The 72,089-nt window shown below is 41.5% G+C and overlaps 1 protein-coding gene across 1 annotated transcript; it reads right to left on the minus strand.

The window, feature by feature from the left end:
• Positions 1 to 16,019: 16,019 nt before the first annotated feature.
• On the minus strand, positions 16,020 to 59,351 carry LOC140492509 (FERM and PDZ domain-containing protein 1-like). The gene is made up of 15 exons (XM_072591428.1): positions 59,332 to 59,351; positions 58,208 to 58,359; positions 54,598 to 54,700; positions 51,154 to 51,199; positions 48,917 to 49,021; positions 46,218 to 46,313; positions 39,416 to 39,541; positions 37,566 to 37,685; positions 35,341 to 35,477; positions 32,850 to 32,976; positions 28,848 to 28,943; positions 28,580 to 28,762; positions 26,378 to 26,516; positions 21,033 to 21,881; positions 16,020 to 18,337 (listed from the first exon to the last, which is right to left on the minus strand). The coding sequence occupies exons 1-15, from the start codon at positions 59,349 to 59,351 to the stop codon at positions 16,020 to 16,022; spliced, it is 4,617 nt and encodes a 1,538-aa protein (XP_072447529.1).
• Between the last annotated feature and the right edge of the window lie 12,738 nt (positions 59,352 to 72,089).

Raw genomic sequence — 72,089 nt, forward strand, 5'->3', positions numbered from 1 at the left:
TAAGTTCTATTCCCTCCCATTCCTTTCCATCCCACCCTTCCAGTGCACCTTTTCTGTAGCTTCATCCCTTTTTCCATTCCAAAAATATACTTTAATCAGAGAATAACATGGTATACATACATAGTCACTCAGGCAGTTAGGTTCCACACAGTCTTACCCATTCTAAGAACAAGCAAACGTTGGAGTTTGACTTTCCTGACAGTTCCAACAAACAAATGCAAGGCTTTCCTGACTTATGCAAGACACTCTTTATATATATTTGAGGCATCGGGAGAGTGTACTTCAACAGAAAGAGCTTAGATGGTCTTTCTGCACTGTGCCTGGGCAGCAGCTGCCCCAAGCTTTAGTGCACCCCTCAGCACATAGTCCTGCACATAGTGCAAGTCTGTAACACTCGATCACGTCTCCTCCTTGCTCTGGACACCAACTACTTTCGGGCAGACAAATAGCATTTTTCACCAAGTTGACAGTCCTCCAGGCACAGTTGTCTCGGTGTACATCCTGGGGAACAGACCATAGAGCACAGAGTCCTGTGTAACAGAGCTGCGCGGGACTAACTTCAACACAAACCACTGCATCTCTCTCTCGACTTCCTCTGCAAAGGGGTCTGACAGTCTCAAAGGCTCTTCCCTCCCCCCCCCAATCTAACCACCTCTTCGAGGGCAGTGTGTGGTGGTGCAATTCCTTCCCAATTATTTTGACTGTTCTCTTAATCTCTTCATATCTTCCTTATATTGCTCTCCTCTGCTTTTCATGTAGTATATATCCCTTTTTTTCATTTTTATTGAAAATATATAGATTACTCCTATGAGCATGATTGATTTTTATCTTTTATATCCATTGTCCTGGACATTATTTCTATTTGACTGATAGCTGTGGATGCTATTTTTCGTTCAACTATCAATATATACAGCGACTCCAGATCTTCATGTTGCCTTTCCATCTTTTAAAGTATGCCACACCGTGCAACATTTAATTCCCAGTCCTGAGTTTTCCATGACCACTTCCCCACCATATCAGGTTCCTTACAAGATATTATTGTCACTTGTCCTCTTGTTTTATTATGGATTTGCTGTACAGATGGATTAACTCATTTTTACTAGCTGTTTCTCTCAATTTGTTATGGAACCATCTTTTTTACTCCTTTCCAATAACTCTATTCAGCTGGCTACTTATATCTGCCTGAGCTTATCTGTCCTATCATCTACTTTCCTGCTCAGAGATTTTTTTTTGCATTTCTTCTATCCTTCCCTAATCTTACTCCTTCAAAAACTTTGGCATCTCTTTACTCTTTCTCAACTATGTACTTTTTCCTCTAGGATGTTGTTAGATTGCAACCTGCAGGAGTTTAGTGAATTGTGGGGAGGAAGTTTTATTTTCTGCTGTCTGGTTTCTTAACTACTTTTCACAAATCAATGGGGACAGGAGCAGACCAGTGGCCAAGAGTTGCAAGATTGATAAGGGATTAACTGAGAAGCTCCAGAGGTAAGTAAAAGTCAGAGTATGAGAGAAGGAAATTAAAATTAAGGTAAAGGGAGTATCTCTAAGATTATTTAATTTGAAAACTTAGCAAGTAAGACTAAGTTTTAATCTTGATTGGTAAGGTCAACTGTGTAAAATGTGTAATATGTCATATGTGGGGTGTCGCAGAACCTCCAGCATCTTAGATGACCATGTGTGCAGGAAGGGATCCCAATTGCAGAAACTTGAGTGGCATCTGCAGACATTGTGGACATCGTGAGGCTGGGAGTTACGTGGATAACGTGTTTAGAAAGGTGGTCATATAGCAGGTCAAGGGACTGGATGAAGGAAGGGAATGGGTAGCCACCAGGTTGTGATAAATAATCACGCAGCTCGTCCAGAAGTCTCATGTTCACAAATTGGTTTTCCATTTTGGAAGCTGTTAAAGAGGTGCCGATTCCGCAAGGGAGTATAGACATTACCATGCTTCAAGGACACAAGAGGCCTGACTATTCAGGTCTAAAGGAACAAGTAAGCCAGAGGAGTAGTCATAGGAGATTCATTAGTTAGGAGAATAGCCATACATCTTTGCTGGCCATGTTGTCAGTTGGCTAGGTTTCAATCTCTAAAGGTTTGTCCTGTCACCTCTCTGCCTTTCTGCCTCTCTATCCTCCTTTAAGACATTCCTTAATATACAGCTCTGGCGCCAAGTTTTTGGCCATCACTTATCTTAAAATTTCCTTTGTGATTGAGTATCACTTTGTTTCATAAAGTTCCTCTGAATCAACTTAGGACTTTTCATTACATAATTGGTACTGTTAAAATACACCATTGACGTTCACTGAAGTAGGCCATATGGAGCAACCTTGTCATCTCCTGACATTTTTGGATATTTTCCTTCAAATGGGCAGCCACCCAACTTCATAGTTAATGGGCAGAGCTACAGAGCAACAGTAGGAGACCGTAGTGGGGCCTATTCTAGAGGACCTAAAGTAATCAGGAATAAGGGGAATTAGCTAGAGTTTGTAGGAGGAAGCAAAGAGGATATACAATAGGGTTCAGTAGGGCAGCACATGGCTCAGTGGTTAGCACTACTGCCATTCAGCGCAAGGGACCCAGGTTCAATTCCAACCTTGAGTGACTGTGTGTATGAAGTTGGCACATCTCCCTGCGTCTGTGTGGGTTTCTTCCGAGTGCTCCGATTTCCTCCCACAGTCCAAAGATGTGCAGGTTAGTGGGATTGCTGATGCTAAATTGCCCATAGTGTCCAGGGATGTGCAGACTAGGTGGATTAGTGAGGAGAAATGCAGTGTTACAGAGATAAGGTGAGGGAGTGGGACAGGAGGGGCAGGGATCTGGGTGGGATGCTCTTGGGAGTGTTGGTGTGGACTCGATGGACCAAATAGCCTGTTTCCACACTGTAGAGATTCTATGGTTCTATAAATGTAACACTTCTGCCTCTCCTAGCCCCATGAGAGGTGTGAAGAAAGACACAATTTGTGGGGTCAGCTACCTCTAACTCCCTTTCTCCCGCTGTCTTCCTGACATCGGGAAAACCCAGTTTGCAGTGAATTTTAAATTAGGCTACAGATTACTTTCTATTTAAATATGTCAGTGAAGGTCCCATCTCTCCATGACACCAACGCTCAGGAGGCACAAAGACTGTTCCTTTAAGGGTGATAATGGTGGGATAGGTTCACATATTTAATTGTCTAACCACCAAATCCAACTTCTATCCTGTCCTGCCTAGTGTAAGAATATTGCGGCCTCTATCCTATGAAACATTTAATATTTGATAGAACAAGGTCACTCCAAGTAACAACAAAGAAACTCTACAACATTAGTCAGGTGGCAGCATGGATGCACATTCAGTTAATAGTCGAGCCCGAGACTGTAAAGGTTTCTGGGGTCTCTGACCTTCATATGTTCCAGGATGAAATTGACTTCTTAAATTGTGTTCATTCGTGGGAGGTGAGCTTTGTTAGCCCAACCAGCATTTATTACTTGTCTCTAATTACTGTCATCTTGAACCGCTGAAGTTTACAGTGGGTTGGTGCACCCACGGCACTGTTAGGGTAAGAGTTCCAGGATTTTGATCCAGTGACAGTGAAAAAATGGTGAAATAGTTACAGTCCAAAAAAACCCCAGTAAAACTGGCAAATGAGATGTGCTGGTTTGAAGGATGTTGCCAGGGTTGGGGGATTTGAGCTATAGGGAGAGGCTGGATAGGATAGGGCTGTTTTCCCTGGAGCGTCGGAGGCTGAGGGGTGACCTTATAGAGGTTTACAAAATTATGAGGGGCATGGATAGGGTAAATAGGCAAAGTCTTTTCCCTAGGGTCAGGGAGTCCAGAACTAGATGGCATAGATTTGGGATGAGAGGGGAAAGATATAAAAGAGACCTAAGAGGCAACTTTTTCACACAGAGGGCGGTACATGTATGGAATGAGGTGCCAGAGGAAGTGATGGAGGCTAGTACAATTGCAACATTTAAGAGCCATTTGGATGGGTATATGAATAGGAAGAGTTTGGAGGGATATGGGCCAGGTGCTGGCAGGTGGGACTAGATTGGGTTGGGATATCTGGTCGACACGGACGGGTTAGCCTGATGGGTTTGTTTCCATGCTGTACATCTCTATGACTCCTCTTGTATGTTTCAAAATGGGAGATCCAATACAACCACTTGTATGTTTTTTTTAAACCGGATTTTCCTGTTGGGAAGTCAACATATTGTGGCTTGAAGGGGAATTGAAAATGGTGGTGCTTCCATGAATCTGCTGCACTTGTCTTTCCAGATGGTAGAAGTCGCACTTTTGGAAAATGCTGTCAAAGGGCCCCTGATGAGTAGTTGCAGTGCATCTGGTTGATGGTATACATTGCTGCTGTCACCATGAGCCAGTGGTGAAAGGAATGAATATTCAAAGTGGTGGATGGGGTGCCAGTCAAGTAGGTTGCTTTGTTCCAGATGTTCTAACTTCGTGAGTGATGTTGAGGCACCAATCATCTAGGCATCTGGAGACTGTTCTATCAAACTCCTGACTTGTGCCTTGTCAATGGTGGACAGGCTTTGTGAAGTCAGGAGGAGAAAACAAGGACTGCAGGTGATTAAGACTAGTGTTGAGAATGTGGTGCTAGAAAAGCACAGCAGGTTTGGCAGCATCCGATGTACAGGAGAATCGACGTTACAGGCAAAAGCCCTTCATCAGGATTGAGGATGTGAGCCGAAGGGGTGGTGAGATAAATGGGAGGGGGTTGGGGCTGTGGGAAGGTAGCTGAGTGGAGTCAGGAGATAAGTTTCCTACAGCAAAATCCCTAATCATTTACCATTGAAAGCTTATCCATGTCATTCTGAAAGGCAAGTTATTTTAAAATAATTTTCATGGCTGCTGCAATCGGGGATTGTCAGGACCTTTTGAAGAGATGAATGAAGATGAATCAAGTATCCTTCTTTATATATCATTGTATTGTGGTTCATAATCACGAACTACAGTACTTCAATTTATTCACTTCATCATTTCCTTATAATGTTCAATAAACCTAAATTCTATCAAATTGAAGCACAAGTGCCTATTTTAATATTTGTTTCAACTTTGAGATCTGGTGCTAAACAGTCATTCATTCATATTTATCCACCCAAAGAAAAAAGAAAGGTTATATATGTACATGGCAGCAACTTAGCTTGCCACCATGTTCATCACATAAAGAGATGTATCAGGAACCTGATAGTATTGACTGGGGATACTACAGTTCAAGTAGATTAGATGGGTCAGTTTTTGTTCAGTGTGTGCAGGAGGGTTTTCTGACACAATAGGCCAGCAAGGGGCGATGCCATATTGGATTTGGTCCTGAGTAATAAACCCGGCCAGGTGTTAGATTTGGAGGTAGGTGAGCACTTTGGCGTTAGTGACTATAAATTGGTTATGTTTACAATAGCAATGGGCAAGGATAGGTACATACCGCAAGGAAAGAGGTATAACTGGGGGAAAGGCAATTATGATGTGATTAGGCAAAATTCAGGATGTATAGGATGGGGAAGGAAACTGCAGGGGATGGACACACTTCAAATGTGGAGCTTACAGTTAGTAAGTTTGCGGATGACACCAAAATCGGAGGTGTAATGGACAGTGAAGAGGGTTACCTCAGATTACAACAGGACCAGATGGGCCAATGGGCTGAGAAGTGGCAGATGGAGTTTAATTCAGATTAATGTGAGGTGCTGCATTTTTGGAAAGCAAATCTTAGCAGGACTTATACACTTAATGGTAAGGTCCTAGGGAGTGTTGCTGAACAAAGAGACCTTGGAGTGCTTGTTCATGGCTCATTGAAAGTGGAGTCGCAGGTAGATAGGACAGTGAAGAAGGCGTTTGGTATGCTTTCCTTTATTGGTCAGAGTATTGAGTACAGGAGTTGGGAGGTCATATTACAGCTGTACAGGACATTGGTTAGGCCACTGTTGGAATATTGTGTGCAATTCTGGTCTCCTTCCTATCGGAAAGATGTTGTGAAACTTGAAAGGGTTCAGAAGAGATTTACAAGGATGCTGCCAAGGTTGGAGGATTTGAGCTACAGGGAGAGGCTGAACAGGCTGGGGCTGTTTTCCCTGGAGTGTCGAAGGCTGAGGGGTGACTTTATAGAGATTTACAAAATGATGAGGGGCATGGATAGGATAAATAGACAAAGTCATTTCCCTGGGGTCAGGGAGTCCAGAACTAGAGGACATAGGTTTAGGGTGAGAGGGGAAAGATATAAAAGAGACCTAAGGGGCAACTTTTCACACAGAGGGTAGTACGTGTATGGAGTGAGCTGCCAGAGGATGTGGCAATTGCAAAGTTTAAGAGGCATTTGGATGGTTTTATGAATAGGAAGGGTTTGGAGGGATTGGGCTGGGTGCTGGCAGGTTGGGTTGGGATATCTGGTTGGCATGGACAGGTTGGACCAAAGGGTCTGTTTCCATGTTGTCCATCTCTATGACTCTATTCAAGGAACAGCTACTGCAGGTCCTTGATACATATATACATATCAGGCAGGGATGTAGTTATCGAGAGAGGGGGCCATGGTTTACTTAAGAAGTTGAAGCTTTTGTCAAGAGAAAGAAAGAAGAAGGCTTATGTGAGGGTGAGGTGTGAAGGCTCAGTTAGGGGGCTTGAGAGTTATAAGTTAGCCAGGAAAGATCGAAAGAGAGGGCTAACAAGAGCCAGGAGGGGACATGAGAAGTTGTTTGTGGATACAATCAAGAAAGACCCTAAGGCCTTCTATAAGTATATCAGGAATAAAAGAATGACTAGAGTAAGATTAGAGCCAATCAAAGATAGTAGTGGGAAGTTGTGTGTGGAATCTGAGCACATTGGAGAAGTGCTTAATGAATACTTTTCATCAGTATTCACACTGGAAAAGGGCAATGTTAGTGAGAATACAGAGATACAGGCTACAAGATTAGATGGGATTGAGGTTGACAAAGAGGAGCTTTTAGCAATTTTGGAAGATTTGAAAATAGATAAGACCCCAGGGATTTATAATCATCAGGAAAGGAATAATTTGATTAGGGATAGTCATCATGGTTTTGTGAAGGGAAGGTCATGCCTCATAACCTTATTGAGTTATTCGAGAATGTGACAAAACACATGGATGAAGGTAAAACCGTCAATGTGGTGTATCTGGACTTCAGTAAGGCATTTGATAAGGTTCCACACAGTAGGCTAGAGCACAAACTACGGAGTTTCAGGATTGAAGGTGATTTAGCGGTTTGGATCAGAAATTAGCTAGCTGGAAGAAGACAGAGGGTGATGGTTGATGTGAAATGTTTATCCTGGGGCTCAGTTACCAGTGGTGTGCCACATTGATCTGTTTTGGGGCCACTGCTGTTTGTCATTTTTATGAATGATCTGGATGTGTGCATAGAAGGATGGGTTAGTAAATTTGTGGCTGACTCTAAAGTAAGCAGAGTTGTGGATAGTGCTGAAGAATGTTGTGGATTACAGAAGGACATAGATAAGATGCAGAGCTGAGCTGAGAAGTGGCAAATGGAGTTTAATGCAGAAAAGTGTGAGGCAGTTCACTTTGGAAGAAGTAACAGGAATGCAAAATACTGGGCTAACGGTAAAATTCTTGGCAGTATAAATGAACAGAGAGATCTCGGTGTCCAGGTGCATAAATCCCTGAAAGTTGTCACCCAGGTTGACAGGGTTGTTAAGAAAGCATATGGTATGTTGCCGTTTATTGGTAGGAGGATTGAGTTTCAGACCCACGCGGTCATGCTTCAGCTGTACAAGACACTGGTAAGGCCACACCTGGAGTATTGCGTACAGTTCTGGTCACCGCATTACAGGAAGGATGTTGAAACTTTGGAAAGGGTTCAAAGGAGATTTACTAGGATGTTGCCTGGTATGGAAGGAAGGTCTTACAAGGAAAGGCTGAGGGAACTGAGGCTTTTTCATTGGAGAGAAGGAGATTGAGAGGTGACTTACTTGAGACGTATAAGATAACCAGAGAATTAGATAGGGTGGACGGTGAGAGCCTTTTTCCTCGGATGGTGAAGGCTAACATGAGGGGACACAGCTTTAAATTGAGGGGTGACAGATTTAGGAAAGATATCAGGGGTAGTTTCTTTACTCAGAGAGTAGTAGGGGCATGGAACAACCTGCCTGCAACAGTAGTAGACTCGCTGACATTAAGGGCATTTAAATGGGCATTGGACATACAAATGGATAATAAAGGAACAATGTAGGTTGGATGGGCATTGGATTATTTTCACAGGTCAGCGCAACATCGAGGGCCAAAGGGCCTGTACTGTGTTGTAACATCCTATGTTCTATGTTCTAAGTAGGAACACACATACACATGCTTTCATTCCCAATGATAGAAAATAAAAGTTTATTGAGGATTTCCAGCACCAAGTTAGAAGTAGTCTCAACTGCCTTGGTGCCTCAATTGCATCAGTCCTTCCACAATAGTTTCAGCAGCTTAGATTTGTAGATTTTGAAACAAATTGCTCGGTAATTGAAGCAAGAGGTTTGCATTACATCAAAATATTATTTCATTGTATCAGGAAACAACCAAATACAAACACACCTGAAATGTTTTAACTGTATCTTAGCATACAGAACAATAATTTAGTGTTCATTTTTGCTACACAGCATAATGCAGTTAATGAAGTATTTTATCATTATTTTGCAAATATATAGCCATAGCAAGTACATTGCCCATTACCAAGACCTTTTCTCAAAGCTTTAGATTGAATTATACATATTATAGAAACAATGACAATGCTGACTCTTGGACCGGCTCAATAGGAAAATGTGCAAAGTGCATTGTACATACCCAAGGAAATTCAAGTGACTAGAAACATTGCATTACCCTTTGTCAGTCTAATAAACACATTCTCTCAATCTCTTTCTTTTAGAATTTAAGAGTCCATTAGGAAAAGTTGTCAGTGGCTATTCCCGTCTGGAATTTTTTTTGCTGTTGAAAGATTTGACGAAACGTTTGCTCCATATTAACAAATTTTCCAGGGACATTAATTTTAAATTCAACCGAGGTTTTGTTTCAATAGGAGTATTGAATGAATATAAAACGCATTTGCTGACCGAAGTTTTAGGGCAAAGATTTTTTTAGTTTCTGAGTTTTATTTATAATGACTACAATAACTGTAAAAAAAAACAAGAAATCTTTAAGCCTGCAATCCCAGGAGCACCTGCAAGATCCATGCTGCTAATTTAAATGTCTTTCCACAAGGACATGCCCGAAGTGTTTAGGGAATGCAATTTGAGAATGCCTCAAGGAAAGGGGGATGGATTAACTGTAGGAAATGGGAGACTACAACCTTTTTTATGCAACATGGAGGAGCACCTTTGACCTTTTAAAGGAAAGCTTCAGCCTGCAGACATGTTTCAACCAGGTGGGAAAGTTTTGAAAGTTTTCTCCACTTAGTTTAAGGGCAGTCAGTATCCTATGTAAGGGTTCCAGTTTGAACAGAAGATGGAGACCAATTGGCTCATTGGTTCAATGCTGGATCTGGGATGGACAACATAAAACACTATTGGCTCCTGATATCACCTGTGAAAACTGCTCACTATTTCACCATCATCACAGAATGTGACACTTACCCTGCAGCCCCTACTGGAAACCATTCTCTTAAACCTAGTTCCTCCACTGTACCACAAGTGTAAGGAGCTCATGAATTCCTTTGTAACAACATTGAGACCATTCGAGCAGCTGCCTCCACCAAATCCTTCTCCTGTCCTAGATCATCAGGTCTTCCTACAGGGCTAATTCCTGCCCTAAACCAGAACTTATATCTTTCTCTAGGTGCACTCTGCTACTCCTTATGCATTCTCCAAGCTTGTTTTGGCCATGAACATTACTTCATCCTCTCTACGTCATTTATCCACTAAACTACAAACTTATCTGCTTGTCTGCCATGTTAACAACTATTGCCAATTGTTTTCACACTGCCCAGAAATGTATAGGCTAGGTGGATTAGCCTGGGAAATGCAGGGTAATGGGGATACGGGTGCTGGGTCTGCATGGGATACTCTTTGGAGGGTTGGTGTGGACTCAATGGGCCAACTGGCCTGTTTCCAGACTGTAGGGAATCTATAGTTCTATGATTTCTCAGGTCCTGAAACTCCTTTAAATCTGCTGCCATCACTCCTTCAAAAAAACTCAAACTACCATCCCACCTCCAAGGTCTTTGTTCTCTCTCCAGGTCTTAAAATGTGTAGTTACTTCCCAAATTCGCATCCCTCTTCCCTGGAACTCCGTTGGCCTGATTTCTGGTTGAAGAGTGCACAGATGGGACATTTTCTGCTTCTCAACCTGGGAAATCTAGCTCAGGAGGTTGGATTTTCATTTCAGGATGTCTGGGTTCTTTGGAAGGTGGGAATGAGTGTGGTTGTTATTGGCTGCAGAGTTAGGCTGGGAACAAAGTTTGTCTCTGTGCATTGGAGCTGTGCTGAAGATTAATTAAAAAACTAATTAAACCAAAACCAACCTCCATCCCTCCCCTCACAAAATCCCATATTTACTTCCCTTGTACCAGAGATGCTAATCCATGTCACCTAACACCCTATGCACACTTCCATAACTTCCCCATTCCCCTCTCATACTCTCTGTGCCATCCTATGTCATTTTATCCATTCGCATGTTGCCTCAATCTTCCTGTAATCCTATTCCTCTGTAGCCCCATAATCCAGTGCTAACCCGTGCCTCACTCACCCCTTCATCATCCCTATGCCAACACAGTGTCAACATGCCAACTCATGGCCACAATCCTTTGCCCTCCCTGCTCCATGTACACTTAACTAGTATACACAGTGGGAAAATCTCAGGAGCCATGCTGACATAAAATAAAATTGTGTCTATTAATGATACACTGATTAAAAAAGCTCAGTACATTGAAATTCCTAAATTTAATCTTTTATCATAGAATCATAGAATTCCTACAGTTTGGCCAAACATGTCCACACCAACCCTCCAAAGAGTAACCCACCCAGACCCATTGCTGACCTTATTACTCTACATTTACCCCTGACTAATGCAACTAACCTACACATTCCTGAATACTATGGGCAATTTAGCTTGGCCAATTCACCTAACCTGCACATCTTTAGATTGTGGGAAGAAACCAGAGCACCTGGGGGAAACCCACACAGACACAGGGAGAAGGTGGAAACTCTACACAAACAAACATTTATACAGTTAGTGGTAATATCACTGTACTAATAATCAGAATCTATGACTTGCATTCAAATCCCATGCGGAAGATGGTGAAATCTGGTCCAATCTATTCCAGTCTAAAGGCAACCACTTAACTATTGCTGTAAAAACTCATCTGGTTTATTAATGTCCATTAGGGAAGGAAATCTGCCACCCTTTACCCAGTCTGGCCTACAGGGGCCTCTAGGCCCCACTCTTAACTGCTCTTTGAGCATTTAGGATAGGCAATAAATACTGGTCTGGCTAGCATACATCCCATGAATGAGTAAAAAAATGTAATCCCTTGATAAATTTGATAATTCCTGCCCACCTTTAGAATCCTATGGGTTCTTGGGCAATGGATACCCCTCTAAGATAATCTGACTGCCCTCTCCCATGGTCTCCTAAGATAAAATCTACAGGGGTACTCAGGTCTCCTGGCTGTCCAAAATAAATTCATTGAAACACTTCTGGTTTGCTCCTTGTATTCTGGGTTCCTGACAGTGGAGATAACGAAATGGGAGTCAAATAGATTCAGATCATTTAAATGGCCAGGGAATCAGAAATAGACGAAGCTTGGGCCGTGTTTCATGAAAATCGAAAGTGTCAGGTTTAGGAATGGAATTGCTGATGTTTGGGAATTTTCACAACCTCTATGTTGTGGCAAAAAAAAAACTGCATATGTGTTAGAATCCCTCCAACCAACTTTTCACCCTGCCACATTACTGAAATGGCTTTTATCAATGTCACAATGGCGTTCTGTCTGACTGTGAAAAATATCAATTTTTTTCCCTCCTCATCCACCTGGACTAGCCATGGTTGAACACATTAGCCTCCTTTTAGATGCTACCTCATCAGACGCAAGATCTCCTTCTCTGGCTCTGTATCAATTTTCTTTTATAATGTACCTGAGCAGTATCTTGGATGTTTTATTTCATTAAAGACACTACACAGATAAAACTTCTTGTTCTAATGTTTAATTCCACCTTGGAAAATCATACTATATCAATGGGATATTTCCTATTTTCCATTCTGACCAAAGCAGAATGGATGGGTAGGGGGGTGAATAAGGTTACAGAAAAAGAATTGAGACAATGAAGAAAATTAAACAGGTAGATGAAAACTATTATTATGAAAACTAAGATATTACTAATGAATGTTATGTGATATTGTTAATTTTGTGTTAGCCTGAGCTGAATAAAGAGCAATATTGCACATTTGAATCCAGAACGGACTGTACTCGAACTGGAAAGACTAGATTTGGATTCTAGCTCGCTCCTCCTCCGCAAGTGGTGAAAACAAAGGCATCAGATATGGAAGTACTTTACCCTTCCAGTCTTTAGATAGTTTAATTTAATCACATTATGATATATGAGTGAGGCCCTTTCTGTTGTATTTCTGCATTGTTAGGTTCAGGGCAGTGCTGTGATTATCAAAAAAAAAATCATGGTTATCTGCTTTAGTGCAAATGAAAAAAATTGATATGAACTCATTGTTTTCTTCCTCAGTGTAAAGTATACATACATTTACACACAGAACAGTATAGCTCTGTCATTCAAAACTGATCCCATCCGCACATTGCCCAGATCCCACTATTCCCTGCTTGTTCATGTGTCTGTCTAAATGCCTCTTAAACATTCATGAGATAATTAGACCAGGAAGGTCCTTAACCTATGAATATTATTAGATGACAAACAAATCAGTGGAATCAGGATTCCTCTTAATTTATAGTTGACCTTTAACCATTGACCTAAAGAGTACAGAAGGGCTGGGGTTCATACTTTGATTATTACTCAATGCCCTCCACCCCAACCATACAGCCAACCATGGTGCAATGTCAGATGTAGGGAGTATGCTGGAAATGGTCTCATGGCCAGGATAGCCTCGTGTCACTCATTCTCCCTACACTCAACAAAATTGTACACTCTTCAATGGAACTGCACCTCAAATGAATTTCACAACCTTTATAAAGTATTTGAATGAGGACTTGAAATGTCATAATATTCAAAGCTATGGGACGAGTGTAGGTTTAGTGTAGCTTTGTCAGCACATACTTGATGGACCAAAGGGCCTCTTCGATGCAGTCTGATTCTTTGAACCAGTACTTTGTGTGAGAAGAAAGTGAGAACCTGACAAATGAAGAGCAATTTGGGTGAAATGAATTGTGCAAAGACAGATTTTGACATCACAAAATTATATATTAGTTTTCTCATAAAATTTGATATTTCTTCCTTTGTAAATAAAATACCAGAAAGTGTTTTTACAACCTAGGTTGATTTGGTTCACTCATTTAACCTACCTACTGGTTGATCATTGTAACAGTCTTTCTAGTCAATCTGAATGGACTTACTGTGTGGCCATTGTCATTTCCAGCTGGAATTTCACTAACTTCCATTTATGTAGAAATCTGAGAATAAGACTCATATTGAATTCATGCTCATCAATAACATAAGCTCAAAGGATTATTCCTTGTCCCTTATAATGATCTTATTGGTGTGCTTCATATCTCTCTCTAAGAGTTGATTTGTTTACTGGGCTGGATGACTAGTGTCTGGAGTAGAATGAAATGAACAATGGATGTTCAAATCCTGCACATAAAGGATTGAATTTTTGCCTTGCTGTGCTTAATGCAGACAGGTACCCTTCAAACTGTATAACCACATGGAACTCTGCAACATGTCTGTGGTCCCCATAGATTATGTCTAAAATCACAGTTCTATTTAATAATAATAAATACATGTTAATTTAGAGTCATAAAGTCATTTAGCATGGAAACAGACCTTTTGGTACAAATCATCCATGCCGACCAAGTTTCTCAAACTAAACTAGTGCCACTTGCCTGTGTTTGGCCCCTATCCCTCAATCATGTGCATGTCCAATGTTGTTTAAATTTTGTAACTGTGCCTGTATCTACCACTTCCTCTGGCAGTACATTCTACATATGACTCTCAAATCCCTTTTAAATCTTTCTCCTCTCACCTAGTTTTGAATTCCCCCACTCTTGTTAGGTTATAAAGACAAAGTTGAGTTTTAAATCACCCATTGTAAAATTTGTTGCTACTGTAATAGCATGAGCTAATCGGGTCACTTATGCAGGGGATCATCATATGTGTTTCCTGTAAAAATCAATGTAAATGTGAGTTGTAAATATCCCAACAGAAATCCTCAAATAGCAGAAACAATATTTTCAGTCATTTTCTGGAATGAATATGGCTTTTTAACCACATGTTGAGACTCTCTCCTCTTCCCAAACCCATGGAAATTGACCATCAATGATTAGTGAGGAAATGACTGCCAGCAGGACACTGTTAATTCTTGGATTATGCAACTCTCCAGTGATAGGTCACTGAAAAAAATGCAACTTCCGGCTTGTAGGAGCAAAGATCAGTTTATGTGAATTATAGCTGAAAGAGAAAATAAAATGTTTGAAAGTATGACTTTCTCTGTACATGCAACAATGTGCTTCTGTGAAAGTATAGTCTTTGTTGCCTTTTTATTCAAGGTTGTATGAGTTTTGAACCATTAAAAGAAAAAACAAGGAAGTTTTTCTGATTAAAAGCTGTCTTGGGCATCCATTATCACAAAGGTGATTCCTTAAACCAACACTCCCCATCTAGGGACTGATAATTGTACGGAAACTGTAGACCCAGAATTGCAAGCGATAATTTTCAATACCTTAGTTTTAATGATGGGCAAATTGTCAGCCTCAGTATAACATAATTGTGTTCAAGAGCTCTTTCAGTGCTGTGCATCAAGGAGTTAGTCCCAGACCATGTGTATAACTACGAAAAAACTTAGAATTTTTACAGTCTTGTATGTGACAAATAATGGCTTCTATCTTGATATAATCAGCATTGGCATGTCAAAAGAATTGGTGAGGTGATAGCTTAAATTTTTGTGTTGTTATAAACCACTGAGAGAATTAATGATCTTTCGCAGCATTGCCCATTTAATCTCTGTATCCTAAAATCCTAGCCTCTTTCTATTCAGATAGAAATTACACAAATATATCAACTAACTAAGAAAGTCTTTCTAGTAAACCCTAGCAAGTGATAGATAATGCAACCCGTCTCCCGCCATCCTGAGAAAATCCAATGATCACTCTTTAACATTGTAATATGGAAATAGGATTCTTTAATACCATATATTTTTCTATTGCAACAAACAATGTCAAATTAAAAAGACTGAAACATTCTACGGCTTAAAATATCTAGTGCTAATATCAAACACACAGAACATGAGATAGATACTAAGGGAAAATTCTTATATTTAAACTATTTTTCACTGCCTACTTTATCAACAGTCTGAAGACAGCACCTTCTTTCCTCAGTGCACACACACACACACACACACACACACTCATGCACTCATGCACAGACACACGTAGGCAGACATAATATTTTCATTTCGAGAGCTATCAACTGGGTCCCTCTGGATGAGATTGCTTATTTGGTATCAACTCATATCAAATGATATGAAATTTTGTAGCATGACCTGGTCCTCTCTGGTAACACGTGGGAAGCCCCTGAAACCTTCAGATCCCAACAGCCAATGGAATGAATTCAGACCTCAGTTTCAGGTTGAAAGGGCAGCATTAAAATGCTGTCTATATAGAAGTCTGAAGAATCAGCAGAGTACTATATTACCCTAGAAACAGGACATGTCTTACATCAGTTCTGATTGTTGTTAGTCATGTGGCCAATGCCAATCAATGTGTCATATTGTAGTACACATGTTTTTCCAGGGGATGAGTTTAGTGCATGTCATGTACTTGTCACACAATTCTACATCTTTCTTTAGATTTTTCTAATTATATTCTCTCATGTCCCAAACTTTACAAACACTGTTTTCTGTTTCAGGGGTGAATTATTTGAATGGCTGTGTCAAGCAGAAAACCCCAGCGGTCAGTGCAGTACACTGTTGAGCCAGGAGTTTCATGCTTAAGTCATCACACTTCCTGCTGCATGCATCCTCAGAGATTTGCACAAAGGTTTTATAAGTCAAAGAAACCTCTTTTAAGTTATTGACCACTTCGGCATGACGTTCTGCGCAATGCATGCAGGTCGTGAACTGGAGACATGTTGCTGTTAGCTGTATGAGGGCCTGGAAACTTTCAGAAACTCCCAGGAGCATCTCCACAGGAGCCTGGTCTACTTTAATGCCCTTCTGGCAAGCAGACATCAGTTTTCCACTTTCAGTATATAATTTCTCCTTTATTGATGAAGTAAGTATTGCACATTCTTCCTCAATATGACTTTCTCTGGGGAATTCTTTCAGCACATTGAGTAGCTCCATGATATCGTTCTGTATCAGATGGAATCCATTCGGCATGCTATATCTTTTAGCCTTGAATTGTGACAGAATGGAGCTTTCAAGCTTTGGTGTAAGATCAGTTTTAGGAAAATCAAAGGAACAACAGGTAAGCATGGATTTCTCACTTCGCCCAGTAAATGTTGTGAGGTATTGAGAGAGGTGGTTTCCTGAATCAGGTGGGGTGGTCTTTGGTGAACACTGCTGTATGGAATATGCTAAATCTTTGCTTTCGTCATCAACATCAGTGCCCTGTGCTCTAAAACAATTCCCATATACTATCTTACAGCTACATGTGCTCTTATCACCCATTGGGAGCTGTTCATCTGTTTCCTTATCCAAGTCAGTTGTGAGGACAGCTGGAACTCTGGAGTCAACATTCAAACTGTGTTTATCTTTTATTTGTTGGAGACAGCTCAGTTTGGTGGAGGGACATTTATTTTGCTGAGTTGCAGTTGAGGATTCCTGAATGATTGAGTTGTCTACTTCATAAAGCTGCCTTGGTGTATTTGTCAGCGAAGATATTTCCTGAGGAAGGTTTCTATCTTGAGGGCAAATTATCGATGTACTGATCTCATTTATACGTGCCTCAGTCTGGTTAGAGATCTGTTCTGTTTTTGGTAAGTAATCTTTCGAGCTGTCTTCTGCAGGCTCTGTGTTGCACTTAGAAATGTTAAGAGACCTCACTGCGCAAGTTTCAATCTTTGGTTCTAAGTGTGGTGATCCCAAATGTTTAACCGTGCCGAATGTCTTAAAGGAGACTCGATTTAAATTCAGAAGTAACCTGGATATGTCAAGGGAGTAAGCATCTTTGCTTCCTTTGTCTGTCTCAGATGAGTTCCTCCTGCTGGAGATTCTCTTTTCCAGTACTGAGTTTTCTGACAGTGCTGTCAGATCTCCTGTAGACTTCATAGAATATAGCTGTGAAGTTATACTGCCATCATCATTTTGGTAACATGATCCTCCTCTTTGACTATTTTTAACCACTTCTTCAGAGATGAACATATTTTCCTTGGAGTTTACTTGATATAAAGTTTGCCTGAATGCAGTTCCACTTTGATCCTTGTCCATCCACTGAGCATGTTCATCTCCCATTTCTAGGACTGTGTTGTTTTTGACAATTGCTTCATCTTGCTCCTTGTCTTTCATGCTAATTGTGTTCATGGTTTGTTGTTCATCAGCGCAAGACACAGTGGTAACATTATGCATCTTATCTTCTGTTAGATTCTGTGAGTATGCATGAGCAAGCTCTAGAATTACTCCTGAAGGACTTGAACACTCCTCCACATTGGTGCAGTCAGCTCCAGGCAGCTGGGCTTTAAGAGAAAGTTTGTTTAATTTTTCTCCTACTTTAGTCTCTGTATGAGAAGCACATTCCTCTCTCATGCCTGAATCACATGGGTAACGTCTAACTGAAACTGGAGTAATGACTGGTATTGTTTCTGTGACTGACTTCGTTTCCATGGTATCTGGCTCCATTTCCATTAAATCTGATTGGACCTTTTTATTGGCACAGGTGGAAATGGATTTTAATGGACCAATAGGCTTAGTTTCCAACAAGGCAAGTTCACTCTCGATACTTGTCAAAGAAGAAAGAGTAAGTGATCGCTGCATTTTTGTCATAAGATGTTCCTTTTCATAACAACACATATGATCTCCATCTTTGTTTGAATGACACTGCAATTCAACTGCTTTTACATCATATACGTCATCAGATGCAAAATGTCTTTTTCCTGTAGTTGTGTATTTTATTTCTTCTGCTTTACTTTTGATGCATTCAACAGATTTGATGTCCAGTCCTGTGCCATAAGGACTTGGACTTATCTGCATATTCTGTTTTGCTTCAATCCCCTTAATGTTAGCAGACTCCAACTCTACCAAGAAAACAAAATAAAATATTTAATTTGTGGACATATTGTTTATCCTTTCTCCAAACATCAAACAACAGTGACTACTCTGCTAGTTAACAGAGCAGTTTAATTTTCATCTACATGACTCTTAGCATATACATGTAATCATTGGCCTCCATTGTTAATTGATTTTCAACCTATATTTGAAATAAATTCTTGAATATACCAATAGAGCAGTACAAAGAGGAACTGTCCTATCTTAAATAAAATGAATTGAATAACGGATAAGGAGCAAAACTTCAAGTTTCTATATTCCTTTCTATTTTATAGTGAGCGTAGCAAATGTCTTTACTGTACTAGAGTTGCCCCTTGAAATGATTTATTCCAGTGATTCTAGGGGCACATTAGGGTGAATTTTTATAAGTGGATTTTTCAATGGAACAAGGATTCATTGGTTAAATGCTTGTGCCCTTGCCAGTATTGTGCCTCAATGGGAAGATATACCAAAATCACAAATGTACTCTTGTTCTGCAACCTTATCTAGAATATCATGCTGCTAAATGTCCACTATCCTGTCGATAGTTACAACACTATCTTCCTACATTAGTCTACCGTTTCAGCTCTCTTTGAGACAGTAGACTGAACTAGGGTTTGGCTGCTTGGCAACAAGGAATGTTACACGGTTAACGACAGTTTCAGCTACTCAACAACATGTCGTTTCTGTTTTTTCAATGAAAGCTATGTTGCAGTTAGGAGCCAACCACTAGTGTTCTGAGGAAATGGCACTTCTGCTTGCTCTGCTTAGGTTCAACAGGTCAAGCTTTGCTAGAATGTTGCTGTGATTCATGATGGCCGACTCCTTCACAATTTGTAGATCTAGAAGAAAGGAGGGACTGCAGATGCTGGAGATCAGAGTCGAGGGTGTAGTGCTGGAAAAATACAGCAGGTCAGGCAGCATCTGAGGAGCAGGAGAATTGACGTTTTGGGCAAAAGCCCTTCATCGGGAAATCCCAAAACGTTGATTCTCCTGCTCCGGTTAAATGTCTGGGCAGCTACTCCAAAGGTTTCTAAGACCAAAATCCATCATTGCAAGGTGGGAGTTTAATGAAGCAAACAAGGTCATTTATGCTGGCTACAAAGAAAAAGGTTACTAGTAAAAGTTGCCAGGTAGTCAAAAATGCCCTAATGGTTCACTAATGTTAGTGAAACTGTATCGGTCTTCGCTATTGTGTATACAAATAGCATTTCAGATGCAGCTACAAGTCATAAAATGAAAAGATGGGAAGCTATTTACAATTAGCAAAGAAGTGGTATTGAGTAATTTGTTGGAGATGAAGCCTGCCATGTGCCCAGGTTCTGGTGGACTTTATTCAAGAATCTTAAAAGGAATGACTAGTCAGAATGCGATGCAGGAAAATGTAAAATAACCATTTGTAAGTAACTTCCATCTATCAGATCTTTAAAATTAAAATTAATAAATCCCAGGATCATGTTTGAATACATTAGTGTCTCTAATTTCGATGTTCGTAATTCGGGGACCTCCCTTCCCCCCCGCCCCCCCCCCCCACAGTCAGATAGTTGTTGCCTTAGTTTTAATTATCTAAATTTCCTGAGATTCAGGAAAAATTCTATTAAACTGGAAGACAGTGTATGTAATTTCTTTACTCAAATGGCAGGAGGGCAGGAAGCAGGGAATGACAGGCTTAACATCTGCATAGGGAAAATGTCAGAAGTTATTATTAAAGAAGTTATAGCAGGCCACTTGGATAAACTCTCAATAATCAGGTAGTATCAACGTGGTTTTGTGAATGGGAAATCACATTTAACCAATCTATTAGAGTTCTTTGAGGAAGGAACATGTCCCATGGATAAAAGAGAACTGATGAATGGATTGTATTTCGATTTCCAGAAGGATAAGTGCCTGACAAGACCACAACTCAGAATATCAACAGGACTGCGGATATTTTTAGTCCTTATTTCCAAAACCTGTGTTTTTTTTAAAAAGACATTAGGGAACAGTTGTTCTTATCCCCTTTTGTGATGATCAAGGGTTGTTCTGGATTTTGGTTTTGGAAACTAAGCAGGGCAGATTCAAGAAGTATCAGCAGGAATGTATTTCCATAATGTATTTCCATAATAGTGACCAGGATTTCACTAAACTGGTCTGGAAAATGATCAAAGACATACCAAGGGTAAAAACTTTTCATTTGGAGAAAGAAGTTTTAGTGAATTCTTCTATTTTTAGTGAAGTATAATTTTCTTAAATTGCTTTGTCTGTTTATTTCTTTAGAAACGGAATGACTTTACCAGGGATTAATTGTCTCGAGGTTTGAAGCTTTATAATTCTCAGATATGTCAATTACTTAAAACTGACTTTTTCAAATGAGCTCAACAATGGGACTAAATTGAATTCATAACTGAAGATGCAATTTTTAACTTGTGAAGACATCAATAATTTCATCATTGCCTGTTTAATTCAGATTCTTCACATCACTGGAACTCAGTACCTGTTCCTCATGTGACATCACTAGTCGGGTATATAAAGGTGCATTGGTAACATGTAATAAGCGAATCAAAATAAACACAGAAAATATTTTAATTATTCATCATTCTTAAGTATGTTTGAAAATGTGTTCAAATATATTTTGGATTTCATTTAATTTGTTGTATGGAGTAAGTGGAAGTAAATGGAAACCTGATTGTCATCTGTCAGACCTACCTGCTTCAGTTCCACTGAATTTGATGTCACCTGAACATTCCACATCAGTAAACTTTTCAGCTGCATCGAAAAATTCGTCATCAGAGTTGTTGTCCTGAAAGCCAGGGGGAGGAGCCAGAATCGGGATAGTGAGGACCTCACTGGATAGGTTCCCATCAATAGCTGGTTCCTCTGGAAAAGGAATTGGTGGTAACTCAGTGAGCAGGCCACGACTTGTCACATTCCAAGACTTGTCCCCTTGTGCATAACTCTCACCCTCGTTTCTGGGGCACTGGTTGCAAAGTTCTGCAGTGCATGGGTTCTCACTTTGGCTGAGGTCAGGAATAGAGCAAACCACCTTTATATCACTTGCAATGTATTTAGAAAGGGTCGGAGTAGAGGCTAAGGAGTCTGCTGAAGGTTGTTCAAGACTGTCTTTTGATTCCACGGTACAGTGCTTCTTTGTAACTGGCTCACCATCACTCTCTTCAGCGATAGAATCTTTGTCATCATCTTCTGAAATCTCACCATGTGAGTGTGGACCTGAAGTGCTGCTCATTGAAGTCTCCGTTTGCAGTTCGTCCATAGAGTCGGCAGAACAGCTTCTTTCACAAAAGTCTCCTCCCTGACTTGTTGTTTCATCATTCAGATCAGACACATCCCCTGTGCTGCAACTGGTCTCTTCCTGGATATCCTCCCGTAAGCAGTCACTGTCTGTAGCTTCACTTTCCGAGTTCTCGATGTCCTCATTTTCTTCAGTCAGAGGCTGTAAGAATCCACTCCTCATTTTGTGGAGCTCTATAGACAAGTCTAATGATGACTCAATGTCTGATGATGACTCTGAATCACTTAATCCTCGGGCTTCGTCACCTGCACAGTAAAATAAGGTACATCTAAGGTCAGATGAAGGAACCATCTAATATTTCTTTAAAAACTGAATTCTGCCATCTTAAAATGCCCTCCTGGCAATTAGTAATGGGCAATAAATGACATCCCATTAATGAATAAAAAAAAATTATAAAAACTTCAATGATTAACTTCTATGCTCTTCCTTTCTGTTTAGGTTATTTATTTTGCTTGAAAATGTTTGTTTGGATAAGTTTCTTCACGTAAACAGGGTATTACTGTCTGCAAGGAGTTGGTTGAAGGAAATACCTGGGGTGGAGTCTTTAACTGTTAAAGCTTCAATATTGAAGTCATACCAATTGTACATGTTCATTCAGCTTCAGGACACCACTCAAATACAGTGCCAGGCTATTACTCACAATGTAAAAAGAAAAGTAGTAACTTTTACAGTAAATAAAATTTGATATCCTATTTCTTGATCAATATTTCTGATTGAGACATTCCTTGCATAAGCTTTCAAGACTTTCTAGATCCTATGGATACATATAATAAAATGTAAGTTCCTACATTCTGGAATTTTAACAAGACTTATCAGCAACTGTAACTCACCTAATTGGCATAAAGTCAGAGTGAGCAATGCCATTGGAAAATGTGAGTTGTGTCTGAACTCTCTCTCAGATTGCTGCTACTGATATCATTCTGAGAGGGAAACATGTTTAAACTGACATGAGTTTATTTTCTATCATAACTTCATTGCAAAGAGTCACTGTCTGAAAGTGATGCCAATAATCACAAACCTCGCTAATGCTCCACAGAACTGATCAGTCTAATGGAAGGATTGGCATGGACATGAAAATTATTACCATCCCTTAGGTACAATACCCACAGGAGCTGAACAGTCCATTAACCTCGATTTCTAATAATCTGCACACATCTCAAAGGGTCGGAGAGAAGAGTCCTCCTGTCCTTTACACTGTGTTTTTTCATATATTAATTCATATGATGACGGCATTGCTGGATGACCAACATTTATTGCCCATCCCCAATTGCCCTTGAGAGGATGGTGGGTGAGTTGCCGTTTATCTTTACTAATTGTGTGGATGATATGTCATAGCAGGAAATGTACACTGAGAAAAGAATCTGAGCCTTTACATTCAGGAAATTGACTGAACTGAAAGCAAAGAGAAAAAGTAGGGCTTTATGTAAGCACATACTACTTGGGAACAGATGTGAGTCACTTGGACAATGAAGCCTCCTCTGCCAATCAATACAACCATAACTAATCTATCTGTGTTTCAAATTCCATTTCCCCACTTCCATGTGATAACCTTTCATTCTCCTGCTTAACAAATATTTATCTACTTTTGCCTTAAAAAGGATTTAATGACCGCAGCCCCCACCAACCATCTGAAAGAAAAGCACACATCTCTGCTCTAAAAGGTTGTATTCTTTTAAAAACTGTGACCCCTAATTTTTGATTCACCCACAAGAGGAGACTTTATTTCCATTTCCAACTTGTCAAGGATTGCACTTCTAAACGCCAAAGGAAACAAGGCAGTCTGCCCAACCTTTTCTCATAAGACAACTTGCACGTTCCAGGTATCAATCTCAGAAAGCTCCTCTGAACTGTTTTAAAAACATTTATGGTCTTCCTTAATCGAGAAGACCAAAACTACATGAAATATTAGACCTGTACTGTCATCAATTCCCTGGATAATTGAAGCAAAACACCTTTATGTTTACATTCCATTAGCCTTCATAATTATGTGCTGCACATGCAAACTAATGTTTTGTGAATTATGCACTATCACCTATAGATATCTCTGCTCCTTGAAATGGTGCAGTTGTTCTTACTTTAAGTAAAACTCTGCTTTTTTTCATTCTGCCTGCAAACTAAATAATTTTTCCACATTATACTACATTGGCCTAACTTTTGGGCGGGGGAAAAACAATGACTGCAGATGCTGGAAACTAGATTCTAGATTAGAGTGGCGCTGGAAGAGCACAGCAGTTCAGGCAGCAACCGAGGAGCAGGAAAATCGATGTTTCGAGCAAAAGCCCTTCATCAGGAATAGAGCTTTTTGTTTCAGGATGTGGTTGAAGAGCTTCAGGGCAGAGGAAATGACCTGGGAGTTGCAGAGTGAGAGGGACTTCCTGAAATTCTTGTAGAGAGAGGAGGAAAACTTCTTCAATGCAGGCATCCTTGCAGAGGATTCGCAGTAGGGTTAAAATCAACTAGGTAAAAACAAGAACTGCAGATGCTGAAAACCAGATTCTAGATTAGAGTGGTGCTGGAAAAGCACAGCAGTTCAGGCAGCATCCAAGGAGCAGGAAATTTTTCCCAAAATGTCGATTTTCCTGCTCCTTGAATACTGCCTGAACTGCTGTGATTTTCCAGCACCACTCTAATCTAGAATCTAATTTTTGGGCACTCATTTAATTGATTGACACCCATCTGAAAACTCCTTATGTCCTCTTCACAACATACTTCCCCACCCATCTTTGAGTCATCTGCAAATTTAGCTGCCATGGCTTTCCTCCCCATATCTAAATCATTGTTATAAATGCTGAGGCCCCAACACAGATTCTTCTGGGACTCATCATCCTGCCAATCAGAAAGAGAGCTTTTTCAAACACATTCTCTCTTTCTGTCAGCCGGTCAATCTTCTAGATATTTTTAATTAACCTGGTCAGTGATGTTATTACACATCTCTGGATCAGATGGGACTTGAACCCAGCCAATCTTCTATCCATTCAAATAAGTGAATATTTAGGTCCTATTTGGTGCAATTATCTTTTATGTGGCACATCAAATCCCACTGAAAACCCAAGTATAGTATCTCTACCGGTTCCATTATCCAAAGCATAGGCTAACCCTTCAAAGATTGACATAAATTGATTAAGCATGATTTCCCTTTCACAGAATAATGCTGATTCTTCCCAAATAGCTAGAGTTGTGTCCAGCTATAAGCTCCTCAGTAATGATTCCAACACTTACCCTGTGACAAGCCAATAGTTTCCTCTTTCCCTCCCTTCTTGAATAATGACATAACATTTGCTACATTTCAATCCAATAGAACCTTATCCAAATCTATGAAACTTTGGAAAATCAACATCAATGCTTCGACTTTCACATTGGTCCCTCTGTTTAGGAACCCAGGATGAAGTCCAAATGGGTCTGAAAGCCTGTCAGCCCAGAGGTCTACCTGTTGGCTTCATCACACTTCCCTCTTAATTGTAATTTCACCAGGTTTCTCTCTCCCTTCGATTTACAGCTATTACTAGAGTGTTTTTGTATTTTCTATAGTGAAGACAGAAGCAAATATTTGTTTAATTCAACTGCCATTTATTTATTATATATTAATTTCTCCCCATTCTCACTATCAAGAGGATCACTCACCTTACTTAATCTTTTCCTTTCTAAATACTAGTAAAAACTCATTATCTGTTCTTCCTTTTCTAGTTAGCATCCTCTCTTACTCTAATTTCTTTCCCTTGATTAATCTTGTTGTCATTCTATGCCATTCCTTATCTTCTGTCCAATATCTGATCTGCTAATCATATTATACTTCTTCCTTAATCTCAGTACCTTCCTTAAATTCTTATGTTGGCCATAGATGGTTTGTTCTTCCTTTGCAACTTCTTTTTTACAGTAGGAATACATTTACTCTTAAATATACTTATTTTGAAATATCTCTTAAATATCTACCTTTACTTCTATATCAGTCTATTCCTGAACTTAGTGTCTCAGTTCATCTTAGGTGTGCAGTTTTCGAGCATACATAATTGCCCTTTTTAAATTGTAAAATACTAGTCTCAGACCCACTCATCTCCCTTTAAAGCTGGAAAGGAGATTCAATCTACCTAGAGATGCCTTTTCTCTGTGGCCAATAATTAATCTTGTCACCAAGATTGGTACAAAAGACCAAGATACCAGGAGAAACCTCTTCCCTTTTTTCCAAATAGTACACAGAATTATCTAAGCTTTCCCAAGTCTTAATGTTCAGCATCCAGTCAGTGAGAGAGTCTTCAAGTGTTACTTGAAACTGCAACTTTCACACAGGATGTAAAGGTTGCCACTTAACAAAAGCTGACATTAACCAAGGATTCAATCAGTCTCTATATTCAGAACATCCCTGTCTGATTTGGAGTGTTAACAAATGGCAGAGAAAACATAGTTCTGCCTGGGGGTGGTGACAATAGAAACAAAATTCACATTTGGAAGTTTGCTTTCAAAGATCAAAGAAAACTTACAGCCCAGGAACAGGCCATTCGGCCCTCCAAGCCTGAGCCGATCCAAATCCACTGTCTAAATCTATCGCCCAATTCCTAAGCATTTGTATCCCTCTGCTCCCCACCTACTCATACATCTGTCCAGATGCACCTTAAATTAATCTACCGTGTCTGTCTCTACTACCTCTGCATTCCAGGCATCTATCACTCTCTGTGTTTCTTGGGCAAAAGTATGGCAGGAATAAAACTGGGATTCTTATTTTTTAAAAAAACGACTAATGTATTACCTTCTTCAGTTGTCTGACTTTGATAGTTGCTAGGCCAGATGAATATGGAGTCTGTTGAGTTCACATATAGCCTATGATATCCAGCAATCAAACACACAAGGTCTTTAGCATGATGAGCTTCCAGTAACAATGTCAGAGACTGTAAATAAAAACACAGAGTCAGTAATTAAACTTTTCCACTAACAGACCTAACCTGAAAATGATATCAACTCACTCATTTTAAAGAGTTTGCTCAACATTAGCTTCCTTGAATTTGCTGGGAGCAGTGTTTTCCCTCATTTGTTTTCCTTCCAATCTATAGCGTGAAAATGTTGTACAATGCTGAAATTGCGAGTTGATAAGTGAGGGCAACAGGGAATCTAAGATCTGGGCAAATATTGGATAAAACAATCTATTTCTTTAACCACGAAATTCAAGGATTGAGAAAGAAGCAGGAACAATAGAGAAGGCAGGTGAATTAGTCAAATTGGGCTCAGAAAGAGAAACAAAGAATCAGAAAAATTGCTTGGATACAGACAAAAAAAAAGTGAAAGGAGAAGTGAAAGCAAATGTAAAAGGTTGCAAATTTCTAACAACATTTATTACAGTTTGGAATAATATCTGGGGTTTGATTTATTCCTCTTCTGAATGGGAGAGGTGGATTGTGTTATGAAAACCTAAACTTCATCATTAAAAATGTCTTGATGTTGTCAAGTACTAACTATTGCCAACTTCCTGAAAGGAAACTTTGCATTTATATAGCATATTTCAGAGCCACTAGACATCACTTTACAAACATGGATTATTTTTCAGATACCATCACTGTTCCAATGTAGGAGTGGGGTGAGTTCAATTAATCATTAATATTTAAATGCAACAATTTCTTATAACTTTCAGGCAAATTTGTCACAGAGAAATGGGGCACATTCAAGAAGGAAATATGGAGAGTACAGGGCCAACATGTTCCAATAAAGGAAGGGGTGAGACCATTAAATCCTGTGAGCCCTAGATATCTAAAGATACACAGCAATGGATTTAAAGAATAAAGAGATACTTATGGCAGATATCCAGGGCTGAAAACAGCTGAAATCCTCGAGGAGTACAGAATGTTCAAGAGGGAACTTAAAATGGAGAATAGGAGACCAAATAGGTGACATGAAAGGATACTAAAATTAAAATAGAAGGAAATCCTAAACTGGTTTACAGTTAGGGTAAAAGAGTAGTGCCATTGGGACTACAGCAGTAATTTGTGCAGGGAGTCAGGGGATGTAGGTAGGATTCCAAAAGAATACTATGAGACAGTACTCACTTGTGAAATGGACAATATGCATACAGAAAACAGGGAGAAGGTCTGTGATACAATTCAAGAAATTATTATTGACAGAGAGAGCTCTGAGTGGTCTGGCTTAGAATTCGATAAATGTCCAGGGCTGGATGAAATATATCCCAGGTTGGTAAGTGAGGCAGGGACAAAATCAGGGACATTGCAATAATTTTCTATACCTGTCTGGCCCAGGAGAAGAGTCAGAGGACTTGAGGACAGCCAGTGTAGTACTGTTATTCAAAAAGGAGCAAAGGATAAACCAGGAGCTAGAAGCCAGTCAGTCTTACCTCGTGGTGGAGAAATTGCTTGAATGATTCTGAGGAACAGAATTAATTTGTAATTGGAGAGGCAGGAATTATGACTCGAAGAGACTGCCTTCCTCTGGTCTGCAGTGGCCTAGTCACTGCTGCCTTTGGAAATTATTCCAGTGTCAGCAGATTAGTGTCACTGGCATTCTGGGAAAACAGGCAAGACGGGCTGGCAGACAGGCAGAAATCCCATCTTTCCTTGGTAAATGTCCTTGGTACTTCCTCCCTTTCCTTCACTTCACTTTGCTGGGCTTGATCAGATTGGCCTGGCCTGGCTGGAAATATGCAGAGGCCTCCCTAGCTCAGGCCCGAGTTAAATTGCAGTCAGGTCTCTTCATGTTGGGATCATGGAGGTGCCAGTGCGGGTAAGTACTAAAGGCATCTGCTGTCTGATTGACAGTGAGCAAAGGTAAGAGTCACTCCCAAGTAACTTCATTGCAAAACATTAGCAAACTGAGGATAGGAATAATTGCTAAACAACTGTTATTGCAGCACAGGTCACAGCATCAAGGATTTGACCAGACAACAACCTGTATTATAAAATGTACCAAGCCCTTGTCCAAGCAAGCAATTAGCATCAATAGCCTTTACCTTCACATCCACCAGGTAGATGTTCACCATGCTGACCTTCTCACACTCAAAGGTCAATTCCAACTTCCGGATGTTGTTGAAGTTTGTTAACTGGTTTATAATATTGAGTTTGCTGTTAATAACTTGGCTGATACCATACTTGGCTCCGACCAACAATGTGATAAATGATTCTCTGTCCTGCAGCTGAAGAAGTTGCATTTCATTAGAAACTTATTAAAAAAAGTCGAGTTTAAAAAAATGAGCCAGGTTTCTGTTTCTCCCTACGTACCAGAAGGGTTGCGTTAAAGGTCTTCCCTCCATATGCTCGAAGATCACTCAGTATGTTCAGGTAATTCAGCCGGACTTGTGCCGTGGATATCAGTTGCTTCAAACAGAATGAGTGTATTTTAATATACTGGCATGGAAAGTTATTTTAATGAAAAGATGTCCCCAGCAGCGTTGCACTTTTGGCAACATTTATCAAAAATGGTCAAAGACTTTCAATGGAAAATAATGGGAATCCCGCCTGGAATTTTCTAACTAGTGATTCAGTACAATGACAGACAACACCTATCAGCAAATCAGGTTATGCATTGGCAGCAGGTATGGCCCTGTGATTACATCCTCTTTAAACTCAATCTTGCATGTTAATAAAGACCCGACAATAATTCTCTCCTTCAATGCAAAAAACATGATTTTCAGCATTTCCTTCCCAGACATAATTATAGTTCTGAATTTTCAGATGTCTAGTTAATTTGCCATCTTCACATTTTGATTCCATTATTTACCAAACTAATCCAGTTGAGTTTATTATCATAAAACAACGAGGCACACTTCCTCTGATTTGAAAGAAATTAATGGATAATCTATGTGAAGAATACATTTTATCTTTTATCTTTGTTGCATGGATTTAAATAACTGCTTTACAAAAAAAAGTTTTAATATCAAATAACCAATGTATATTCATGAAGCTCAATTTATCAAAGATATTCTTTATATTGTGAACAGTTAGTTTTCCTCCCTAAAATGTAATGTCCTGAACGTCTGCAGTTAACGCTGGGGATCACAAAGTGGCTGATAGATAATGATGAGCAATTTCAGGGGCTGATCAACTTCAATCTTTCATACACAAAAATATTGAAATGCTTAACTGGGCTTACAATATGAGAAGATTTAATTAAAACTTTTGACCTAATTATAAAATATGCATCTTTGAAACTGCAATTCCCAAGAAAGCAATTTTGTTTAAAGCACTCTTTACCAACAAGCTTCAACTTAATAGTGCTGGTTACAGTGGAATTTCCTACATCACTTCACAGCTGAGTAGGGGGATGTCTAAAGAGGGGCAGCAGAGGTAGAAGCAGTGGAGGAAAATACACAACTGAAGTCTCTTATTGAGGAATACAGCAGCAGAAAAGACAAACACATGACGAGGTTAAAAGGATATGGACTTGGAGGTCAAGTAGGAAAAGTTTCCTCGAGAAGTATGAGACCATACAGGGATTGTAAAAGTGTTATTAAAATGCAGTATATGGATAAAAAAATCGAAGGGTGAATCAGGATAAAGGATAATTCTGCACTGGTGCTAAGATTATCTTGAAGCACTTAGGATGAGAAGTAACTTACAGGCACGCATTAATGATTGGCTGACTGATAGAGGAGGTGATAGCCTAGTGGTGTTATTGCTGTTTTGTTAATCCAGAGACCCAGATAATGCCCTGTGAACCATTTGAATCCTGCCATGGAAAATGGTGAAATTTTAATTCAATAAATATCTGGAATTAAAGAGTCTAGTGATGATCATAAATCTATTGCCAATTGTTGGGAAAACTTCATTAATGTTCTTCAGGGACAAAGCTGCCATCCTTTGATGGTAGGTTCTTTACTCAGTGAGGTAAAAACAATGACTGCAGATGCTGGAAATCAGATTCTGGATTAGTGGTGCTGGAAGAGCACAGCAGTTCAGGCAGCATCCGATTTCGAAGCTACTTGGATGCTGCCTGAACTACTGTGCTCTTCCAGCACCACTAATCCAGAATCTTTATTCAGCGAGTTGTGAGTTCATGGAATGCCCTGCCAGTAGCAGTGGTGGACTCTCCCTCTTTATGGGCATTTAAGCGGGCATTGGATAGGTATATGGAGGATAGTGGGCTCTTGTAGGTTAGGTGGGCTTGGATTGGCGCAACATTGAGGGCCAAAGGGCCTGTACTGCGCTGTATTTTTCTATGATTGAGATATTAGATATTCCACAAAGAGAATTAAACAAGATTCCATGGTACGATTTAAAGAACAGTAGTGGCCAATATTTACCACTCAGCCAACATTTTATCAAGATACCTTGGTTAGTTATCGTGTTGTTGTTTGTGGGAGCCTGTTTTGTGGAAATTGTTTGCTAGGATTCCTGTCCTATAACAATGACAACATTTCAAAACAGGTTCACTTGGTCTGAAGTATTTGTGACTTGTTTTGTGAAAAAGAAAATTGTTTAGTACATGTCTTTCATTCCTTTAAACAGGCCTCAATGACCTTGGGTTAAGGGATAACAGTTCAGATTCTGCCCTTTATGAGGGCCATTAACTCAGGCTGGATTCAAGGTGGAGGCAAATGGAGAAAATAGAGAGTTTAAAAAGAAATGTGATCCTTGGACACAATGAAGCTTAATTTCAATACAGCGCAGAACAGGCCCTTCGGCCCTCGATGAAGCTCGATTACAAGAGGGGCAGACCAGTATGTGTCATCTGCCAGTTTTATGGGTTTTTTTTCCTCTGGGTATGACAGGGCTTTATTGTGATGCCCCCTACAGTTGAATACAGCAACCATTCACGACCAGGTTCCCATATGAGGAAAGGCCACTTGGACAAAGCACCAAGGAATGAATAATGGCAGCAAAACCAAAAACTCGGAATGAGCTAACAGCATCAGGAGATGGAAACAGAGAAAACTGCAAAAGTTTATTTTCTCCTCCTTTAATAATTCACGAATACAGATGTGATCTGAAATGCAACTCAGACACATATTTAAGAGGCTTTAATAAGTAACAAATAAACATTTCACTGATTCTTAGAAGGCAAAGAACATTCACACTTTACACCGGCCTGCTTTAGCAACAGTATTAAAGTGTAAAGGGAAATATTTTCCCTTCAGTATAAAACTAGAAACTTTTGCACTTGGGATAATAACCTCTTCACATGTTCCTACATGTTTCAATGAAGTCACCTCTGACTCATCTAAACTCCTATATAGGTCCAGTTTAGTAAAGCCCTACACTAATCACAATGCATTAATATCCTTCCATACATATGGTGATCAGTATTGTACACAGTGCAGTAAACAGATTCCATAATCGTAATGTGCAAATGAACGATAATTATTTTGCTTGTTTTCTTCATTGAGAGCTATCAATTCTCTTGGACACAAGAAGAACTGTCCAAGTCTTTGAAATACTCTTGTGCTATTGGATCAGTGGTTAGCACTGCTGCCTCACAATGCCAGGGACCCGGAATCAGTTCCAGCCTCGGGAGACTGTCTGTCTGGCGTTTGCATGTTCTCTCCGTGTCTGCGCAAGTTTCCTCCAGTTTCCTCCCACAATCCAAAGATGTGCAGGTTAGGTAAATTGGCCATGCTAAATTGCCTATATTGTTCAGGGATGTGTAGGTTAGGTGCATTAATTAGGGGTACATATAGAGTCATGGATAGGGGAATGGGTCAGGGTGGGTTACACATCAGAGGAACAGTGTAGACTTGTTGGGCCTAATGGCCTGTTTCCACACTGGAGGGACTCCATTCTATGAAATCTCCGGAGAGCAGGAAGGGACCTTGGTTTAATGACTCATTCAACAGATGGCACCTTAAGCATTTCAGCATGCCCTCATTACTGCACTGCAACATCAACCAAGTTACTTGTTCTCAAGTCTCCAGAATTGGACCTGATCCACAATGTTTTTGACCAAATGGCAAGTGCGCTACACATCGAGTCATGGCTTATGAAACAGCACAATTTTATAAAACAGCAAAACCACCAAGAAAGCTGTAAATCTGAAACAGATACCTGAGAAAGTTGGAAATATTCAGCAAGTCAGGTAGCATGCTTGGAGGGAGGAAAACAGTTAACATGGGGAATGCTTTGTCAGCACTGAGAGCACTTTGAGATGTAACAGTATTTAAACAAGGCATAAAAAAAACTCAAGGGTACATGCAGAAAGAGCATCTGTGATTGGGTGGAAAGCAGTAAAGATTAATCTTTTTTTAAAAACTCACTTTTTCCTCTGGATAGCCGGTTATACAGAATTACCTTTTGTCCTGGTGCAATCAAGCTATGATTGTTTTTAAGGTGATAGTTAATACCCTTTCTGATATCTTTCTGTCTCATGTTATCAAGCAGAGTTGGTGAGACAAAATTCTCAATTCCCCAATCCTTCCTGAAAATAATAAGATTGCATTTAAAACTATTTAACTCCAAATCATAGAATTTTACAGTACAGAAAAAGGCTATTTCACCCATTGTGTCTGTACTGGCTCCCAGAACAGCTATGATATTTATGACATTGGAAACTATCCCTCCAAACCACTTACCATTCTGACTTGGAAATCCATTGCCATTTCTTCACTGTCACTGGGTCAAAATCCTGCAATTCCAACCCTAAGGGCATTGTGGGTCAATCCACAGTACGTGGACTGCAGCAGTTCAAGATGGCAGCTCACCACCACCTTCTCAAGGGCAACAAGGGATGAGCAAGAAATAGTGGGCCAGCCAGCATCACCCATGATTTATGAGTGATTTTGTTTTAATATCTCGTGTTCAATTAAGTAATAGTTGCATCTTCTGCACAATGATGGTGGAGTTGGAACAAAGAACCCTACCTCATAGAGCCATCTGGTGATCTGAAGCTGCAACTACATTGCGACAGTTGCCGTAGAGATTTCCAATACAGGGAGTGTCTGGTTTGCAAATGGGTTCCATTCTGGAGTTTGTTCACAAGTTGGTTTGTACACAAGGCAGCACACAATGCAGGACAATGGAAAGCAGCTATTCATAAGTACAGGAAATGTTTGGCTATCTGGTCGTTAAAGTTATGAACATGTAATGGAACATATTCATAAGTACAGTCAGTTCTGCTATAATGCTATTGTTCTGTTCTTGTGCAAACCTGTGTTATAAGAAAATCACGTAATAGCAGCACCATTTAAACTAATGGGGCCATAGTCGTGTTATACTCAAAAGTTCACACTATAGAAACAGTGTCCCCAATTCGTCAATTATGTTATAGCGAATTCACATTAACAAAATGCGTGCTATAGCAGAATGATCCGTATGAGCATTCTTAAGGTGGACGTTTGTAAATCAGGGATCCCTGTAAATGATTCGGAACCTTGGGACATCCCAAAGTGCTTTATTGCTAATAAAGTACATTTAAAATATGGTCACTGTCATGATAAAAGAAACATTGCAGTTAATTTGTACACAGCAATTGCTGACACACAGCAATGAGAACTGAAAACCTGATTTTGATGAGCAATAAATATTGGCTAGAAATATCCAATGCATGTTGGATTTTTAAAAAAAAACTCTTGTTTTCTCAGGAAGAATATACCAAGTACTGCACTTCTGCTTCCTAGTTGTGAAACCTGAAAGACTTCAGAAAAGACTTGCAAGGATATTGCCCGGGTTTGGAGGGTTTGAGCTAAAGGGAGAGATTGAATAGGCTGGGGCTGATTTCCCTGGAGTGTCAGAGGCTGAGGGGTGACCTTATAGAGGTTTACAAAATCATGAGGGGCATGGATTGGGTAAATAGACAAAGTGATTTCTCTGGGTGGGGAGGTCCAGAACCAAAGGGTGAGAGGAGAAACATTTGAAAGGGACCTGAGGGGAAACTTTTTCACACAAAGGGTGGTGCGTGTAGGGAATGAGCTGCCAGAGGAAGTGCAGGAAGCTGGTACAATTACAACATTTAAAAGGCATCTGGAAGGGTATATCAAAAAGAAGGGTTTAGAGTGATATGGGCCAAGTGCTGGCAAATGGGACTAGATTAAGTTAGGACATCTGGTCGGCATGGACGGGTTGGACCAAAGGTCCGTTTGCATGCTGTACATCTCTATGACTCGACGACTCTATCAGTGGACTGCTGTTACAGCTATTGAGGTCACACTGACAGGGTCTGGGAGTGAAAGGTGTCTGGGCCTGTTTTTGTGTCAGTAGAGATTGATGCTAAATTGACTTCCATTCCTATCCTAATTTAAATTCGGGTCTGGATGAAATTTAAAGAATTACGAAGTGCCAGGGAGTTAGTCTTCAAGTAGATGACTAAAAATAAGAATCTAGGATTAATTACACTTAAAGAGTAATTCTATGACATGTTAGTGAAGTAACTCATAACTGAGAAGTTCCTCTCGCCTGGAGTTTCACAAACACTGAGTGCTGTCAATGAGGAGTGTCCTTAATGAAGGGTCGAGTTGCTAAACTCATGCAAACAGTGCCTCACCAACAGCAAGTTCCTCCAAACAAACACCTCACTAGCTCGGAATCTTATGAACAAGGTAACTGACTAATAAAGAATCTCCTTAATAAGGAGTTTCAATACAAGGAAGACTAGCTAATGAAGGATCACACTAATGGGAAGATTTGCCAATTAAGCAGCTCACTAAGAAAGTGTCTGACTGATGAGATGGATTATGAAACAGGGGTCTTGCTATCAAGAAGTCCAGAAAGTGCCGTGTGAACATAGTGTGGTGTGAGGTGCAGCTGAAGCACTGCCCAGTTCAATCTGCTGAATGTATTGACTCACTCAATGTACTTCATGGAGACTTTCTGAGAATGGTTGGAGCTGAGGATGCATTCCTGAATTTGCAGTGCTGCGAGACGGATAGCAGTGATGTATTTCATCTCCATCGCAAACTTCTCCTGCAGCACATCATTGCAACTCTGTAAAAGAGATTACTAAAGGCAACACACAGCCATCTAGAAAATATCCACACAAATTGCCACCACTTACAAATGCTTTCACAAAATTACAGAATAGAATAAAACTATGCAACAGAAAAATGCCCCTTGGTCCATCAAGTATGTGCTGGTCAAAAACCCCTTTTCCAGCACTTGGTCCATACCTTTGTCTGTCTCGGCTTCGCAAGTGCATTGTGTTGCTGCTGGTCCTTTGAACGATCTGTCCAGTTAAACCAACACCCTAGTTCTTTCCTTATAGCTCTACATATTTTCTTTACAACTACATATCCAAAACTAATCAAAGGCTCTGTGGTACAGTGGCAGGAGTTTTGGCTACAAGTCCCATCTGCTCCAGAAGTGTGTAAAAACACCTCTGAGCTCTCAAGGGAGGTGATCATCTAGTAGTACAACTGAACTGTTAACCCAGAGACCCAGATAATGTTCTGGGGACCTGGGTTTGAATCCCACCATGGTAGATGCTGGAAACTGGAATTCAATAAAAATCTGGAATTAAAAGTCTAATGATAACCGTGAACCATTGTTGGTGAAAAACCCACCTCGGTCACGAACATCCCTTAGGGAAGGAGTCTGCCATCCTTAACGTCTGGCCTACTTGTGACTCCAGACCCACAGCAATGTGGTTTGACTTTTAACTGCCATCTGGACAATTCAGAATGGGTAACAAATGTTAGCCTAGTCAGTGATGCTCTGATCCCATGAATTAATTTAAAAAACAGGTTGAACAGAAATTATCTACAAACACTAAACAAATCTTACTGTCAAACTACATCCACCATTCTTTTCCAGGCAGTGAATTCCAGATTATAACACACTGAATATAAAACTTTCACCTCCTTTCTCTTAAATTATTTTTCTGCTGCATGGAATCCTGAGATTCCTGCAGTATCTTCCAGAACCGGAAGTCATTGAAATCTACAGGACCTCTGAGAGGGAGCATTGTTCATCTGCTCACTGTTCTTTTACCTTAAACCAGTGCCTTCTGGTTAGTAACCAAAGTGAAAATGGTGAAAACAGTTTCTTTTCATTTACTCAGTCAAAGCCACTTGTATTTATAGACACCCGTATTAAATCTCCCCTTAATTTTCTCTGCTCTACAGAGAACCACCTCACTTTCTCTAGCTGCTACAAAACTCAAATTACCAATCCCCATATGTCAACTATAATTTTAACCATGAATACAGAACATCTCACAAATACCAAAATTGTTGGATGTACGAAAATGAAGTCAGTCTAGTTCACCATCTGCAATCTTGCTATACTAATTGTACAATGATAATGTTACTATTAACTAATCATGGTAATTCATCCCTAACTATTAATCTACAACAGATGCAGACAACACGTGTGCAAAACCACTGGAGGTGGGGATTTTGGCAGATCCAAAGTCACCCATTTCTCCTAGACCGGTCACACTTACCAAATGTCATGTTTATATGACACATCCAAAGTTGCTATTGTCTGAAAGTAATCTATTTAATTTTTATGTGAATCGCCCAAGCTGATTTACTCCACTCCCTTAGAGGTATGTTCCCCAACGTCCTCATTGAAATACTTTTAAAATTCATTTAGGGGATGAGGGTGTCGCTGGCCAAGCCAGCCTCTAATGCACATCCCTTAATTACCCAGAAGGTGGTTTCAGAGTGAACCACATTACTGTGGGTCTGGGTCACATGTGCATAGTTTCCTTCCCTGAAGGATTTTAGTGAACCGGATGAGTTTTTCCCAACAATCAACATTTGACCCTTAATTTCAGATAATTCAAATTCCACCATCTGCAGTGGCAGGATTTGTTCCCAGGCTCCTAAAACATTAGCTGGGGTCTCTGGATTAATAGTCCAGTGATATTAGCACGAGGCCATAATCTCCCCTAATGTACTTCAGAGTATTAGTTTTGAATATATTCCACTTTATGTGCAGAATACGTCCTCCGGCTTTATCACTCTTGGGAAACAGAACCTTATTTGGTGTGTGGTCAGTCATGATTATTGTAAGCGGCTTACCATGATCCTTATAATGGGCTTACCATGAACCTTCATGTCAAATAGATACCTGTGAGTAGAGGTATTCAAAAGTAACTGGATCATCTTGTAAAAGTACAAGTGGATCTCTTGGCAGGAAACAAACCCTGAAGAGGCACCTATAATCACGGAGCTCTCGCTTCTGGACCACCTGTGACAAGGTAGAAAACATTTATATCAGGAATTAACTTCTTATTGTCACACTGTGGAAATAATCAACAAAAAAATTTCTTTAAGCTTATGTTTTAAGAATAAGCATTTTGCACTGGGTGGTGTTGTGAAACGGAGGAGGGAAGCTTCTCTGGATACATTTGTTGATATCAGCCTAGGTTTCCTTTTGTTAAATAGAGGCCCAGTCCCCAAGTTCTTTAATTACTTGCAATGCAATGCTATTTTTAGCAGTCTCAATAAAACTTGTTATTTCTATGCTGAATCAATTTTCACATACATTTTGCAGTTGAACATACGAAACATAAGCATTAGGAACTGGGGAAGGCCATTTGGTCTTTCTAGCCTGCTCTACCATTCAACAAAATTATAATTAACATGTACCTTAACTTCACCTTCCTGTACTATCTCCATATCCCTTTGTTCTTTTAGAACACAAAAATCTGCCACCCTCTACCTTGAATAGGCTCGATGTCAGACCATCCTCAGCTCTCCAAATACAGTTATCCAAAGATTCACGACTCAACTCTCTATCCCAGTCCTACTTGAGCAGCATCTTATTCTGAGGGTGTGACCCTATGTCCGAGATTCACCAGCCACGTGGGAACTTACAAAGGGGGGGAGTGACAGCCAAGGGGAAGGCTCTCAATGTGGACACGGCACCTGAAGAAGGATGGACCACCACTCTCTTTCCTCCTATCTTTTAACCAGTCTGCCTAAAGAAAGAGCTGACCCATGCCAAATATATCATGGCTTCGCCATTTAGATCAAGTTAACAATTCCAAATGCCTGTTATTTTCTTTTAAAAATACAGTCTAGTTGCTGATATTGGCACTCACTCATGTACCTTCATTTTATCAGGAGCAGGTTGGAGTGGACAGGAAGGCAGTAAATTAGCCACCTGTCATATTTTATGTTACATGGGACATTAAGAACAGTCCCATGGATTTCCATTCTATCTCCTCGCATTCTTCTGAACTTCAAGAAACACTGAATTCATTTACTCAACCTTCCAACATAAGACAATCACCTCATTCTAGGAACCAGTCTGACTGGTCAAAGCCCCTCTTCTACTGTCACATCCTTCCTTCGGTAGATGGACCCAAACAGTACACAGTCGTTTAGGTGTGACCTCACCAATATCTTGGAATTGTTGTGCGAAGACTGTTTGACTCCTGCATCCAATCCAATTTTTTATCCAAAGTGAACATACAATTTGCCTTCCCAGAAAAGTGATTACCAGGAAATACCACAGGTAATGCAGAGAGACATCTTCTTCACTCCTATGTTGTCTAATATTGATCAGCATTTCTGAACCAGAATTTGATAAAGCCAAGAGATGCTGCTTTGTTCAAATTCCATTTACAAAGTCTCCAAAAATAGAACTTTTCTTTAGGCGTCAGCAGATGGAACTATTTAAAATGCCAGACTTGGACAGCAGTCCAATGTTAGGTAACAAAGCCAACAGATATAGAGGCAAAACAGAAGTTGACTGGAAGAGCTCAGCAGGTCTGGCAGCATTTGTGAAGAGAAATCAGAGTTAATGTGACCCAGTGGGTCCAGTGACCCTTCCTCAGAACTGATACAGAGGACGGTTAAGGGTTTCATTCTGTAGACGTACATGTGGGTAACTTTAGTTGTCTACTTAAAAGCTTGCAAACTCTCAGGGATATCACTCCCTCATGTACACAGTCCACAGAAACCCCAACATACCTGCTCAATGATTTCATCATCATGTAAGAGATAGACCTTGGTGATACTGTATCGTTCCTCCAAAACCAGGGCAAAATGTTCAATACAACGGATGGATAACTTTGACTTCAGGGTGAGGATGATATCCTGTCAAATTGCAGAAGAAAGGGACAACAAAATTAATTTCTTATTGCCTTTCTGAATTTCCTGTTGAAGATATACGGTCTTATTACCTATCCCCAACTTTCACTCACACAATACTCTTCTTCTATTGGCTGATTCCTGGGACGAAGGGGTTGAGTTCTCAGGAGCGGCTAAACAGGTTCGGCCATTATTCACTCGAGTGTAGAAGAATGAGGGGTGACCTGACTGAAACATATAGGATTCTCAGGGGACGTGAAAGGCTGGATGTTGAGAAGATGTTTCCACTTGTGGGGGAATCTCAAACTCGGGGACATAGTTACAGAATGACATGGAAAGGAATTTCTTTTCCCGGAGAAAGGTGAATAGCTGAATTCTCAATCACAAAGAGTTGTGGAGTTGAGATCCCTGAAAGTATTTAAAGAAGCACTAGGTAGATATTTAAAATATTAAGAAGTGAGCATGAAACAGGAGTTGAGGGCTGGAGCAGATCAGCCATGATCTTGCATAATGGCAGGGTAGGAGTGAGGGAGCTAAATGGCCTACTTCTCCACTTGTTCCTTATGCTCTTATGATCTAAGAAGACTCCTAAGGCAACATGATTATAAGCATTGCAGAAATAAGAAGGAAATAGTGTTAAATCATCCCTAACGTCCTGCCTTACTCACTGCCCAAGTCTGCAGTCCCTGTTCCATCCACAGTCTACATCCGCTCCTCCATATCTGTGGGAACCCCCTGCTCGATCCAGTGTCCCAACCCCATCCTCCATCCACTCTCCCAACCCCATCCTCCACCCACTCTCCCAAACCCCCTTCTCCACCCACTCTCCCAAACCCCCTTCTCCACCCACTCTCCCAAATCCCCTTCCCCATCCACTCTCCCAAACCCCTGTCAACACCCACTATCCCAACCCCCTTCTCCACCCACTCTCCCAACCCCCTTCTCCACCCACTATCCCAACCCCCTTCTCCACCCACTCTCCCAAACCCCTTCTCCACCCACTCTCCAAAACCCCCTTCTCCACCCATTCTCCCTAACCCCCTTCTCCACCCACTCTCCCAAACCCCCTTCTCCACCCACTCTCCCAAACCCCTTCTCCACCCACTATCCCAACCCCCTTCTCCACCCACTATCCCAACACCCTTCTCCATCCACTCTCCCAAACCCTTTCACCACCCACTATCCCAACCCCCTTCTCCACCCACTCTCCCAAACCACTTCTCCACCCACTATCCCAACCCCCTTCTCCACCCACTCTCCCAAACCCCCTTCTCCACCCACTCTCCCAAACCCCCTTCTCTACCCACTCTCCCAAACCCCTTCTCCACCCACTATCCCAACCCCCTTCTCCACCCACTATCCCAACCCCCTTCTCCATCCACTCTCCCAAACCCTTTCACCACCCACTATCCCAACTCCCTTCTCCACCCACTCTCCCAAACCCCTTCTCCACCCACTCTCCCGACCGCCTTCCCCACCCACTCTCCCAGCCACCTTCCCCATCCACTCTCCCAACCTCCTTCCCCACCCACTCTCCCAACTCCTTTCCCCACCCACTCTCCCAACCCTCTTCTCCACCCACTCTCCCAATGCCCTTCTCCACTGTTCCAACCCCCTTTCCCATCCACTCTCCCAAACCCCTGTCCCCATCTACTCTCCCAATCCCCTTCTTCATCCACCCTCCCAACCACCTTCTCCACCCACTCTCCCAACCCCCTTCTCCACCCACCCTCCCAACCCCTTTCTTCACCCACCCTCCCAACCACCTTCTCCACCCACTCTCCCAACCCCCTTCTCCACCCACCCTCCCAACCCCTTTCTTCACCCACCCTCCCAACCACCTCCTCCACCCACTCTCCCAGCCCTCTTCTCCATCCACTATCCCAACCCCCTTCTCTACCCACTCTCCCAACCCCCTTCTTCACCCACCCTCCCAACCGCCTTCTTCACCCACGCTCCCAACCCCCTACTTTACCCACTCCCCTAACCCCCTTCTTCTCCCACTCTCCCAGCCCCCTTCTCCACCCACTCTCCCAAACCCCTTCTTCACCCACCCTCTCAAACCCCTTCTCCACCCACTCTCCCAGCCCCCTTCTCCATCTACTCTCCCAACCACAATCTCTCTCCAATGTCCCAAATCCCTTCCTCATCCATTCTCCCAAACCCCTTCTCCATCCACTGTACCAACCCTCTTCTCCACCTGCTGTCCAAACCCCCTTCTCCATCCACTCACTACATCTCTTGCTCTATAAATTGTCCAAACCTATGCACCATCCACAATCCTGGTGCCTAATATATCGACTCAGAGGGCATGAAGTTCCTGTTTTTTCTCACACTGGCTTTAGGTGGTGAGTAACGTACCCCTACCCTTGGCTGTGAAGACAGTCAGAGCTAACTGGTAAGCCTGGGTGAGTTTCCTGGCCCTTCATTGGGCTCAATGCTAGTATCCTGGGTTGTCAGAAACTGCCTGCCAATCAGAGGCTAGCAGCCTTTGAGTCCTGAAGTCAGGCAAGGCCTGCTCATCATGAGATCCAGCTGCAATAACACAAGTCTTCTTTATCTTCTTGTCACAGGGTGGGAAGGCGATGGGGGATGGTCAGGGAGTTCAGAGGTAGATGCCATTTGGGGTAACTGGAGATCCCCTCCCAATCCGGCAGCGAGGTCACCCTGGTTTTCCAGGGAAACCAACCACCAGCAGGAATGTAAAGAGAGAGACGTCGAAGGTGGTCATTTGAGGCTCTTCAGTGGCCAATAATTGATTACTTAGGACCTTAGCAGATTGAATAGGTTGCCCATGGACCTTCTTGACTAGAACTAATTGGTGACCAGACGTAAAGGGTTGGGGGCGGGGTTACCATATCTCCCAGTACCTCTTCCATTGGCAGGACAGAGCCCATTGTAATTAGCAGTCGTTCTTGTTTCCCTTTCTAACATCTATTGTCTGTCCTGTTCTGTCAACGTCTAAAAGCTTTTGAAAACTTTTTTAATTGCTGGATACATTAACTTGCAAAGATGGAAAAGCATTTTCGGAGTTGACTTATTTCAGTTATCATACATGAACCTTGACAATCCTCACTGCAGAATTTGGCCTTTAGCGGATAAATGCTTTCATCCATTTTGCAGTGAATACAAGACTTTGGATATGACCTTGAAAGTCAGATTAAAAATCAAGGGTTGACCAACAAGCCTACATCAATAATTTTTGTTCTATGTTTTGTTTGCTATTCTGCAGATTCGGTTGCTTTTGTATACTGTTCATGTGCATTAAAGAAAGGGACAGCATTCGGACAACACATTTTTATCACCAAAAGATGTTCCAAAGTGCTTTAATGCCAAAGAGCGACTTTTGAAACATGATCAGTATTGTACCTCAAAGTTCGCTCATTTCACAGATTACCAGATGGCTACAGTATAATCAATCTTGCTCTTTCAGTTCATAACCAAATTAAAATCTCAAAGAAATTATTGAACTATGATTCCCTTCCAACCTTCAATGTCTCCAGACTGTTAGACTTTGGATTGACATCCAGTACTGATGAGAGAAGATTTCTTCAAACTGAATACCAGAAAGACTAAAGCTATTATTTTCAAGTCCTGCCATTCTCTAGTTACCAATTCCACCTCTCTCTCAACTAGCTGAGGCTGAACCAGACTTTGCAACCTGGGTACCACATTTGACCAGAGATCTTACCACAAATCCACATCATCACTCAGACTGCCTATATCCCACCTCAATACTATTGCCTGACTCCATCCTCGACTCATCTGTTGCTGAAACACTCGACTGCAACTTAATTATATTGAGGTCCGAATTCCTGCCCGGTGTCCCCTCTCCCACCCTTCATAGATGATAGCTTATCCAAAAATCTGTTGCCTCCATTTAACTTACAAGTTCCTCTTCACCCCAACCCTGTCTCTTTGGTGTACACTGACTTGACCATTATCCTTCATTTCAAAACCCTCCATTTTCTTGACCATCTTTATTTCTGTGTGTCCTCCACTCCTACCATCCTCCAAGACACCTACATTCTTCAAATTCTGGCCTCATTCAACTCCCTGTCTTTAAACATTCCATCGCTGATAGCCAAGATCAGCATTTCCCTGCCTTTCCATCCCTTTCACCTCATTTAGGACACATCTCTTTCACTAAGAGTTTTATCATTTATCCTAGTATCTCTTTATATGATTTGTGTCAATTTTGGTTTCATAAATGTCCTGTGAAACACCTGAGTAAATACACTCTATAAATGCAGATTGTTGTCATTGATGTTGTTAATAAAAATCATTTTAATATAAGGAGCAGATCAGAATACTGAGATTCTGAAATAAAAAAAATAGAAAAAGCTGGAAATAATAAACCTGTCAGACTGTATCTATGGAGAGAGAAACAAAATTAACGTTTCAGCATTAATGAAGAGCATATTTCAGAATTAGAGAGAGTTGGAGATGTAACAGGTTCAAAATGAGTATTGCAGACAGAGAGCAGTGAGTGGTGAAAGAGAAAAAGGAAAGATCTGTGATGGAAGGCAGGAGAGATTAAATGACAAGGTGGATGATTTCACTGGGCAAAACAGGATGTTAATGAAACAAACATTGGTGATGGAGTAATAGTGAAGAAGGTTATCTCAGAGTACAATAGGATCTTGATCAGGTGGGTCAATGGGCCGAGGAATGGCAGATGGAGTTTAATTTAGATAAATGTGAGGTGCTGCATTTTGATAGGGTAAATCAGGGCAGGACTTATACACTTCATGATAAGGTCATGGGGAGTGCTACTGAACAAAGATACTTAGGAGTGCAAGTGCATAGTTCCTTGAAACTGGAGTTGCAGGTGGTGAAGAAGGCATTTGGCATGTTTGTCAGTGCATTGGTCAGTGCATTGAATATAGGAATTGAGAGGTCATGTTGCAACTGTACAGGAAACTGGTGAAGCCACTTATAGAATACTACGTTCAATTCTGGTCACCATGCTATAAGAAATACATTCTTAAGCTTGAAAGGGTTCAGAAAATATTAAAAAGGATGTTGCCAGAGTTGGAGGCTTTGAGCTATAGGGACAGGCTGAACAGGCTGGGGCTGTTTTCCCTGGAGTGTAGGAGGCTGAGGGGTGACCTTATAGAGGTTTATAGAAATCAGGAGGGGCATGGATAGGATGACTGGTCAAGATCGTTTTCCTGGGGTAGGGGAATCCAAAATTAGAGGGCATAGGTTTAAAGTGAGAGGGAAAAGATTTGACAGGGACCTGACAGGCAACTTTTTCACACAGAGGCTGGTGCATGTATGGAATGAGTTGCCAGAGGACGAGTTGCAGGCTGGTACAATTGCAACATTTAAAAGGCATGTTAATGGGGAGATGAATAGGAAGAGATTAGAGGGGTATGGGCCAAATGTTGACAAATGGGACAAGATCAGATTGGGATATCTGGTCAGCATGGTTGAGTTGGACCGAAGGGTCTCTTTCCGTGCTGCATGACTCCATGACTGTATGACTCTATTACAAGACAAAAGAACAAGCTAACTCATTTCAGTCAAACAGCCTGTTCCTTGAATTTGGAACCAGTCATTTATTGGATGTTTATGTCTCACTAGTGCTCCCAGAGGAGACCTCTGTTTAAAGGTAAGGTGCTTTATCTGAATGATAAATCCAAATCAATCTCGCTATTATTTATATTAATGAATGCTAGATTGCCCATAGCAACTTCCATGGTTAGATAACAAATCTGAGTCTTTACTACACATCATATTGAGTGAAATATATCCCTGGGATCACTTAGTGGTCACAGCTTGTAAAAACATTATGGCACTTGAATGGAAATGTTGATTTACAACATTCAGTGTTAACAAAGCATAAACAAAGATTGTGACAATGAAAAGTAACATTTGTAGACAGGAACGAATGATCTAGAATTGGTTTTTAAATCAGAATTAGATTTTAGGTTTTATTGTCACGTGTACTCAAGTATAAAAGTATAGGAGTATGGTGACAAGTTACAATGCCACAACACACGGCACCACGTTAGGTACAAAGTTAGGGGCAGCACGGTGACTCAGTGGTTAGCACTGCTGCCTCACAGCGCCAGGGACTGGGTTCGATTTCAGCCTCAGGGAACTGTCTGTGTGGAGTTTGCACCTTCTCCCTGTGTTGACGTGGGTTTCCTTCAGGTGCTCTGGTTTCCTCCCACAATCCAGAGATGTGCAGGTTAGGTGAATTGTCCGTGCTAAATTGCCCACAGTGTTCAGCAATGTGTAGGTTAGGTGTATTAGTCAGGGGAAATGTAAAGTAAAAGGGTAGGGGAATGGGTCTGGATGGGATAGTCTTCAGAGAGTCAGTGTGGACTTGTTGGGCCAAAGGGCCTGTTTCCACACTGCAGGGATTCTATAAAATAAAAGTTCTACCTATTACAAACTTTAGGTACAAAAATAGAGAAATAAAGAAAAAAAGCACCATCATCTCTCTCCTACATCTTTGTCACTAATGCTACTTTAATCCATCGACAACTGAATTAAAATTTTTCCCTCATTTACTGCCCTCCCCACCAAGCCCATCCCCAACACCTCCTCCCTCCCTCCTACCCCACCCCCAGTCGATGGTTAAAATTAATAGTACATTCAAAGCTGAGCAAAATCAACAAATGGGAAAATATCACAGCAAGGAACAAAGAACACCTATAGCCGTCATTACCTTCACTGTTGTATTTTTCTCATATCGAAAGGCTTTGGTCTGTCCATTTTCCAAATACACCTTGAGAACACTGGGCATGAAAAGTAGTGAGTTACCCTGCGGGAATGATAAAACACAAAATTCTAGGATTATTTATGAAAACAGATAAGCAAAATAACATAATAGACTCCTCATTATCGTTGTTACAAATACTAAAATGAGGGACAGCAGAGAGAGTGTGTGTACGCATATATAAAATATATAGGTGTGGATGTATTTGTGCATCTGCATGTGTGTGTGCGTGCACATTTATGTTTCTGTGTATCTTTGTCTGTGTGTGTGTATGCATTTGTGTGTGTTTGCCTGTGTGTTTGTATGTGTCTGTGTTTGCGTGTGTCTGCGTATGTGTGCCTGTGTGGGTGTTGGTATCTGTGCTTGTGTGTGTGTCTGTATCTGTGTCTGCGTATGTGCATATGTCTGTGTGCGTGTGTGTGTGTGTACATGTTTTTGTGTTTGTGCCTAGTGATATGTACAGTTTGCCTCCAATATCCCTCCTGGAGTTTCAGATCCAATCTCTCCAGGTATTCAAGAAGTTCTTGCTGTCATTTTGTTCCAAAGTTCACTCACATACACACATCCATAGAAAAGCTCAGCCAATCCTTTGGGATTAAACAATAAAAAAAACCATCACAGCCACAGGAGTTTTCTATGGTTTTGTCCGGAGACCAGGCCAAACAAAGCAACTGGTTTGGAGGGACCACACTGAAGATCAGGAATCCAGAGTGGGGTTGAGGTAGTGTGCATCTTGTGCCTAAAGTTCCAGATTTCCAGCCTTACTAAGGGCCTTGTTGTAGGTTTAGATTAGATTCCCTACAATGTGGAAACAGACTCTTCGGCCCAACCAGTCCACAACGACCCTCCGAAGAGTAACCCACCCAGACCCATCCCTCTCTGACTAATGCACCTAACACTATGGGTAATTTAGCATGGCCAATACACCTGACTTGCACATCTTCGTAACAGTGGGAGAAAACCGGAGCACCCGGAGGAACCCCACGCAGACACGGGGAGAACATGCAAACTCCACACAGACAATCGACCAAGGCTGGAATCAAACCTGGGACTCTGGTGCTGTGAGGCAGCAGTGCTAACCATTGAGCCACCCTAAGTGCTGCCCTAAGTAGAGTTAGTAGATCTAATGAAGGACATACAGTTACTTCAGATTAGTGAAAGAAGTCCTCAAAATGTGGCTAGTTGAAGGGCACTAAATTTTGATCTGGGCATCCAAAAAAGTAGTGGCATAACTGAGAGTTGGCACCATGGTATGAAGTATCAGGGGATCAAATGTCCACACACGTCTGGAGCACAAACTGTTTTTAATAACCTGATGGGGAAGACACACAGGTTCCTTCCAGTTCCACATTACCTGTAGGGAGGCAGAAGTAGGAAACCACAGACCAGTTATGTGTGGCACCTTATCAAATGCTTTCCAGAAGTCCAGATATACTACATCTGCAGGACCCCCATTACCCACTTCACTTGTTACATCTTCAAAGAGCTCTAGCAAATTAAATGAATTACTCTTCATAAAGAAAATGAATTATTCTTCATCAAACCACACTAACTGTGGTGGGTTGTGTTTTACTTTACAAATGTAATACTACTTAATAATGAATTTAAACAATTTCCCAATGACAGACATTAAACTAACCATTCTGTGGTTTCCTACTTTCTATTTCCCTCCCATTTTGAACTATTGTCTTACATTAGCAATTTTCCATCCACTAGAACCTTTCCAGAATTCGGGACATTTTGGAATACTATAAATAATGTATCCAATCTCCATGCTGTCACTTCCTTTAAGACTATACTGTATAGGTCATCAGATCCTGGGGACTTGTCTGCCTTTAATCCCAATACTTTGCTCAGAATTTTCTCCCTATTGATGGTGATTGCTACAAATTCTACCTTTTCTATAATCTCTGCATTACCTGTTACCATTGGGATGGTTTCAGTGTCTTCCACTGTGAAAACTGAGGTAAAAAATCGATTTAGAGTCTCTGCCATTTCTGTGCTCCCCACTATTAACTCCTCGACCTCGAAAGGGCCAACATTCATTTTAGCTACTCTCCTTTTTATATACTGATAAAATTATTCCCTGTCTGTTTTTATATTTTGAACTAGTTTTCTTTCATAATTAACCTTCGTTCTTTTTATTACTTTTGAGTCACCTTTTGCTGGTCTTTAAAAGTTTCCCAATCCTCCAGCCTGCCATTGCCCTTTACAATATGGCATGCCTTTGTTTTTGCCCTTATGTTATCTTTAACTTCCTTAGTTAGCTATGGATGCATTTATCCCTCTTATATTCTTTTCTTCCTTTCTAAATATATTTTAGTTGGAGGAATTAAATATCTCCTTTAATGTTCATCAATAGTCCTACATTTTAGTCTTTCCACCTGGTCCACGAGGGCCAAATCTGTCGATTTCCCTATGTAATTAGTTTTTTTTAATTCTAGAATGCTGGTATGGGACTCAGGTTTCACTCACGCTCACCACAATCAACATTATTCAGGCCCTCAGGAAGCATAAAACCAATAAGACACCTAGTGATTTATAGAAAAATACACGTTACCCAGTCCAGAACATTCTGAGAGCAAATCAGATTAATTATAATCTGGCTGAACTAGTCAGTGGGCTAAATGCCTGTAGAAGGCACAAACCTGTGGGTGGCCATTGACAATCACTTCCTCAGCAAAGCGTACTTTGACTGGGTTGCTTTTCAATCTGGCTCGCCTTTCTTCAGTAATAAATGATGACTTGGGCCCCTGTATACAAACAGAAACCATGACACTTAAACAACAGCTTTGGCGTTTTGTGTTGACAATGTGTGGCAATTGGGAAAGCCCTGCACTGATGTTTTGAATTCCAAAAGTTTGATTGTAACCTAAAATACGAACATACAAACAAGGATTAAGAGAGTAGGCCTATGAGCCTCCTTCACTCTTCAATAAAATCATGGCTGTTCCGACTTTATTGTAGGATCCAGGCCCTTCAGCCCAACAAGTCCACACCAACCTTCCAAACAGTAACTCACCCAGACCCATTCCCCAACCCCTGACTAATGCACCTAACCTACACAACCCTGAATACAATGGGCAATTTAGCACTACCAAACCACCTAACCTGCACATCTTTGGACTGTGGGAGAAAACCGGAGCACCAGGAGGAAACCCACGCAGACATTGGGAGATTGTGCAAACTCCACACGGTCACCCGAGGCTGGATTCGAACCGAGGTTCCTGGCCCTGTGAGGCAGCACTGCTAACCACTGAGCCATCATGCTTTCTCTTGATTTTAACCTCAACTCTACATTCCTGCATCTCCCTGATAATCTTTCAACTCCTCAGTCATCAAGAAACTGTCTATCTCTGCCTTTAAAAATATTTAAATACTCTGCATTCAGTGCCTTGTGAGGAAGGGAATTCTAAAGGCCTACAACCCTTTGAGAGAAAAAGGGTTTCCTCATCTTTGTTTTAAATGGGTGCCCCCCTATTTTAAAATAATGATCTCCAGTTCTCAGATTCTCCCACAGAGGAAACCTGAATTCTTTCAGCATTCACCCGTTCAAGACCACTTGAGATCTTAGATGTTTTAGTTAATTCATTTATAACTCTTCAAAACTCCACGGGATACAAGCCCATCCGACCTAGCCTCTCCATCTAAGGCAATCCACTTATTCCAGGTATTCCTTCTCTGAACTGCTTTCGATGCGTTAACATCCTTCCGTAAGTACAGTGACCAATACTTTATACAGTACTCCAGATGTGTTCTCCCCAATGCCCTGTAAAATTAATGTATAACCTCCCTACTCTTGCAGTTAATTCCCCTTGCAAGAAACCATTCAAATTTTGCCATGTGACCTTTTGTATCCATCTGAAAGAGGACATGGCATCTTGGTTTAATAATTCAACTCTAAAAGTGTAGTGCTTGCCTCAGTCTTGCACTGGAGCTCATCCAATATCCCCGTAATATCATGGACTTCTAGCTAGATAGAGAGAACTGGAGGTCTAGTTGATGGGTGTTGCTCCACTTTAGGATATGCTGAGATTAATGATCAAATCTTCATTTGTATCCTGCATAAAGCTTCTTTGATTATGTAGCTTGATAACACATCACACAAGACAAATGGCCACTGAAGCATGAATCAAACCCTTCTGACATGAGCTGGTTGAATTTGTGTCAAACTTGGACCCGTGCACAGTCTCATCAAGCCCCATCAAATGTTAATTGAACATAAAGCACCATCCTGTTCTGAGTCAGGTGGCTTTCTGCAAGCTTACTTCAAGACATCTCTTAATGCTAAGGAAACAGGGTCAATTGAAGTTTTCAAGACTAAGCTTGATAGATTTTTGTTGGAATACTCAGCGACAGTGAGTAGACAGAGATGAGGTACAACTGACTGAAGGAACAGGCCAAATAGCCTGCTCCTGTTCTCGTGTCCAAGATCAAGTGCTCACTGTAGATGTCAGCATCCATCCCAGCTATAGATCCGTTATATCTGAGCTGAGAGGAATATCATGTCATTCAAACTGCCATTGCAAATGCCAGACTAAAGTATTTGGGAATGAATCTGAATCACGTCGAGTGAATCTCTTCTGGACTGCAACGAGTTGCAAATAAACCCATAGAATCCCGACAGTGTAGACACAGGCCATTTGGCCCAACAGGTCCACACCGACCCTCCGAAGAGTATCCCACCCAGATCCATTCCCCTACCATATAGCTCTACATTTCCCCTGACTAATGCACTTAACCCACACATCCCTGAACACTGTGGGCAATTTAGTAATTTAATATGGAAACTTCACACAGACAGTCGCCCGAGGCTGGAATCGAACCGATGACCATGAGTAGCATTGGAAAGCTCTGCTTTTTAAAGTCGAAAGGTTGTACTTACTGAGGCATTTCGCAGTACAGTCACTGTAACAGTGTTACCACATTCCCTGCAATAAACAATTTGACAAATATTAAAACAATATGGGTCCAGTGCAGAAAAAAAAGGACGCTTGACTAAAACCTGCAAAATTATGCTCCTGGCGCAGAATATTATTTTCTGAGATCACAGGAGATCACAGGCTTGAACTTAACAGCAACACATAAGACTCATAAGAGTTGAACAGCGTGGAACCAGACCCTTTTGTCCAACTTGTCCTCACTGACCAGACATCCCAATCTGATCTAGTCCATCTATCTCACTCAGATTGTAGTTCAATGTTAAAAATAAAATTGCCACTATCTTACAAGACCCATGGGACTGCGCTCTCATTTGAGAAAGAGAGGTGACTGGTGAATTAGAATTAAGTTCATTGTCACATGTACTCAAGTTACAAAAGTACTGGAGTGCAGTGAAAAGTGTACAATGTCACCAACACAGTGCCATCTTAAGTACAAAATACCTAGATATAAATCTCAGGTATAAAATTAGAGAAAATAAAGAAAGAAGTTACAGAACATGACAGATATACACAGTATAAGTTAGGAAAATAAGAAATAAAGAAATAAAAAGATTCACATTGCAGTCATACTATTGTTGGGGGGTGGGGGTTCAGAACCAGAGGGCATAGGTTTAGGGTGAGAGGGGAAAGATATAAAAGGGCTTGAAGAGGCAATGTTTCACGCAGAGGGTGGTGCGTGTATGGAACAAGCTGCCAGAGGAAATGGTGGAGGCTGGTACAATTACAACATTTAAAAGGCATCTAGATGGGTATATGAATAGGAAGGGTTTAGAGAGATATTGGGCTAAGCGCTGGCAAATGGTACCAGATTAGGTTCGGATATCTGATCAGCATAGATGAGTTGGACAGAAGGGTCTGTTTCAGTGCTATACATCTCCATGACTCTCTGACTCTATTGGGGCTTTCGGTAATGGTAGTGGTTTAACTTGAACCTCAGACAAGGGGAAAGGTTGAGAAGGAGAGTCCTTCATGGTAACCAATGTCTATACAAAGACATCAGCATCAGAAACATTTCTGGTAAACAATAGCACTAAAGCTCCAGTGTAAGTCCAGAGTTCAGATACAAAGGGCAGATATCTTTGTATAAACAGTCTCCCACAGCCCAGATTAAAGCAGAGTGAAGTCTAATGAATACGTCCGCCTTATACATTCTGGATTTGATCCTGAACACATTAGAGATTGAAATACATCTAAAAGAGTACAAGTCATAACTCAGACCATACTTAGTTTTACATAATCGGTTCTTACAAACCCTGCCTCCAATGTTTGGCATGTATTTAAATTGGGATTGCAGTGAGGTTTTCTACACAAGTGGGAACTCCATTCTATATATTCTGCTAAACAGTTCTTAAGATCCAGCCAGACAACACTGTTTAAGCCCAAAACCTTTGATAACACCTTTGACAGGAAGCAATTCAAATTCAGTAAAGTTACTGAGAGATTCTTTTGTAATGATCCCTACCTTAGCACTGAATCCTAGAGCTGCAAGCATTGGACAGGAGAAATATATTCCAACAAAAGAGACTCTGGGTTTGACAAATGCACACGCTACATATATCTTGATTTGGTTTATCATTTATGAACAATCTTTAACTTGAAATGCTTTCTTTAACTGCATTTCTGATAGAATACACTGAATTGTAAATAGTGGGACTATGGATACAATGGAGAATTCATCTGAGGTAAGCAAGCAAGAACTCAACTGTGTGGATAATAGAGTGTTCAACTGTGTGTATTTATGGAGAAATTGGCTGTACGTGTAATGGGGTACTGGTTGTTTGTGTAGGGTACACAACGGAGCATTCAATAGTACTTGAAATGGAGTTCTTGATTGTGTGTATATGGAGTATTTGACTATATGTATATTCAAGTATTTGACTGTATGTGTAACCTGACAGTGCATATATCAAAGAAAGAGAAAGTGAGGACTGCAGATGCTGGAGATCAGAGTCGAGAGTGTGGTGCTGGAAAAGCACAGCAGGTCAGGCAGCATCCGAGGAGCAGGGGAGTTGACGTTTCGGGAAAAAGCCCTTCAACAGGAATAAAGGATTTCTGATGAAGGGCTTTTGCCTGAAATGTCGATTCTCCTGCTCCTCGAATGCTGCTTGACCTGCTGTGCTTTTCCAGCATCACACTCTTGACGCATATCAAAGCATTCAATTGTGCATACAAGTTTGTCTTTGTATTTGAATTTTCAAATGTGTTTAAAATGGGGTATTCAATTGTGTTTGCATGTAATAGAGAACTAGGCAAGGTGTGTAATGGAATAGTCAACCTTGTGTGTGAAAAATATTCAACAGTCTGTGTAATGGAATTTTCGATTGAAATGTCGACTGTGCGTGCAGCAGAATATTTGTCTCTGTGAGTAATTGAGAACTCAACTGTTTGTGTAATTCAATATATGTAATGGTTTATATTATAGAACACTATTGTGCAAGATGTCTTGGTGAGCTGCTGTAGAACTATGGAGACATATGACACTCAATTAAATCTTGTTGGTGATCTCCCTTTAGAACTGCAAACAATTTTCTACACTTTAGCTTTGTTTTATTTTCTGAGTTTGCCACCAACAACTTGCATTTATATAGCACTTTGAATGTCATAAAACTTCATAATTCAAACTTCATAGCACGTTCACCTATTGAAGAACTTAAAGACAGCCCTCAAATAAGGTCATAGAGATGTACAGCACAGAAACAGACCCTTCAGTCCAATGTATCCAGGCTGAACAGATATCCTAAATTAATCTAGTCCCGTTTGCCAGCATTTGGCCCACATCCCTCTCAACCCTTCCTATTCAGATGCCTTTTAAATGTTGCAATTGTACCAGCCTCCATCACTTCCTCTGGCAGCTCATTCCATACATGCAGCACCCTCTGCGTGAAAAGGTTGCCCCTTAGGACCCTTTTAGATCTTTCCCCCTCACCCTAAACCTATGCCCTCTGGTTCTGGACGCCCCCACCCCAGGGAAAAGCCATTGGCTATTTACCCTAACCATGCCTCTCATGATTTTATAAACATCTGTAAGGTCAGCCTCCGATGCTCCAGAGAAAACAGCCCCAGCCTGTTCAGCCTTTCCCTGTAGCTCAAATCCTCCAACCCTGGCAACATCCTTGTAAATCTTTTCTGAGACCTTTCAAGTATCACAACATCCTTCCGACAGGAAGGAGACGAGAATTGCACATAATATTCCAAAAGTGGCTTAACCAATGTCCTGTACAGCCACAACATGACATCCCAACTCCTATGTTCAATGCATTGACCAATAAAGGAAACCATAACATCTTCTTCACTATCCTGTCTACCTGCGACTCTGGTCATTAATGATTAGCTGGTGGTAACTATTAAAACTTTACATTCAGTGAATGAGCTAAAAGGGTCCTCACCTAATAATGTTATCGATATGTTCCTGGGAAATTGTATCCAGAGTAATGTTGTTAATTTGTAAAATCTGGTCTCCTGGGAATAGCTTTCCCTCTCCAGGACCACCTAAGAAGCAAAATGAAGTCAGCATATTTTTGAATGGAGCATTAGTTGTCCCTCACAGAAAGAGGAGAAAAAGCTGAAAGTACATGGGAAGCTCATTAGCAAATGCAAAGGATAAAAAAAACACACAGATAATTATTCATACTTTTTTTTACAACTGCACATCTTGCTGCCTGAAGCTTGTCTCATCTCAATGAAAAGGGAATGATGCATTTCTCAGATTGTGGAGAGAGAGAGAGAGAGAGGTGGATTGTACCTGTTTGGGACTTTCTTATAGAGAACTAGGGAACACAGATAATGTCAATGGGACTAAGGATTCTTGTGTGTGTTGAATAATCACAGCGTAGAACCAGCAGACCAGCATGCTAGAAATCATAAGGAAATTGATATTGGACCAAGGACAGGAGCTCACCAAAATAACCAAAGCAAATCTGCCTGTGTGGAGTTTCTACGTTCCCCCTCCATGTCTATGTGGGTTTCCTTTGGGTGCTCCGGTTTCCTGCCAATCCAAAGATGTGCAATTTAGGTGGACTGGCCATGCTAAATTGCCCCATAGTGTGTAGGCTAGATGGGTTAACTGTGGTAAATGTGGAGTTAAGGAGATTGGGTGAGATGCTGTTCAGAGGGTTAGTGCAGACTCAATGGGCCGAATAGCCTCTATCTGCACGGTAGGGATTCAATGATGATTCTATGAAAATAATGAACAAGTTAAAGGCATGAAAGTGTGACAAATCACCCAGAGCAGAAGATTCCATGCCAGAGTTTTAAAGGAGAATTGGTGCAGACAATACATATACCCTGACTGTAACCTGTCAAAGCTGAGGAACTGGTCCCATAGACTGAAAAATTACTCATGTCACTCCAACAGTTGAGAAAGGGAGAAGAACTGCATCAGAGGTCAGATCAGTTTTCCTTCGTGTGAATCCAAGGAAAGTGATGGGACCACACGGAGTACCAGGCCCTGCACTCAGAGCGTGCGCAGATCAACTGGCAGAGGTCTTCTTGGACATCTTGAACCTCTCCCTGCAGCAGGCCACTGTCCCTGCCTGTTTCAAGAGGGCCAACATCATCCCTGTGTCTCAGAAGGCTCGTGCAGCATGTCTCAATGACTACCGCCCAGTGGCCCTAACTTCAATAGTCATGAAGTGCTTTGAAAAGCTGGTCATGGCATTAATCAACTCCAGCCTCCCCACTACTCTTGACCCACTCCAATTTGCCTATCGAACCAACAGATCCATGTCAGATGCCATATCACTTGCCCTTCACTCCTCCCTAGAACATCTTGACACCAAGAACAGCTACGTGAGAATCCTACTCATTGACTACAGTTCAGCTTTCAACACTATTATTCCCTCGAGACTGATTACTAAACTTAGTGATCTCAGACTAAGCCCCACTCTCTGCAACTGGATCCTCAGTTTCCTGACCCACAGGCCACAATTAGTGAAGACTGGGGACAATATTTCATCCTCACTAACACTCAACACTGGAGCCCCTTAGGGTTGTGTACTCATCCCCCTACTGTACTCACTGTATACCCATGATGCGTCACCAAATACCAGACTAATGCCATTTACAAGTTCGCTGATGATACCACCATAGTCAGTCAAATTTCAGATGGTGACGAAACAGACTACAGACAGGAGGTGGAGGACCTGAAAAAATGGTGCACTGAGTACAACCTAGCTCTCAATGTCGGCAAAACCAAGGAACTCATTATTGACTTTCGGCACAGAGTGCACATTAACAGCACAGAGGTGGAACGACTGGAGAGAGTCAAGCTCTTCGGAATGGTCATCCATAACAAGCTTTCTTGGACTCTTCATGTGGGTGCACTGATTACAAAGGCCCAACAATGTCTCTTCTCCCTCAGGCAGCTGAGGAAATTTGGCATGACGGTGAATATCCTTGTTATATTTTATAGGTGCGCCATTGACAGCATTCTGTCAGGACTTATCACTGCTGTACCAAACAAGATTTGGAGATGTGGTGAACTCGGCCCGGATAATCATAAAGGCCAACCTCCCATCTATAGAATCCATCTATCAGGCCCACTGTCAAGGAAAGGCCGCCAGCATTCTTAAAGATCCATCCCACCCTGGCAATGTTTTTCTACAACCTCTACCATCGGGAAGAAGGTACAGAAGCCTGAACACACGCACCAACCGGTTTCATAACAGTTTCTACCCTACTGTTGTTAGAATACTGAATGAACTCACAAACTCTTAACATTCGCCTGTACCTGTGTTTTTGTTTTTGCTGCTGTTTACCTATTATTTACTTATCTGTGCTACTGAACTATGTGATCTGGCTGTATTGCTCGCAAGACAAAGCTTTCCACTGTGCCTTGGTACACGTGACAATAAATTACATTAAATTAAATTCAGAAGCCTGGTGAATTATAGCCCAAATAACCTCACATCTTGCATTGGCAAATATCTAGGCCTATCATTAAGGACAGAGTGGCTGAAGATGTAGCTAATTTTCAGCCGATCAGAGACAGTAGTAAAGGCCCTACAAATCTCTATGAACTTTTTTAAATACGTGAGGAGAGAACCTCTGGGTCCTAACGTCCACTGGTCATATCTCACCCCTTGGAAAAAATCCAGCAATGAGATGATAAGCCACTTTTATGATCTTATTGTGGGGTGGGTTCTTGAGGAAGGGGTCTCAGGAGGAGTTGGAGGCTTGGATTGGGGTGCGGATTTGAGGCCATTCCTTGCCCCCATCCCTGCCCCCATTGTCACTAGTTGGATAAAATGCAGGCTCTATTCCTTAACCTAGTTTGCAAGTTGTCATGGTTTCTCAGTTTGGAAATTAGGCACCTTTGTTGACCACCAGGGGGCAGATAATTTGGAAGGTGACGGGTTCAGGCCCTGAATTGACCATTTTGGTGGAAGTCAAGAAGGCTATCTATGGATCATTTTAATTAATTACCGAGGTGGCAGGAAGAGGGTGAGGGGCCAAGCCCATTATATCACCTTCTGACCACCTTCGGGGAAGAGAAAATTCCACTGTAAGTATTGTCACCATGGCAAAGCTGACAAAGTGTTGTCAGAGGACTGTGTGGGAGGAAGAGTGAGATGAGTCAGGGTTAATGCTGGAGGTGTTGAGATGGACTGTATCAGTTAAAAGCCCTGCCCCTATCAGACCCTCTTGAAAACACTTCAGGCCTTCCCTCAGATTAGATGACTTACAGTGTGGAAACAGGCCCAACAAGTCCACACCGACCCACTGAAGTGCAACCCACCCAGACCCATTCCCCTACCTTTAGCCCTTCACCTAACACTACGGGCATTTTAGCATGGCCAGTTCACCTAACCTGCACATTTTTGGACTGTGGGAGGAAACCGGAGCACCCGGAGGAAACCCACGCAGACACGGGGAGAATGTACAAACTCCACACAGAGGCGGGAATTGAACCCGTGTCTCTGGCGCTGTGAGGCAGCAGTGCTATCTGCTGTGCCAACGTGCCGCCCACATTGGAACCTCCATTCCCAGGGTATTTACCTGCAGTGACAGACCTCACACATACTGGTGTATCTTCTGAGACCATAAAGCCGTAGTCCAGAAGTGGATCTTTGATAATCTTCACTGTCACCTTCAAAGGGCTGCTCAGCTGGTTTGTGTTAGCAGCTGCTCCATCGGCTGGACCTTGATTTCTTCAATCACAAACAAAGCAAGAGTCGTATTTGTCAATCATTGTCAGTATCTTATTATTTTCCATATTATTTTCCATATTATTTAATCCACCTTGCACTCATCCTCACCGCACCCCTTCAATCCCCCATCCCCCACCCCCAGCCTGGACTCTGTCAGGTTCCTGCAAAATTCTCACTCGTAGCCTCTCCCCATCGCATTGGCTTTCTGAGAGCTAGGTCTGCTTCTCTGTATCCACCTCAAAACTGACACACCCATCCTCTAGGACAAGAGGGACCTGCCAAATCCAGGGTGAAAAATTCCAGCAAGCTGTTTCAAGAATGTCAAAGGATCAGAAGATTCTTGGTGAGTTAATAGAATCAAAGACAGAGGCTAAGAATCACAGAACGGCTGCCCTGTCCAAACTGTAGCAAATTGGTTAGGATGAGATCAAAATGTAGTTAGTGAATAAAACCAGGAAATTTTCAGCAAGTTTGGCAGCATCTGTGGAGAAATTTTCAGGTTAGTGAGTCACTGATGCACCCATTGAGGTGAATGATCAGTCCACGGTCTAGAATGGCGGAACAGGCTCAAAGGGCTGAATGGTCTGCTCAGGCTCCAATATGCCTTCATCAGAAGTGGATAAAGTCAGGGTGCGATTTCCCCTCCCTGGAGATGGTGAGGAAAAGGCAAATATTTGGCTGAGTTCACCCAGAGGCATACTCAGTCCCTTTCTCACCACCTCCACTCCGGGCAGGAAAATCCACGGTGGGCATCCTCAGCCTGCCAACAAGTGAAGCTTTTGAATCATCAGCTAATGGGCACTTTCGGGCCTCAGCCACTCATTGGCCTGAATACCCTCTCTCCCAGCTAATAAGAACAGGGTGTGTTTTCTTCACAGGGAACCTCCACTTGCCTCAATCTGGGGCTAATTGGGACAGGGAGAGGTTCTCATCCCATCCCCAATAGTGTCCCCAAAATACCCACTTACTTACCCACTGGTGAAGCTGGTCATGGTGTGCCACTTGTGCTTCCACCATACTCCCTGAGCCTACAAATCTCTGATTGGCCAGTTACCTGTGGGTGGGTGGTGGGCAGGGCAAGGATTCAGTGAGCAAGCTCCTGATTGGACAAAGGAGAAGCCCTTAAGTACTAAATTGATGCTCAATACAATGAGTGTTCATGCTGGGGTGATAGAGGGGGCTAGTAGGTTAATGCCCCATGAAGTCACCTATGCCTGCACTTAGTACTCACCACATTAAATCCTAGCCTTAGGGATGTACCAGGTTTTAAGCAAATGCAAGGGTAGAGAGTGGAAAGAAAAACCATGGGATGGTCTGTAATGAGATTGAAGGCTGGACAATAACAAAGGAGGGGTAATGGTGTTAGGCAAATGAAGTCAGAATGGAACAAATCAAGGAGCAAAACATGAATGAGGAAGAGGGATACACAATGACAACAGAGTCACTGCCACAAGATTGTCTGTTTTCCCTGGAGGCTGAGGGGTGACCTTACAGAGGTTTATAAAATCGTGAGGGTAAATAGATAAGGACTTCTCCATGGGTGGGGGAGTCCAAAACTAGAGGGCATAGGTTTAAGATGAAAGGGAAACAATTTAAAAGGGTCCTAAGGGGCACCTTTTTCACACAAAGGGTGGTGTGTGTATGGAATGAGTTGCCAGAGGAAGTGGTGGACATTGGCACAATTACAACATTGAAAAAGCATCTGGATGGGTATATGAACAGGAAGGGTTTAGAGGGGTAAGGCCAAGTGCTGGCAAATGGGACTAAATTAGGTTATCTGGTGCTCATTGACGAGTTGGACTGAATAGTCTGTTTTCGTGTTGCCCTGACTCTATAAATGATTCCGAGATCTGAATTATTGGCCATGGGATTTTGATCCAGTGCTGGGAAACTTTGAAAATTACAGTCCCACATATTACCTTGGAATGCCATCTTCTGGGACAGTTGTGAATTTGAAAGGCTTAGTTTTAATTTTAAAAGTTTGAGTGAATTCTCCCACCCTGATGTCATGAGAGTAATGACAAGTGTGGTGACAAAATAAGGTGAGAAAGGAAAAAAGTATAGATTTGCATCATTGCAAAAGAAGGTCTTGATTTGCCCTGCAACTTAGAAAGGTGATTTCGAAGAGGTGACGACCTTATTTCAGTGCATTTGCAGTTCATTAAAAGCCCAATTCGACCTACTTACATCGCTTTTCCAAAACACCGGTCCTCTACCACGAAATATAGACAGTGAAAATTCCCAACAGAAAGTTCAGTGCCGGTTCCTGACAACTACAACTTGTTGAAGACCCATCCTGCCATCACCCAATGCACTTCACACATCGACACAGGATGCTGACATGGCGGAATGACGCTCATTAACTTTAGCACCAGGTTACAGACTGTCGGAGACCATCATCACTCAGACTGCCAGCTGCTTACACACCAAATACAATTCATGCGCTTCGAGTAAGTGGTGATGTGTGAACATTAGAGGATCCACCACAGTCAATCAATCACACTATATGAGGATGGTCACAGTCAATTCAAGTGATGTAGTCTAGTGATTACAGGTGGGTCAGTTGAGGCATCAATCTGTGAGGGGGGTGGGCCAGCTTTTTTTTGCAATGAGACAAAGGGAGAGATTCAGTCTGACAGAGAGGGACACATGAGTGGAGGGAGGAGATGATGAACAGGAGAGTGTTATGGACCAGACCAGACCAGACCCTCTCAAAATATTTTAAGAAGGTAGTCTAGGCCCGAATCTTTTCTTATTTTAAAGACAGATGTAACGTGCCGTGTTCTGGACACTATTTACTGGTCAAACTACTTGATATTAAACAAGAAATTTGAGGGTGCATACATGGGGATCAGTAGTCGGCACAACATCGTGGGCTGAAGGGCCTGTACTGTGCTGTATTGTTCTATGTTCTATGTAAAACACAATGTATTCAAATGCTATAGTTAAAATACAACAAAAGAAAGAAGAACTTAGAATAAATTAATTCGACTGGAAAACTTAACAGAACAATAAATACAACAACTATTACTAATTAACTGTTTCAATATAGTAGTATTCCATAAACACACCTTTTGGCAAAAAGGCAAATTCAGAAAACAGATTTTGACTCACATGTAATCCAGCAACCTATGAAGAGAACCGCTAGCTTTTCATTATAATCAAGAGAGGGGAAAAATAGATTCCACTTTTTCAACATCACAATAGCAACCGATGCTGAATCTCAAAACTAAAAAACTAGAAATGTGAGAACTGGCCACACCCATCAGGCTGCACCTATTATTCCAACTTTAAAAAGAAACAAGGCCTCCCAAGTTGTTTACATTCTAGGCTCTCACTAGCCAATTCGGCACCTCTGCCTTAAAACTTTGCTTAATCGTAACCAGGACAAAACACACTTCCTTTAGCCACAGCATTATCACAAGAGGTCATCAGGTGTCGCCAGTGAGTGAGCGAGAAATGCTGAAAGGGTTAGCAGTTTGGGAGGCTGAGGTGATGCTGTGAGCCCTTGGGTGGGACACGATGCATGCAAGTAGTTCATGAGCCTTGGGAAAGGCAAGTGCCATATCCTGAGTAAGAGGTAACAGAGCGAAGATGGTGGCACTTGATCTTGCAGAGTGCAGAAAGTCTTTTGACTCTGTACACAGCACTGACCCACACTGCTCTTTATGCCAGGGTTGGTTGGCTTTGTTATGGTGTTCCCCTTTGGGGGATGGGGGAGGTGAGCAAGGATAAGGATTCCCATCCTCTCCACCAGACAGCCCAGCAGCACCTTCAGATCTCTGTCCTGGAAGGAGCTTGTCTTTCCCCTTGAGACCGTTTCCAGATCAAGCCCCTGCAGTGTGAGAGATCAATGCTGATTGGGAGTGTGAGAGATCAGTGCTGATTGGGAGAGTCTGAAGTAGTGGCAGCTGGGCTTTTGGGGCAGGGGTGGGTGGTACAAGGAAACCAGGACAAGATCTTACCTGGAGCACAGGATACACGATTTCATGAGAAAGGCAGCCAACATCTCAGGAGTATAATTAGTGAGGAGAAAAGTAGAAGACGATGTGAGAAAATTGATTGTGGGTCACTGTGAAACTCACTGGCCGTCACACTTTCAGGAGAAATCGGAAAATTCAGCCTGACATCACTGTATTGGAAAGTACAGGATGTTCAAAGGATGTTCATGACAAAAAGTTTAAAAAAATGTAATAGATCAATTCAAATCAGAGAGATTTTTGAAACAAGCACAGAGGAAGTCTCCTTGCTGGATGTGAATCTGATTAGAATGTTTTTGTTTTGTTGGTGGGCAACAAGATTCCGTGTGTTGAAGTGTTCCATGCAGACCCCAACTGGACGGCAACCATAGAGGTTACCATAACAACACCCCTCTGCAGGGATGGCCTGCTCTACCACTTATTAAAAATGTGAATTATAAACAGGGGACGTAGCCAGGCCACCACAAGGGGGTGGAAGGAGCAAGCCCTCTACACTGTGCCCTATCTCCAGCCCTCTCCCTGTAACCACACTACACCCAGCACAAACACACACACAAACACCTCTTCCCACCCTATCTCTTGCAAAAACGCCATCCCGTATTCCCAATTTCTCTGCCTCCGCCGATCTGCTCCCAGGAGGACCAGTTCCACCATAGGACACACCAGATGGCCTCCTTCTTTAGAGACCGCAATTTCCCTTCCCACGTGGTTAAAGATGCCCTCCAACGCATCTCGTCCACATCCCGCACCTCCGCCCTCAGACCCCACCCCTCCAACCGTAACAAGGACAGAACACTCCTGGTGCTCACCTTCCACCCTACAAACGTTCGCATCAACCAAATCATCCACCGACATTTCCGCCACCTCCAAAAAGACTCCACCACCAGGGATATATTTCCTTCCCCACCCCTTTCCGCCTTTCGCAAAGACCGTTCCCTCCGTGACTACTTGGTCAGGTCCACACCCCCCCTACGACCCACCCTCCCATTCTGGCACTTTCCGCTGCCACCGCAGGAACTGTAAAACCTGTGCCCACACCTCCTCCCTCACCTCTATCCAAGGCCCTAAAGGAGCCTTCCACATCCATCAAAGTTTCACCTGCACATCCACCAATATCATTTATTGTATCCGTTGCTCCCGATGTGGTCTCCTCTACATTGGGGAGACTGGGCGCCTCCTAGCAGAGCGCTTTAGGGAACATCTCCGAGACACCCGCACCAATCAACCAAACCGCCCCGTGGCCCAACATTTCAACTCCCCCTCCCACTCTGCCGAGGACATGGAGGTCCTGGGCCTCCTTCACCGCCGCTCCCTCACCACCAGACGCCTGGACGAAGAACGCCTCATCTTCTGCCTCGGAACATTTCAACCCCAGGGCATCAATGTGGACTTCAACAGCTTCCTCATTTCCCCTTTCCCCCACCTTATCCTTGTTTCAAACTTCCAGCTCAGTAACTGTCTCCTTGACTTGTCCGGACTTGTCCGACCTGTCTATCTTCTTTTCCACCTATCCACTCCACCCTCTCCTCCTTGACCCATCACCTTCATCTCCTCCCCACCCTCCTCTAGCTTATCTCTCCACGCTTCAGGCTCACTGCCTTTATTCCTGATGAAGGGCTTTTGCCCGAAACGTCGATTTCGCTGCTCGTTGGATGCTGCCTGAACTGCTGTGCTCTTCCAGCACCACTAATCGTATTTGGTTTTCCGCATCTGCAGTCATTGTTTTTACCACACACAAACACCGCCAGCCCAGAACACTGGAAGCAGACTGGAACATCTCACTGTCAACTCTGGAATCAGGTATTAAAGATGCTTCAGCTCTGAGTGAGAGCTAGTCAGACTATCATGATACCCATATTAAGAAGCTAGACAGTGTAAGTATGAACAGTATCTAACCTTTCAAATGTTTCGTACATTGTGAACACCCCCAACCAGTTCTTTGAAAATACCTGAGCTATGTTTGTGGAACAGCCCCCTTCTCTTAACCATCCTTCGTCAACAACGTCTCTTCTTCCTCAGGCAGCTGAGGAAATTTGGCATGACGGCGAATACCCTTGCCAACTTTTATAGGAGCGCCATCAAGAGTAATCTGTCTGGATGTATCACTATCTGGTCTGGTAGCTGTACCATTCAAGATCGGAGACGGTTACAGAGAGTGGTGAACTCGGCCCGGACAATCACAAAGGCCAACCTCCCATCTATAGAATTCCATCTACCAGGCCCGCTGTCAAGGAAAGGCCGCCAGCATTCTCAAAAATCCATCCCACCCTGGCAATGTTTTTCTACAACCTCTCCCATCGGGGAGAAGGTACAGAAGCCGGAACACACGCAACAGCCGGTTTTGGAACCGTTTCTACCCTACTGTTGTTAGAATACTGAATGGACTCACAAACTCTTAACATTCACCTGTATCTGTATTTTTGTTTTTGTCACTGGTTTACCTATTATTTACTTATCTATGCTACTTAACTCTGTGATCTCCTGTATAGCTCGCAAGACAAAGCTCTTCACTGTGCCTCGGTACACGTGACAATAAATTCAATTCAGTTCAATAACTCTCTTTTAAAGAGCCACATTCATAACATTTGCTTCAAATGCGTCCGGACTGTTCTGTTCACCAGAAGAATTATGAACGGAACTAAACCGTGCAATCATGGTGAACATCCCTACTCCTGACATTAAGACGGTGGGAAGGTTATTGTGGAGGGAGGTGAAAATGGCCAAGGCTAGGACACTTCCCCAGCTCCCCCCTCGATCCCAAAACTGCCACTTCCTCCAACATCTGCTCCCATTTAGCAGTTCTTAGGAGTTAAAATTCAGCTGGAATTGTCGGATACAGTCGAGTTTATATCCCAAGGAGATTGGGAGGCCAGCAGGACTTGAAATGCAAACATTGAGGTTCAAGATGGTTTACATATTCACTAATGGCACCCAATTACTATCATTTTAAACTCACAAATATTGGAATACAAATATTCTTATACCAAGATGGTAACAACAGAAAAATTTGAACTTATACAGCACGACTCACCGTGTGTCAAAATGTTTATAGTGAATGAATTACTTTGGAAATGTAGTCACGTAAGTGCAGAGAAATGCAGCATCCAATTTCTGCACAAAAAGATCCCACCAGGAGCAATAACTTAAATGGTCAATCATGATGTTGGTTGAGAGATAAACATTGACTGAGACACTGGGTGTATTCCCCATTCTTGTTTGAAAAGTGGTTCTGCATCTTTTACTGCCAGCAGACAGAGGTCAGTTCAATGTCTCAACTCACACATGGCACCCCGGACAGTTTGGCACCCTTTCAGTACTGCAGTGAAGTGTCAGCCTGGATGATGAGCTCAAATCCCAGGAGTGGGGAATATTGAACCTAAAACCTGCTGACTCAGCAGCAATGAGTGCTCAAATACTACAGTTACATTGTCCCTTTGGCACATCAAAAGTGGATATGAGAAGCAAACAAAGAAATTTACAAGATTAAGTACCATTACAAGTTGTGTAACAAAACATTATGACAATGTAAATGCTATTACACAGAAGGCATATATATAAAACCTACACAATATTGATAGGTCACAAAGATTTAAAGGTACACAGGCACAGCAATTGTACTGGCAATGGAAACAGTTCTGTAATGAGGCTCAAGTCCTGAACTTGCCCCCACTGGTCACAACAGTCATTCATTGTTATTTCTATGGGGAACTCTTAATTAATCTGGAGATGGGACTACTTCTAATTAAGGATGGCAGCAGGTTTGCGATTCTGGGAGGTCAGTTAGAGGCATCGGAGCGGCAGCCTGCAACTGAGTAAAACACAGACAACACTTCAAGAGGAGTGTCTCTTCCAACTTACAAAAAAAAACTGCCTTACAGTTAGAATTAGGTTTATTGTTATGCAGGTCACTACTGTAGGCTGGAAAGGGGTGGGAACAAGATATAAAATGTAAATGATTTTATTCACAGTTGCTGATAAATGAATAAAATGTAAATATTCACATTTGTAAAATTTCAATAAATATGTAAACAAAGCACTATAGATGAGTGTAAGATGTAAAATGTGAATGAATTACACTATAGTATAAGTAGAATACATGGATTAATTCCTACTTCATTGTGAATAATATATGAAACAGAATGAATTATTTTACAGATGGGAATTAATTGAATGATTTCCTTCATTGGTTGGATTAAAAATTGAATGGATTCTTCTCCAGAAGGGAAGAGAATGTTGCAATAAATGTGAAGATGTTTTGCAGAGATGGGACACAATATAAAATGTGAATTAATAACTGTATTGATTAGTTTGTTGTAAACATTGTGAATACATTCTACCAAAGATAATGGTAGATATGATATAAATAGATCTCTTGATAAATTCAAACATATAGAATTTGAGTTCACACTCCTGAGGGAAGGGCATGATGCTTTCAATGTGGTTAGCTGCTGAGCAGATAAGAATAGTGTTTGAGGTTTTAACCTGCGCCTTTCTCACCACGTGACAGACAAAAGGGCGTCTGCACTGGGAGAGTATTACATTTGCAAAAGTCCAACTCCAAAACTGCTGCAAATGAACCAACTCTCTTTATGACCACTTCAGATTTGAGCCATCGCAACTAACTCCCTCCCCTACAGAGACAGGTCAGTGGTGTTAATATTTAAATGAGGGTGAATTAAAGAAAGTTTTAACTTAAATTTAAATTGAACCACTGCTGCATCGAGGTTCAGATTAAAATGGAGGCACAAATGAGCAGCATCTTATGGGGCCAGTTAAAGGCCAAGCCCCATCCTTCTCTCCTCGTTCTCTCTCATCTTTGGTGGTCTGCATTGCCCTAATGGGCTTTGTATGTAAATAAATCAGTTGGAAAACACGAGTGATTTAATGATGGTGGATAGGAGGTGAATATTGCCACAGATGATCCAGTGGTGGGAAAAACTGGTTGTACGTGATAGCACTTCCGGGTAAATGTGAAGAAGTAAAGAACATTAAAAAATTTGGAGGCCTAGAGGCCAAATGTTTACAGAGGCTCTGTGCTGATTATGGTATAATGAGATTCATGTAAGTTGTGACACAGTCACAGAGTCATTCAGCACGGAAACCAACTCTCTGGCCAACTCGTCTGTGCCATCCCAGTCTGATCTAGTCCCATTTGCCAGAATTGGACCCATATCCCTCTAAACACTTCCTACTCATGTGCCCATTCAGATGCCTTTTAAATGCTGTCATTGTACCAGCCTCCACCACTTCCTCTGGCAGCTCATCCCATACATGGACCATCCTCTGCATGAAAAATTTAGCCTTCAGCTTCTTTTTAAATCTTTTCTCTTAAACCCATTCCCTCCAGTTTTGGACTCTCCTACATTAGGAAAAAGGCTTTAGTTTTTGATTCAATCCACACCCCTCATAGTTTTATAAACCTCTATAAGGTCGCCCTTCAGCCTCTGCCACTCCAGGGTAAACAGCCCAGCCTATTCACCTTCTTCCTATAACTCAAATCCTCCAAACCTTGAAACATCCTTGTCAATCTTTTCTGCACCTTCTCACATTTAACAACATCCTTCTTATAGAAGGCAACCAGAATTGTATGCAGTATTCTAAAACTGGCCTCACCAATGTCCTCTACAGCTGCAACATGGCATCCTAACTCCTACACTCAATGTTCTGACCAATAAAGACAAGTGTATCAAACACCTTCTTCACCTCCCTGCCTACCTTTAATTCCACCTTCAAGAAAGTATGCATCCGCACCTCTAAGTCTCTATGTTTGGCAAGACTCCCCAGGCCTTACCATTAAGTGTATAAATCCTGCCCTAGTTTGTCTAACCAAAATGCAACATATCATATTTATCTAAATCAAACCCCATCTGCCACTCCTCAGCCCATTGGCCCATCTGATCAAGGTTCCGTTGTACTCTGAGAAAACCACCTTCGCTGACCACTACACCACAAGGAGAAATTTCTCATGACTCTTCCTTCTCAAAATTTACCCAAGACAATGCTGTTTCAAGTAAAAGGTTTTCAAAAAGAAAGATTACTAAAAATTCAACTTCCATAACTCAGCTGCAAAATCAACTACTCTGCTGCCTGTAGGAATCTGGAATTATAGAAAGGAAGCAAACAAGGAGCCACTTTTCACAGAAAAACATGCACCTCATAGAGTACGTCACAGATTACTGATCAACATGGTCCTTTTGTCAACGATCTAGTTAGAAAATATTTTTTGTTCACACTCTTTATAGCAACTCTCTATCATTCTGATTTATTATAATCTGCCCTTGGATTCCCTTCTCACTAGCTTGAAACGATTGTTTCCTGCTTTTTTTGCCCCAACTTGCAAGTTTGCTGCAAGCATGAAAATCTTTTTTCTCACAGTGAAGTCACAGCTGTCACAGAAGTCACAGAAAGTTGAGATCACAGCTGTCAAAGTGTTCAAAATCTTGAACTGAAGAAAAATTAGATAGAGGGAAACTTTCCATTGATTGAAGGATGTGGGAATGTGGTGAAGACATTTATTATTGCTTTCAAAAATGAATTGGATGATTATCTGAAAAAGAATTGAAGGGCTATGGGAGCAGAATGGGCAGTGGAAGTAATAGAGTACTTCTTGCAAAGAGCTGCCTTGTGATGGTCTCCTGTGCAGTAACAACTCTATTACACTGTTTCACGTCAATTACCTTTCTACAGAGCTGGGAGGATTAGGGTGGAAACAGGAATGTTTTACTGATCACTGAAATCATTATTATCTGAAAAGCTGGGAGCATAACATATGACCTGAAATTATTGAATAAATGTTGAGTCTGGAAGGCTGTAAAGTCCCAAATGGAAAGATGAAGCCTCGCTCTAGAAACTTCTATTGAGCTTCACTGGGTTAGGGCACCAAGCTGAGATCAGAAAGACTAGAGTAGAAAAGAAGTTGCAAATTAAATTGACAGTTAGTGTAAGGTCACACTTGTGAAGCTTTTACTTAAAGCAGTCATCCAATCTGCATTTGATGAGCCCACTGCAGAGGAGACCTCATTGTGAACAGTAAATACAATAAACAGCATTGAAAGTTTTGTGAATAAGTGGCTATTTCTGAAATAAATGTTAATGTTTTTAAACATAAGAATTAGAGGAGACGAAAGGGCAAGTGTTGCATCTCCTGCACTTACATGGTAGAATGCAGTGTGAAGGGCAAATAAAGTTTTGTGTCAGGATGTCATGTGGTTAAGATCCCATTGGAATGCTGGATGGGGAGAGGCAAATGTGGTATTCCGCTGAAGTGAGCTGAAATGGTAAAAGATGTTTGTTGAACATGTACCTTGCTGGGATGATAATGTCACCTTTTTTTTTATCAACTGAGAACTCCTATCCACTTGAGAGGAAATGGACCCTCAAACATATTCATCCAAGTTCCTACATTTCTATTGTCACTATTGTTATGATTGTAGCTGATGTTTCTACTGGACAATTCATATCTTATAATGAAATATGTCTTGATAGATTTTTTTTATTTAATGTGATGGTCTTTCACTGTAACTTAAGCCACCACTTTAATAACTCACCCAAAGGATGACCCCTCTGAAAACACTGCATGTTTTCAGCATTGTGCTGAAGTGTTTAAGTATGAATTTGTACTGTGGTCTCTGGGTGATGAAAGACTTAACAGCAATCTGGGTTTGTTCAATATGTCATTCCATTGCATGACACTGTAATCTTTTACTATAAATTCTGTATTTAATGTTCCTGCTCCACATCTACCTGATGAAGGAGCAGTACTCCGAACGTTAGTACTTCCAAATAAACCTGTTGGACTCTAACCTGGTGTTTTGTGATTTTTAACTTTGCCCACCCCAGTCCAACACTGGCACCTCCACATCATGGAACTCACATGAGGAAGCTCCATGAGCCACAGCTGTCAGATTGCAATGAGACTTGTGATCAGCAAAATGCTATTTAGCATATAATCCTAAATCAAAGTTGATGACAGTTTATTAAGAAATAGAGGTTTGTAAGAACTAATGTGGAACATTTGCACATCCTCAAAGGCTTCCTGCCACGTTTCCTTTATTCTTTTCTAACCAGCCACCACCAGGGAATCCATTCCAATAATCTCTTCCTGCTTCTCTCCTTCCAGAGTTCCACAAGTCTTTCCTCGGCCCCCTCACTTTCATGCTACCCTTCGACAATATCATCCAAAACCAAGCCAGTTTCCACATGTACACTGATAACACCCAGGTCTACCTTATCTCTTGACCCCCTCCACTGTCTCTGATTTGTCAGACCAACAGACCATACAAGCTAGCATGAATTTTCTCCAACTAAATAGCAGATGTCATTGTCTTCGTCCTCTGCTACAAACTCCACATCCTAATCCCTGACTTTGTCTCTCTCTGTACCTACTGGCTGAGGCTGAAACTATTTGCAATAGCGTTGTCAGATTTGACTGTGAGATATACTCCATTTGCAAAGTTGTTCATCTCCGTCCCTGGCTTGGCTCACCTACTGAAACCCTCATCCATATTCTGTTGCCCTAACAATGCAGCCCTGGCAGATTTCCTATCTTCCATAAACTTGAGTGCTTACAAGGTCCGCCTCTTGTATTTGAACTTACACTAATTCCTGATCATCCATCTTCTCTACTCTCACTTACCATTACAGTCCTGAAGAAGGGTTACACCCAAAACGCCAACCCCTGCACGTCATAATGCTGCCCGGCTTGCTGTGTTCTTCCAGCCTCCTACCTGTCTACATTGGCTTCTGATCAGACAGTATCTCAATTTTCAAATTCTCAACATTATATTCAAGTATCCCAATATCCTAACCCCCCCAATGTCACCATCCTTGGAACAGGAGTCCGTGATTCAGCTCTTCAAGCCTGATCTGCCTTTCAGCAAGATCATGGATGACCATCTACCTAGATACCATTTTTCCTACTATCCATATCTGTGTATTAGTCTTCAGAAATAAATTTCTGCTTTGAACTTGCTCAGTAATTGAGCTTCTATAACTATGTGGTGCAAAGAATTCCAAAGATTTACAACCTACTGAATGAAGCAATTCCTTCTCATTTCATTCCTGCCTCTTATTCTGGTATTATGTCTCCAATCTCTAGATTCACCAGCCAGAGGAAATGTCTCTACATCCACCCTGTCATGCCTTGTGAAAATTTTATAACTTTCAATAAGATTCTTTGAAACTTCGGAGAACACAGAGCCACTTTCTTCGATCTCTCCACATAAGACAATCCCACCATCCCTAAAGTTAGTCTAGTGAACCTCTATTGCACTACCTGTATGTCAAGCACATTCTTCCTTAGGTAAGGTGACTATAACTGTACACAACACTCTGCAGTCTCATCAAAGCAATTAGAACAATATGTTTTACTTCTGTAATTAATCAGGTGATGAAAGCCTGCCGATGTTTGATGCACCTGCATGTTATCTTTTAGTGACACGTGAGCAGTAACACCCACGTAGCTTTGGACACAAAGACTTAGTAAAAATCTTCTGAAAATCTAAATACATCACATACACTGATTCTCCTGTATCAATGCTAAAAATAATACCGTTCAAAAAACTCCAACAGGTTTTTCAAACATAATTCCCTCTTAATAGCTCCACATGGACATTCCCCAAATCTACTATTTATTTGTGTCCAGTTATCACTCTTTATAATAGATTATAAAATTTACCTTACTATGACATTAAACTAACAATTTTATAGTTCTCGTTTCTCCCTTTCCAAACCTTCTTAAATAATGGGGTT

Source organism: Chiloscyllium punctatum, chromosome 2, assembly GCF_047496795.1.
Source record: "Chiloscyllium punctatum isolate Juve2018m chromosome 2, sChiPun1.3, whole genome shotgun sequence".
In the NCBI taxonomy this organism is placed as follows: Eukaryota; Metazoa; Chordata; class Chondrichthyes; order Orectolobiformes; family Hemiscylliidae; genus Chiloscyllium; species Chiloscyllium punctatum.

What these genes read in the sequence shown, in the direction of transcription:
- LOC140492509 (XM_072591428.1), bottom strand. Translation starts at nt 59,351, where the DNA reads ATGACCAGCTTCACCAGTGG. An exon ending in TTGAATACCTCTACTCACAG is followed by an intron (nt 35,478 to 37,565) that starts GTATCTATTTGA and finishes TCTCTTTTACAG; the next exon opens with AGTTGCAATGATGTGCTGCA. An exon ending in AAGTCAGACAACTGAAGAAG is followed by an intron (nt 21,882 to 26,377) that starts GTAATACATTAG and finishes TTTACTGTGCAG; the next exon opens with GTGACGAAGCCCGAGGATTA.